Source organism: Phoenix dactylifera, chromosome 4 (assembly GCF_009389715.1).
Source record: "Phoenix dactylifera cultivar Barhee BC4 chromosome 4, palm_55x_up_171113_PBpolish2nd_filt_p, whole genome shotgun sequence".
In the NCBI taxonomy this organism is placed as follows: domain Eukaryota; kingdom Viridiplantae; phylum Streptophyta; class Magnoliopsida; order Arecales; family Arecaceae; genus Phoenix; species Phoenix dactylifera.
In genome coordinates, this window is record NC_052395.1 from 1,821,067 (window position 1) to 1,893,155 (window position 72,089).

General features: G+C 39.2%; 1 protein-coding gene, 2 long non-coding RNA genes, 1 other non-coding gene and 2 pseudogenes across 5 annotated transcripts; 2 read left to right on the forward strand and 4 right to left on the reverse strand.

The window, feature by feature from the left end:
* The first annotated feature begins 24,437 nt into the window (after positions 1-24,437).
* On the forward strand, positions 24,438-27,866 carry LOC120110387 (annotated as a pseudogene).
* Positions 27,867-35,963: 8,097 nt separating this feature from the next.
* On the reverse strand, positions 35,964-38,768 carry LOC120110415. Its single transcript, XR_005511335.1, has 2 exons — positions 36,503-38,768; positions 35,964-36,407 (listed from the first exon to the last, which is right to left on the reverse strand). It is a non-coding gene; the product is annotated as an uncharacterized LOC120110415 (long non-coding RNA).
* A 1,861-nt stretch (positions 38,769-40,629) lies between these two features.
* Positions 40,630-40,738, reverse strand: LOC120110712. Its single transcript, XR_005511852.1, has one exon. It is a non-coding gene; the product is annotated as a small nucleolar RNA R71 (small nucleolar RNA).
* A 15,208-nt stretch (positions 40,739-55,946) lies between these two features.
* LOC120110414 (tRNA N(3)-methylcytidine methyltransferase METTL6-like) lies at positions 55,947-59,054 on the reverse strand. Of its 2 annotated transcripts, none has more exons than XR_005511334.1 (3): positions 58,589-59,054; positions 58,450-58,500; positions 55,947-56,298 (listed from the first exon to the last, which is right to left on the reverse strand). XR_005511334.1 is itself a non-coding variant. In XM_039125271.1 (3 exons), the coding sequence occupies exons 1-3, from the start codon at positions 58,652-58,654 to the stop codon at positions 56,052-56,054; spliced, it is 237 nt and encodes a 78-aa protein (XP_038981199.1). In that variant the 5' UTR covers positions 58,655-59,054; the 3' UTR covers positions 55,957-56,051. The 2 variants fall into 2 exon arrangements, 1 of the variants encoding a protein (XP_038981199.1); XM_039125271.1 differs by having other exon boundaries at positions 55,957-56,171.
* Positions 59,055-64,863: 5,809 nt separating this feature from the next.
* Positions 64,864-65,316, reverse strand: LOC120110356. The gene is made up of 3 exons (XR_005511291.1): positions 65,167-65,316; positions 65,032-65,081; positions 64,864-64,940 (listed from the first exon to the last, which is right to left on the reverse strand). It is a non-coding gene; the product is annotated as an uncharacterized LOC120110356 (long non-coding RNA).
* Positions 65,317-67,578: 2,262 nt separating this feature from the next.
* Positions 67,579-72,089, forward strand: part of LOC120110416 — a 9,927-nt pseudogene continuing 5,416 nt past the window's right edge.

The following is a 72,089-nucleotide window of genomic DNA, read 5'->3' on the forward strand; positions in this document are numbered from 1 at the left end:
TGAGTTCAAGCTCTTGTTATTTACTGATAGTAGTTGGGCTGATTGTGTAGGTGATCGCAAAAGCACTACATGTTATTATTTTTCTCTTGGCTTGGGACTGATTTCTTGGTGTTCTAAGAAGCAACCTACAATTGCATTATCAAGTACAGAGGTCGAGTATATAGCTTGCACAACTGCAGCCTATCAAGCAGTTTGGTTGAGGAGAATTTTAAGTGACTTGGAGGAGAAGCAAGCAACTACAACTCCATTGATCTGTGATAACAAATCAGCAATTGCGTTGGCGAATAATCCTATCTTTCATGGATGCTCTAAACACATTGAGGTCTGATATCATTTTATTTGGGAGCTAATTTCAAGGTGTGAGATCAAGATGGAATATTGCAGCATAGAAGATCAGTTAGCAGATATTTTTACAAAGGCACTTTAAGAGAACAAATTCAAGAAGCTAAGATCATTGCTTGGCTTACGTAGCTTGAATCAAGGGGCTGTGTTGGAGATGTGATTCAACCCAAATCTCAAATTTCCAACCACGTTTCAGATTTCTTATTTTATTTTAGTCATTTGTTTATGTGTTTGACTTAGTCTTTATTTAGTGGATACTGCAGTGGGGTTATATGAGTTGTTAGTGGAGAGCATATTAAGGAGGTTGTTCTGTTTTTTTGTTGTATATGTTTTACTGAAATAGTGGATGTAGTTCAGTTTTTTCTACTTCCTTCTTTTGCTGTTTTTTCTGTGTGTGTTGCAACCCCAAGAAAGGGGACGTCGATGGCCGATGCAGACGTCGAGGTGATATGGATGATTGCCCGACCATCACCCCAGTTGTAGCGAAGAGTTTTGACGCGGCGATGATGATCGAAGGACATGGTTCGAATCGAGGTGAAGGCTTGAGCAGATGATAAATGAGATGTGAGGGATTAGAAGGGGCTCCTACTCTTGCTTAATAAAGAGGCTATTTGTGGTGCTGGAGCTTAGTACAATGGACCGAGTGCCTTGCATTCATGAGTGGAAGAGGACCGTTGGAATTGAGAGGTCTAAATTTCTGGCCTTTGGTGTGTATTTGTCCTATCTTATCAGAATTAAGGTGAAAAGGGGGTGGATTCAACTGAGGGGGGGTGCAGCTTCAGTGCGAAATATGGAGGGATACAGTGATTTTCATTTCAGAGTTTCCATTTCAATTCCTTTTTTTTGAAATGGAGACAATTGTAGGTAGATATAGTTCTTATATAAAATTTTTCCGCATTGACATGCCACAAGCATGATCATTATGATGCAAATACACCTTTATTTCCCTTGTGATATCTTCAATGACTTTTCAAGGAAGAATGGACTTATGAATAATATAATTAATCAACTGAACCCATTTGATTTTAGTGAATTATTAATTTTTAATAGTTTTTCCATCTTTCTTATCTCCGCTTCACCGCATATTGTGGTGCCTGTGTCAGTCATAATTCATATTCTCACACATCCCCTTCCCCTTCCAAGCCATTTTTCAGATATTGCAAATCTGCTCGTAAGAGTTCTATGTAATGTAGATTGTTTCCGCAGGAGCCGGAAAATGACGGCCAACCATTAAATTTTTTCCAATAGTGAATTATACGAAAAATAACTTGTATTAATCATAATTATTTATGTAAGAAAGGTGCTTGTGTACAAGCAGAATTGTGGTGACTATGCAGGTCTTTATAATAAGATCGCCAAATAGATCTCAGAACTTGATGGGTCTTATTGGACCAAAGATCAAGAAAATGCAAAGTACTAGTGTAGCTCATAGAATGAAGAACAGGTGTGATCTTATGGCCACCTATACCATCTCTTCTATAAGATAATCTTGGTCTTATAGGATCCTAGTTTAACGGATATTACCAAAATTTTCGACTTGGATCGGGTACTGATTTGTTGCTGTTCTGAGAAGGGGATCTTGAAAAGCTTGACTTTATATTAAATTTATGGATCCAATCTATCTATAGATAAGCGTCTGCTATGGCCAATTAATTAATATCTGCCTTAGCATACAAGAATCATGGCCTGTTGATTTTTGAGACAGTGGCACTCTCACACGCCTAATAGAGAAATATAACATAGAAACTAGGCGAAGATTCATTTGATCAAGGTATGCAACATGCAAAAGTTATTGTTGCCCAAGGTGACAAGCCAAGAGGGGGGGGTGAATTGGTTTCTCTTAATTTTTACTATCTTACTTATGTCAATTGATGAGTTAGTGAAATATAACAAAGTACAATACAAACACACAAGAAGTATAGTGGTTCGGTGCTCTCCCAAGCACCTACGTCCACTCCCCAAGCGACCCCTTGGGAATTCACTATAATCCAGCGGATTACAATTGGATTGTTTTCCGGGCTCACAATCCAAAAACCTTTACACTTTGGTTTTCCGGGATCACCAAAAACCTATGTTGGTTTTACGGGCTCACCAACGAACCTATGTTGGTTTTACGGGCTCACCAACGAATCTTTACAATTGATTTTACGGGTTCACCAATAAACCTACTCCGTTGGTTTTGCGGGCTCACCAACAAACCTTTACAAGGTGATTAATAAAAGAAGGAAGAAAGTTTAAGCTCCTAGATGAGCAAATATAACAATTATAATCTACAAAGAAGAGTTTAGAGAATAGTTATCGCTTGATGAGACTTCTCTCTTCTTTGTCAAGAATGCTTCACTCTTCAAGGATGGATGGAGCTCTTAATGTCTCTTGGAATCTGCTCAACCACTTTTTTTTCACTCTTGAATGAAGCACTTGGATGAAGAAGATTAGGGCACTTATCTTTCTTGTGTAATCTTTAATATTTTGCAAAAGAATATTTTCTCTGATGAATGGTGTCACTTTAAATAGTTTTCTTCATCCATTGGACAAGCCCCAATGGCTAGAATTCAAAAACTAGCCGTTACTCACTGTTGGAAGGTCAAAAAGTACTTCTGCAGAACTAGCCGTTATGCTTCTGCCCGTGCTTGGGTCGACTCAACTTTTACTGGGGTCGACCCAACTTTCACTTGGGTCGACTCAACCTTTGCTAGGGTCGACCCTCTCAAAACCACAGAACCTTGCATTTCAGCCTTCCTTCACTTGGGTTGACTCAACATCTTTTTGGGTCGACTCAAGGTTCAGTAGGGTCGACTCAACTTCCACTTGGGTCGACCCTCTCAGGGTTTCCAGAGAACCTATTTTTGAATGTCATTGCCTTTGGGTCGACTCATGTTAACTTTGGGTCAACTCATGTTAACTTAGGGTCGACTCAAGTTTCATTTGGGTCGACCCTCTCAGTGTTTCCAGAGAACTGTTTTCTTGAGGCTTGAGAGGCTTGAGGTTTGGGTCGACTCATTCTTTGCTTGGGTCGACCCAACTACTATTCATCCGTGCTATTTTTGCAGAAGTGTGCCAGATGCTTTCTTGATGTGCCGGGGTCGACTCAATCCACACTTTGCTGCAACTTAAGGTTAGATTCATCCATATAAACAATGAAATGCATCTTTATCTTATTAAACTAATGTACTGAGAGTAACAGACTTATAAATGATGTATCGAATTAACTTGTAACATACTCTTGATTATTGTATTAATCATCAAAATACCACTATCATCCTCAATCTCCCCCTTTTTGATGATTACAAAATATAGAGTATGAGCCTATTGATACTTATCTTAAAATTAGTTTTAAAAGGGCTCAAGTTGCTGAATTTCAGCTTTTCAAATTTGAGAGTGAAGTCTCCCCCTATTTCATCCAAATGTTTCCAATTTGACCTTTTGAATTACTCCCCCTTTCTTTTATATTTCATTAAAGATGAAACTTCAAAAATTTGAGATAAAGCATGAGTTTCAGATTATGTATCGAGGTGTGAAAGGTATGTGCCAAATTCTGAAATTGTATGTGCCAAATTCTAAAATTCGATTTAAATTTTAGACTTTAACATTTTCATTGTTCACAAATTGCTCCCCCTTAAATGTATATGCTTTCCTATTATAATTTTCAACTTGTTTGTCAACTTATTTCTCTTTCCTTGCTCAACTTATTTCTCTTTCCTTGCTTCTCCCCCTTTTTGTTATCATCAAATAGGTGCATGGGAATAGACACAATAATTAACAAACATTTCAGTTTCATTGATCAAAATGGAACATTGTAGTACAATAATGCCAAAACAAAATAAATACAATGTTCCTCAATCAAAGTTCAAAGTACATTATCAACACAAAATACATATGAGAACTAGATACATATCCTAGGCTCTAATCAGAATGCTAATATCAGCCTAGGGGGTATCTAATGGCTGTGATCTAGTACTCATCCTTCTAGCATAAGTGGCGAGGGGAGGTCGAGCCTGATGGGACTGAGTCTGGCGTGGAGCTCGGTGAGCTGGATGACTCTGTGCCGAAATCTCTGACTCAGCTGTCTGTGGCACAGATGGTCCATGAACCTCTCTCTCTCTCCATAGAGCTCCTATCTGCTCTCTAAGATCACTGATCTCAGCAGTCATAATATCCAGTCTGCCCGTCAGTCAATCAGTGATAGTCCTCGCCTGAGCTGACATAAGCTCAGTCATCCTACTCCAAAACTCATCTGTGTCTCCCGCAGGAACAGATGACGAAGGTCCAGCCTCTGAAGGTGCTGTAGGATGATCCGTAGGCTCCTCATCCTCAGGGATAGGGTCTCCAATCTCTGGTGCATCACCCTCTGGTGCATCATCCTGAATCCCCGCTCCAGCACGTACCCACTGCCCGTTCACCTTCTCATAACCCATGCGAATAAGGGATCGTGCAGTGTATGTGTCCGTGAAAAGTAGATGCATGGAGATCTCTCCCTCTACAGATATATCATGCTATCGAAAGATCAGGGTGAGTATCATACCATAAGGCAGGGAGACTCTGGAGTTGCATATAACCTTTCTCATCTGCCTCAGTATCATAGCCGGAAGATTTAGGGGAATGCCCTGAATAATGTGCTCCATAACAACCAGATCTCGCTCAGAAATGAGATCAAATCTTTCGCTCTTCAGAAATAAAATTCGACCTATGAAGTTGTGCAACAACCTCATTTCAGCTGAAAGAGAGCTTGCTATTACATTTTCAGAATAATCAAAGTCTTCATTCTCAAGAATCAACTGCAAGGCTCTCAGTTTGTTTTCGGGCTTTTCTGGAGTTGCTCCTTCGCAGGGGAGATGAAGCAACTCACTCAAACTCTCTTCGGAAACTCTAACCCTAACTCCTCGAACTTCAGATATAAGCCCTCCCATTCCAGTTTTGAGGAAGGCATAGAACTCACGGACTAATCCTGGGTAGATCACCACATCTAGGGAGCAAAGATACTCCCATCCTTGCCTTCGAATCCATTCCCCCAAACGGAACCCTTCTTGATCCAAAAACTCGGAGTGGATCCTTCTCCCCGTGGTAACCGGTCTCCCTGCAAATTTTGCAAGTTGGACTGAAGGGGAGGGAGGACGAGGAGGCTCTACACGTGTCTCACCTTGTGGAGACATTGTAGACGGCTCTGTAGCAGCCCTATCCGCACGGGTGATCCGTGAAACTCTCCCGGATCGCTTGGCTACGGCTTTCTTGGATCCCATTTCTTCAAGATCTTGATGTAATCTACTGTTTGGAGATGATTGGGGGAGATTTGAGAGTGGGGAATAGGATTTTCGGAAGAGGACAAAGTGAAAACAGTGCCCTAGATGGCTCACGGGTCCCCCTTTTAACAGTGGGGTCCCGTCGTTGGGTCGACCCTAGATTTTTCTTGGGCTGACTCAACGTTGGGTCGACCCTATTCTGGGTTGGGTCGACCCAAGTTCAGAAATTTTTCTTTCTCTCCCTTTTTCCCTTTTAAAAATTTTTCTTTCTTCCAATCCTTACAAATTCTTACTGGGACAATGATACATGAGTAAGGAATCTATAGATGACAAGTTTGACTAATGTTTCATGGGTTTTTAGAAATGGGAGGAGTGTATCATGAGACTGCTTGCTCCCTTTTATATCTCCTCAATAAAAAGGATCACATATGCCTAATTCCCTCCTAAGCGTGCAAAATCTATCTTCACTCAAAGGTTTTGTGAATATGTCAGCTAATTGTTTCTCAGTACATACATGCTCAATACATATGTTTCCATTTTGCACATGATCTCTAATAAAATGATATCTTATTTCAATGTATTTGGCTTTAGAGTGCTGAACCGGATTTTTAGTAAGGTTGATGGCACTAGTATTATCACACTTTATAGGAATGTTATCTAGTTTAACTCCATAGTCCTCTAGTTGTTGCTTAAGCCACAGTACTTGAGCACAACAACTGTCGGCAGCTATATATTCAGCTTCAGTCGTCGACAGTGCTACTAAATTCTGCTTTTTGCTAAACCATGATACTAAGTTATTTCCTAAAAATTAACATGTTCCACTAGTGCTCTTCCTATCTAATTTGCATCCAGCAAAATCAGCATCTGAGTAGGCAAGCAAATCTAAACAGGAGTCTCTTGAGTACCATAATCCTATGTTTGTAGTTCCTCTTAAATATCTAAGAATTCTTTTAACATCACTTAAATGTGACTCCTTAGGATCTGATTGGTATCTAGCACATATTCCTACACTAAACACGATGTCTGGTCTACTAGCAGTAAGGTAGAGCAAGGATCCAATTAATCTACTATAAAGCTTAATATCAATACTCTTTCCTTTCTCATCTTTGTCTAGCTTACTAGTAGGATTCATTGGAGTGCCTACTCCCTTGTGATTTTCATTCCCAAACTTCTTTAATATTTCCTTTATATACTTAGTGTGATGAATGAAGATACCTTCTTTAGTTTGTTTGATTTGTAATCCTAGAAAAAAACTTAGTTCTCCTATCAAACTCATCTCGAATTCTCCGTGCATTAAATTAGCAAACTCTTTGCAAAGATTATCATTTGTGGCACCAAAGATTATGTCATCTACATATATTTGTACCACTAGCAGATTTTCGTCTTTTCTTTTGAGAAAAAGTGTTTTATCTACATTTCCTCTACTGAAGTCATTATTTAGTAGAAATTTGCTTAATCGATCATACCAAGCCCTAGGTGCTTGCTTCAATCCATATAATGCCTTATGTAGTCTAAACACATGATTTGGCAATTCATGATTCTCAAAATCAGGAGGTTGCTCTACATATACTTCTTCCTCTATAAAACCGTTTAAGAATGCACTTTTTACATCTATTTGATACAATTTGAAATCCATGAAACATGCAAAAGCTAGAAGTAATCTAATAGCCTCTAATCTAGCTACGGGAGCAAATGTTTCATCAAAATCTATCCCTTCTTCTTGATTGTATCCCTTAGCTACAAGTCTAGCTTTATTTCTTATAACTACCCCATTTTCATCTAATTTATTTCTAAAGATCCATTTTGTTCTAATTACAGAGTTATGCTTTGGTCTCTCAGTTAATGTCCATACATTACTTCTTTTGAATTGATTTAATTCTTCTTGCATAGCATTTATCCAATTGGTATCTTTTTCAGCTTCTTCATAAGTCTTAGGTTCTAACTGTGAAACAAAAGCAAGATAATCATTTAAATTTCTAAGAGAGGATCGAGTTCTTACCCCTTGAGATGGATCACCAATGATTAAGTCTTTAGGGTGTCCATATGCATACCTCCATTCCTTTGGCAAGTCTTGAGGTTGTGGTGGCACGCGATCATTTTCCTTATCTTGAATTGGCACGTCATAAAGATTTAATTTTTCAAAGTTAATAATTCCTGCATCATCATCAAGAATATTTTCTTTCCTAGCAGACTCACTATCAGACTCATCAAATATGATATTAACTGACTCTTCGACTACAAGAGTTCTTTTATTGAACACTCTATATGCCCTGCTAGATGTGGAGTATCCTAAGAAGATACCTTCATCTGACTTGGCATCAAATTTACTTAGATCCTCCTTGCCATTGTTTAAAATGAAACATCTACATCCAAATACTCTAAGATATTTAGCGGTTGGTTTCTTATTCTTCCAAAGTTCATAAGGAGTTTTCTTGGTTATAGGTCGTATTAAAACCCAATTTAGAATATGGCAAGCAGTGCTTATAGCTTCAGCCCAAAAGTACTTTGGAAGATTTGACTCGCACAACATCGTGCGTGCCATTTCTGCCAAGGTCCTATTTTTTCTTTCACAACCCCATTTTGTTGAGGCGTTCTAGGTGCTGAAAATTGATGTGAGATACCGTTTTCATTACAAAATTCTTCAAAGTGTTGATTTTCAAATTCAGTTCCATGATCACTTCGAATTGCTATTAAGGTGAGCTTCTTTTCATTTATGATATAATTATAATATTTCAAGAATGCTGAAAATGCTTCATTCTTATGTGCCAAAAATGAAACCCATGTATATCTTGAAAAATCATCTACTATAACTAGTCCATACTTCTTCCCTCCTAGACTCGCAGTTCTAGTGGGTCCAAATAGATCCACATGTATCAGTTCAAAAGGCCTAGTTGTTGATACTATATTCTTTGATTTGAAGGATGATTTTGTTTGTTTTCCTAATGAGCATGGTCCACAAATTTTGTCCTTTTCAAAGATCAATTTTGGCACATCTTTTATTAATTCCTTCTTGACTAGTTTTGATATTAATTCCATACTAGCATGTCCTAGTCTGCGATGCCAAAGCCAACTTGTTTCATTTTTCTTTTCTTCATTAGTAATTAAACATAATCCATTTTCTTGCCTAATTCATGAAGATCTACCATGTAAATATTTCTTTGCTTTTGTCCTATAAGTACAATGCTATTATCTTTAGGATTTGTGATTATGCATACTGATGCTTCAAATGTGACTTTAAACCCTTTTATCACAAAATTGACTTATGCTAAGTAGGTTATGTTTCAAACCATTAACTAATAAGACATTTCTATGAAGGTAGATGGAGTAATGAAAATTTTACCCTTTCCAATGATATACCCTTTTCCATTGTCTCCATAGGTTACTACTCTACCCTTCTTAGATTCCAAGGTGACAAATTGGTCTACGTCACCGGTCATGTGTCTTGAACAGCCGCTATCTAGATACCATCGTTTATCCATTTTATTAGCTGCAAGACACCCCTGCAATCAAGATCAAGAATGAGCTTTAGGTACCCAAACTATGTTGGGTCCTTTAGGGTTAGTACTTGATGTTCCTTTTGGAACCCAAACTTTCTTGAATTTAAGCTTATAATTATTACTCAATTTGTTTTGGCTGGACTTTCTATAGTTACATTCATATGCTTTATGTCCTAATTTATTGCAACAATGACAAGTAATATTTTCGTTTTTAGCTTTTACAAATATGTTCTTTAAGTATTTTTGTTTTCTATTTGTTTTATATCCTAATCCAGCCTTATCATATACAGTTTTTTGACTATCAAAAATCATATTTAATTTAGTTGAGCTAAGAGTAAACTTGTCTACTAAGAATTTATATTTTTCAGCATCTTCTTTTAACTTGACATTTTCAGCAATTAGATTCTTGGTTTCATTTGTGAGTCTCCTACTTAATGTTTCACAGTTATGAGATAGTTTCAGCTTATCTTTGATAAGAGATTGATTTTTTCTTTTAGAACTTTATTTTTATTGATTAGTTTTTTGTATTCTTCCATGAGTTCTAAAAATGCATTATGTAATTCATCAACAGTAAAATCACATTCAAGTTCAGAATCTACCTCATCGTCATTGGCCATATGACATATTTGGGCCGTCTCTTGATGATCTTCCTCTTCCGAACTTGACTCCTCACTTTCACTCCATTCAGCCATGAAGTTCTTCTTTTTAAGTTTTCTTGCCATCCACTTTAATTCCGGACAATCTATCTTATAATGCCCGAGCTTGTTACACTCATAACAAATAGGTGTTTCCTTTTTCTTTTCTTTGTCCTTACCCTTTTCTTTGCTTGAGCTACCTTTGAAGAAGGGTTTCTTTTTATGAAATCTCTTCTTACCTCTCATAAATTTTCTGAATTTTCTTCCAAGCATAGCCATTCCTTCTTCATCAAAATCATCATCATCATCAGATTCTTCCGACTCAGTTTCTTGTTTTGGAGTAGTAGACTTTAGGGCAATGGTCTTTCTTCTCTTAACCTCATCTTCTGAGTTTTGCCTCATGGTCAACTCATGGGTCATGAGTGATCCTAGAAGTTCCTCCAATTGCAGTGTATTGAGGTCCTTTGCTTCTTGAATTGCTGTTACCTTGGCCTCCCAAACTCTTGGTAGAGACCTGAGAATTTTTCGCACCAATTCAGAGTTAGTATAAGACTTTCCTAAACTCTTTAGCCCATTTATGATTTCAGTAAAACGAGTAAACATATCAGTTATGGACTCAGTGAATTCTATTTTAAACAATTCATACTTATGTACTAATATGTTTATTTTTGACTCCTTAACTTGATTAGTTCCTTCAAATGTGACCTCAAGTTTATCCCAAATTTCTTTTGCAGAGATGCATGTAGATATTCTATTGAATTCACTTACATCTAGTGAACAGTAAAGTACATTAATCGCTTTAGCATTTAATTGTGCTAGTCTTCTATCACTTTCATTCCAATCCATTTCTGGTTTGGGTATGATAGTGCCCTCTATACTAATTGTGGGTGTGTGAGGTCCTCTAGTTATAAGATACCACAATTCATAGTCTAGAGCTTGAATGAATATCCTCATCCTAGCTTTTCAGTATGTGTAATTTATGCCATTAAATAGAGGAGGTCTATTTGTGGATTGCCCCTCACTCATAGAACATCCCACTTGAGTTGTCATGATCTTTGACTCTTGATTGTGAGATCAACAAATACTATAGGAGCACCTTGCTCTGATACCACTTGTTGCCCAAGGTGACAAGCCAAGAGGGGGGGTTAATTGGTTTTTCTTAATTTTTACTATCTTACTTATGTCAATTGATGAGTTAGTGAAATATAACAAAGCACAATACAAACACACAAGAAGTATAGTGGTTCGGTGCTCTCCCAAGCACCTACGTCCACTCCCCAAGCGACCCCTTGAGAATTTACTATAATTCCACGGATTACAGTTAGATTGTTTTCCGGGCTCACAATCCAAAAATCTTTACACTTTGGTTTTCCGGGATCACCAAAAACCTATGTTGGTTTTACGGGCTCACCAACGAACCTATGTTGGTTTTACGGTCTCACCAACGAACCTTTACAATTGGTTTTACGGGTTCACCAATAAACCTACTCCGTTGGTTTTGTGGGCTCACCAACAAACCTTTACAAGGTGATTAATAAAAGAAGGAAGAAAGTTTAAGCTCCTAGATGAGCAAATATAACAATTATAATCTACAAAGAAGAGTTTAGAGAATAGTTATCGCTTGATGAGACTTCTCTCTTCTTTGTCAAGAATGCTTCACTCTTCAAGGGTGGATGGAGCTCTTAATGTCTCTTGGAATCTGCTCAACCACTTTCTTTTCACTCTTGAATGAAGCACTTGGATGAAGAAGATTAGGGCACTTGTCTTTCTTGTGTAATCTTTGATATTTTGCAAAAGGATGTTTTCTCTGATGAATAGTGTCATTTTAAATAGTTTCCTTCATCCATTGGACAAGCCCCAATGGTTAGAATTCAAAAACTAGCCGTTACTCACTGTTGGAAGGTCAAAAAGTACTTCTGCAGAACTAGCCGTTATGCTTCTGCCCGTGCTTGGGTCGACTCAACTTTTACTGGGGTCGACCCAACTTTCACTTGGGTCGACTCAACCTTTACTAGGGTCGACCCTCTCAGAACTACAGAACCTTGCATTTCAGCCTTCCTTCACTTGGGTCGACTCAACATCTTTTTGGGTCGACTCAAGGTTCAGTTGGGTCGACTCAACTTCCACTTGGGTCGACCCTCTCAGGGTTTCTAGAGAACCTATTTTTGAATGTCATTGCCTTTGGGTCGACTCATGTTAACTTAGGGTCGACTCAAGTTTCATTTGGGTCGACCCTCTCAGTGTTTCCAGAGAACTGTTTTCTTGAGGCTTGAGAGGCTTGAGGTTTGGGTCGACTCATTCTTTGCTTGGGTCGACCCAACTACTGTTCATCCGTGCCATTTTTGCAGAAGTGTGCCAGATGCTTTCTTGATGTGCCGGGGTCGACTCAATCAACCTTGGGGTCGACTCAATCCACACTTTGCTGCAACTTAAGGTTAGATTCATTCATATAAACAATGAAATGCATCTTTATCTTATTAAACTAATGTACTGAGAGTAACAGACTTATAAATGATGTATCGAATTAACTTGTAACATACTCTTGATTATTGTATTAATCATCAAAATACCACTATCATCCTCAGTTATGATAAAAGACCCTAGTTTGAAGAGACGAAGTATAGCGAGCCATTCATAGAAGTAGTATACTATTAAGTTTCATACATGATGTAACACTTATGCCACATCATGAGTGTCGACCTCCTTAAAAAAAAGATGCGTGTAGAAATAAGAATTCAACAGATTTCAAGAGACAAAAATGATTCAATGATTTGATCGAATAATATAATAATACTTATTATAATATCATTCGCGAGGGAGTAGTAGGATCCACTTGAACACTATGATGGAAATATGTTGAATTAAGAATAGACAATAAGCGTCTTTATTGTGGTTGTTTTATTTTGTCATTTTTTTTAGTCATGTCAGTATTTCTTAAAGAAGTTGCTATATCAGCAATAGTGTCCCCATACCAAAACAAACTATGATTTTTTGTGCCACCTAATCTTGATATAATCAACATGTTTCCTTTTTCTTTTCTCTTTATTTTTTGAATTAGTATTATTTTTGAAAAAAAAGTATATATGCGAGACACAATCAAAGTACTAAAAACTAAAATCATGTAAAGCTCCTAACTTTGCAAGATGATGAAGAAAAGAGATAAAAATCTATATTGAACCCGCTAATGCCACAACTGAGATACTAAAAAAGGTGGCCCTATATTTGCAGCTGCAAGAGAAGTACTACGTACATGTAAGGTCAGCTATCATACTCATCCACGATATCTGGTTTGCTACCACATAAGCAAAGACCCCTTGAGTGGTTGAGATTTAAATTTGTCTTTTCATATTGATCCTTCTTTTGACTTCTGATTTGAGTATTGCTTCTGCTAATAATCTAAATCTTGCTTATTAGATATCAAACCAATCAAGCCTACTAGCAATATTTAACATTCTCCCAAGTGGCATGAACCATAAATTAGTTTGATCTGGATTAACAATCTTCAAAGCCTCAATGAGGAACCTTCATCCCTTCTATCACAAAACCAATCTCCATTGCTTGATGGGACATATGTTTATATATAATCTAGCCCCCTATGTCAACCCATCCCTTGCTACCCGAAGTTCTTACTTTCAAATAGGACCAACTACCCAAACCCACTTGCATATCTTATATGATCTGATTAAGTCAACATGTTGTTATTTCACAAATATGAATTAAGGGACTAGAACTTCTTTCAACTATTATTCTAGCATCTAGCTGTGCCATGTTTTTATTCTTTGATTTAGGTATCTATTTGATGAACTCTTCTTTTCAGGTCAAACAATCTTTTAGATCTTCATAGTTGGCTTTATCACTATAATGACCGGCAAGTGTAAATCAACCTATCATATCAACAAGTGTCTCTATTTTAGACTTGTTGTCTCCTTCCCTTCAAAAAAGGTAAACATTTTTTATATTTCAAAGTGATTAAGTATAAGCAAAGTCAAGGGATTTTCTTCTAACTAGTGGCTAAGAGTGAGTAATCCCCCTTTATTCAATAGATTTGTGGTTGTGATGGCTTGGTTCAGTTACACAGATGTTGATACAGACTCTTCCTTCTCTCTTCCTTCTCTGGCCCCATTTTAGACAAAGCAATACAATAGTTTCATGAGCACATCGAATGCTACATTGCGTCGATGGTGTTAATCAGCCTTCCACATGCCATCCCATATGCTTTGGTCTTTTAGAATATAGAAGCCAGCCTTGAACCAGCAAGATACTTCCTAATAAGGAGAAGCATGAAGAAGACGAAGATGCAACTCTTTAATTTTGGCACTTCCACCACGATGGCCTAGAAACTAAAAAAATTACACAAATCAATGCAGAATGCCAGATTTGGAAGACTTTCCTTCTTCATCACGAGTTTGCGAATTACGAAAATTTAAAAATGAAAAATCTTTCAAAAAGTGGTTCACAATGCACATGATGAAAAGTCATTTGCAAAATTCATATAAGGCTTTTTAGATAGTTCATACTGCTTTAGGCCGGCTTTTGAGTCGAAACTCCCCTCCTCGGCTTAAGAGCTTTAATAGCACCTCTTCAGAGGTTCTAGGTTTTGAGGTAAGGAAACCTAATGCTAGGCTTTCGAATTTTCTTGTTTGAGAGAGCTCCTTGTCCTAGGCTCTCGAAGCTTATGACCTTGTAGTATAGTTCATTCTCACGTTAAGTTGTAGTCTCCATGTTAGGTTCATGCCTTCATTTTGTCGGCATAGATATATAGTATAATACCTATCTCGAAGTCCTATCCATCAAGTGCCGTCAGTCAATGTTCTCAAATTCCAGATCCCCATAGTCTCTAGCAAGTGGCAGACAAAAGAAGATGTTTCTACTTTTCTGCCAAAAGAGCTCATGTAATTTTCAGAATACACCTACTTGCAAGCCTTTTTTAGTTTTGGTTCTAATAAGCTTCCAATTATGTTAGTGATTAGTGATCCCATGAATTGAGGGTGGTGGGTGCGGAAAGGGAAGCGGAAGGTAAGTAGGCTCGCCTAAACAAAGAAGGGAACTATTTCTGGGCTATCTATTTGCTTCATTCATGTCAAGCCTCTACGTGTTGTCTTCTATCCTAGTATATTAGGCTAGTAATTTGAACGTACTTTGGCTCTCTCTAGCTCCAAAGCATTGAATTAGTTGATATAGGGTTAGTTGAAGATAGACTCCTCGAGGGTCTTATAAGAGACACGTGTGACAGTACCACTACATCAATTGAAGCAAAAGGATTATTTAAGTAAACCATAATAAATCAATTTATTCCAAATTGAGCTTGTTTCCACCAATTCAATTTCAAGTGTTACCCAGAAGCTCTGCCTCCATCCATCATGACCCTAGGCCCATTGCTTGAGTGAGACCCCACAAAGGTAGATCAGGATTGATAAGCAAGAGATGCAGTCCCACCAGTTCTCGACCTCCGCAATGCAATCAGCTCATTTTAAATATATGATGATCATATGGCAGGCATGTGTTGGATTCAAATGAAACATCAAAATATTTTTTTATACATGTCTAAGTAATGACAAGAAAAAATCTTTTACATGTCCACCTAGTTTATCGACTTTTTCGAAAATAATAGAATAAAAAATGCCTTTATACATATAAAAAACTATCCAATGTAGACCCGTATAACTTTTGGGTTTATACAATGAAAAAAAAAACAACTTGAGCACATGCTTAATCCATGGCGGGAATTCTATCCTTTGTGATTCAGCCTATGCTATGGCTACTAAAAAATCTCCCTCCACCTGCAAGGTTTGAAATCCTATATATTAAGCAAGTTCTAAAACTAGAATTTGATGATTATCCTATTCTATTTCAATGAGAAGTCAATTCTACTAAGCAAACTATATATTAACTGACACTGAATTTATAATGAATCATTTAGCTAGCATAAGAAAATTCCTTCACACATGCTAGATAAAAAAAATTGAAAGAATTGTATTGATTGGTGTTTTTTATAAATTCTATTTATGAAATTTTCTAAGGCTATCTTTAATTTCATGCTACGTTCAAGAAAATCTCAAACTTCCTAGCATTCACTCAATCTAGTTTCCAAAATGAGTTCTATGGTAAAACCAACTTAAAGAAAGTTAAATGACTTGGGTGTTTAGTAGATGGAGTTCTTTATTATAATGAAACTAGATGATCTATATGTTAATTTTCCAACCAAATGTTAACAATTGTTAGCATTGTTGGTTGGCACTCTCCCCTAAGGGCTTGACCTCATTAAGAACCAAAATTTAAATCCTAAATATTGCTAAAAAATAAAATAGAAAACTAACCAACCTACCATATATTGAATTAGTTGGCATGTTTCTCCACACCAAAGAGGATCAACTGAGCATGGACTCAATGTTATAAATCACCTACACCCAACCAGGTTTAGGGATAAGATTTTATTCCTATATAAATTCAAAAACAGACATAATCTCAATGTTGCAACTATTGCTTGATTGCATCCGCTATAACTCCTACTTTCTCACCGCCTCCATTTCCTTTTTCAAGTTGTAAGTTATTGATAATATTTGACCTAAAAAGGTGATTTTGTACGGCATATATCAATCTAATACATGTTTCACTTAAGATAAATGCTCATAGTTTAGATGCAAAAAGACTAATTCTATACATAAAACCTCATTTACTGTAAGGGTTTATGCTATATAATTAGTAAAGATAGTTGATCTTATCTTTTGTTTAACAAAAATGAGAGTTTTATTTAGGACAACACCATCTAGATTCGAACTCAGGACCTCTCCCATATGGATAGAGATGTCAATCAATTGGTTAATCTAGATGCCCAGCAACTAGTTGATAAATTGCACCCAATTTTATCTCAACTTCTCAAATATTTAGAAAAGTTGTTACATGATACATTAATATGATATGGCCACATTTCACAATTTTTACTAAACTAAGAATAGCAGTGTAAGGGAAACCATGGGCAATATTTTCATCTCAAAGTGAAAACCTTAAAATCCACTTGAAAAGGTATTTTATCAATGAGGCAATCTTTTTGAATAAGGACCTCTCTAGGAATATCCTATACCATAGGCTACAATACAAGGGGAGGAGGAAAGAGGAAAGGGTGGAGGTCATCAGCTCAATCATCATTAGGGATGGTAACGAATTGAGTATAAGTCGGATAGGCCTACTTTTACCCATACTGTACTTGCTCGAGGTAGGATAGGGTTGGTAGAGTCTTAGGGTGGGGCAGAGTGGATAGAGTTAGACTGGATGGTTTGAATGAATTGGTTCGGATAAAACTACAAATATATTTTTTTTGCATACAAATTAGTTTTTTATGCCTTAGAGAGAGAATTGGTGAAGAGTTATATATATTCGAGTTGGTTTTCAGATGGGTTCTTCTAACATTACCTATCCCTCCTTAGATCCGGTGCAAGTCAGGTCGGGTGCTCCAATTCTCTCTTGTATCATACTTTACTAGCCAGGCTGGTAACATCTATCACTCATCCTTAGATACTACCTCAAGAAAAAGTCATGCTATTCAATATGAACTTATAAAACTTCTTTTTGCCTCATCCCTCACAATTGTCCCAATCCTCTCTCTTCTCTCATTTAGTTACTTTGTGGTACTTGGCCTTTTCAGTCAATCTGATGCCAGACCAACACCGATTCACACACAAAAATTGGTCTGGCCCTTAGTTTTTAAATAGGGCATAGCCCTACTCAAACATGAAGGAGGACTCTTTCCCCTTCTTGGTCAAGCCAACAACCCCACATGACCTTTGGCTGAGCTCTCTTGATGACTCCCCATTATTATATGGAGGAGATTTGGTTGTTGGTGAGCGAGCTAAGCCCAATCGACAAAACGTTCCTTTATTCTCCCGGTGTTAACCGTCTTCTTTCTCCATCATGGTTTTTGTTGGGCTCCCCTGAACTCTATCATTGATGATCCCAATCATACCATCTTGTTTAATTCATAATCTACCATTTAGGTCACCCAAATCTGATCCACCCAGACTGTCGAACACCATTACTCGACCAGCCATATCCTTTGTCGCTCTGTCTCTCTCGTAATTTTTTCATTATCGATCATAATCACTTTATGATTTTTTTTTATTACTAGTTTTAGTTCTATAGGAAAGTAATCATCTAGGTAAGAAGATATTGAGTAGAGCATTTTACACTAATTCTTAAATCGAGGTAAAACTCTAACTTTTTATTTATTTCAATTTTGAATTATGGAAGAATAGAGAAATTAGGGCTAATTTGAATATTAAAACTCCAAAATTAGAGAATTAGCAATAATTTATTTCTTTCTTGTGCTAATAGTTGATCAAGGATGAGTTAGATTTATATTGATTCTAAATTAATCGGGTATATTAGGTATTGACTGGTACATATTGTATCTGAGTTTGTCACTAGTAAAGATAAGAATTCTTATACATGATCATCCATACCTATATACATGTTTATTTATATATCTATGTATCATCATGTATTGATGACTTTTGATTTTGCATGGAATAATTATCATTTGATGTATGATTACTGGTATGAATATATACATATATGTTTCTTTATTGTATATGTGTATCTAATATATATCTATGATTTTGGTTGCTAGGAACATGGTATCGGTTGCTTTGAAATTTGACGAGGCATATAGTATTTAATTATGTTTTATTTAGCAAGTATAAAACTAAATAACTTGATGGTTGAAAAAAAGGTATTTAGACTAGCTACATTATTGTAGATTGTCACGTCACATGCGGGAAATGTGCATTGTAGATTATTCCATCACTGATGGAAAATGCATGCGCCACAAGATATTAAGTACTTGGCTACGATTTAGGATTCTGGTGAGAAAATGATTAGTTAGAACATCGATAATAGTGGTCTAATAATTGAAATTTGTAATTGAACACCACTTATTACTTGTGAATGATGAACGATCTCATCTTGTTATGAAATAAGATTCATTTTATCCAATAATATTGAGGCCGTGATGAATCTACCAGCTTTGCATATTCTCTTGAGCCTTACTTCCCCGAATGTGCATCCATATCGCATGGCCTGACGGGGGTGTGATAGGTTCAGGACGCCATGCGCTCCATTCCGTTCCCACGATGCACATCATGGTTTAAGAATCTTTAAATAGGGAAGGATAAAATATCGCCATTTTGCATATTTATCCATCTGCAGGATCTTCCGAAAGAGATCAAAGAAACCACAGATCTTCGTGCGGGAAGGAAAGCAACCTTGCTGCATAAATACAAACCTCGTCGTGCAATGATATCTATAGCTTCGATAAAAGGCTATCTGGTTGCCAGCGACTGAATATAGTAACGGGAATTGGTGGAGTTGAAATAACAGATCCACTGAACCGGCAAACGCCTGCAACGTTGAATAAAGAATAAAAACACAAGAAATTAAAGCATTCCTCTTCCTTGGGCGAGGAAATATATGTATATAAAATTCTATGAAGTGCTGGGCTTCTCCCACCCCATCATGTCTAAGAAGAAGAAACAGCATTTCTTTTAGGGAAGGAAAACACCATGCACGGCGGGTGCTTCAGGCGAGTTCAGTTCTACTGAAGAATGATTCGACCATGATGATTGGCTGAGTCTATAGTGGCCCAAGTAGTGACGGAGGAGTGCATCCCCTGCTTCGCAACATCTAGATGATGGTGAGAGAGGAGATTACATTTCGGGCTATATATGTATGGGGTTGCAGACTGGGTACCGAGTGGACTGATGAGAGAGATACTCGGAGCACTTGGGACTTTTTGTTTTCTAATTCTATTAGGTGTATTTGTATCCGTGGCATGTATGAAATGCCAGCGTTAGCAAAAAAAAAAAAAAAAAAAAAAACACACGCACACACACGAATAAATCAGCAAGCCAGTACCACACCCCGGCAAAGCGGGCAGTCCCCCCTCCTCGATAGCCACGTAGCAATACACTGGGGGTGAAAGACGTGGCTGCATGGCAGCCAGCCGGCCATGAACCCTCTGGTTACCTCATCAAGACAAATTGCGCAAACCTCGACGGGCCCTGGCACCAAGAAGCGCGCCACCATCACATGCTGCTCGATCTCCTCCTGCGTCAACCCCCGGTTCTCCACCTCCTCCATATCCTCATCCTCATCCTCGTACTCCTCGTCGTCGTCGTCGTCCTCCTCCTCGTCATCGTCGCCGAGGATGAACTCCTCCCTGTCGGTGTCGATCTCCTCCCACTCCTCGATCGCGCCATTGGTGTAGTCGGTCGTGACCATCAAGTCCACGGCGATCCACATCAGGCAGTGCTCGAGGAACGCCGCCATCCGGGCGGCCTCGCACGCCTCCTCCCGTATTCTGTGCATGATGATACTGTGGGCGTCGATGGGGAGGTGGGGGTGGGAAAGGAGAAATGCCGCGATGGACGACCAGGAGGCAGTGCGCTCGGGGATGAGGAAGCCTCGGAGGCTGTCGATCCAGCTTCGTTGAAGATAGGGCGAAATCAAGTTATAGGCGTACTCATCCGGCCCGGTGCTGATCCATCCTCTGTCCTGCATCGATAGCTGGAAGTACATCGGGTTGGCGCTCCATTGTGGGTTTTGAACCCACGACTTGGAGGTGATGCGGAGGAGGGCCCGGCCGTGGCCCCAGCTGAGGCGATAGGCCTTCGAGTGGTGGCGGCTGTCGAACGACATGGTGGGCGATCAAGGCCAGGGATTCTGCTGCTCGCTTGAAGGGAAATGGGGATAGAGGAAGGGGGAGATGAGGAGAAATCGGGTTTATGGCCTCTTGGGCTGGTTTTTATAAAAAGGGCATTTATGGTGCTGGTGTAGTCAGCACATTGGAAATGAGGCTGTGGGCGGGAGAGCCATGAAACCTCGGATGAGAAGGATTTATTTTTCAGCCTCTTGGGTTGGATTCGGTGAATCTTGGCTGGGATGTGGGAAGGATATGGTGGTTTCATGCGGTGAATATGGCCGGCTCGCTGGAATTCATTAATTAAACTGCTGGAAGGCTTTAATCATAAAAATTAATATTTGCTATTTTTGTGTTCTCTTTTTCCTGCAATTAAGTGAAAATGGTGGAGATCGATACCATTTATTTGGAGATAGATGCTGCCAATACTTACTTCCGTTTCAATTTGTCTGTTGAAACCAATAAATTGTTGCTACAAAAGGCTCCAATGGTTTTACAATCAATCTTAAAGACAGAAAGGTTTTATTATATATACTTCCTTGTTTGCTCAAGTTTACCATTATTTTTGATTTTTTTTGGAACAAAAGTAATACCAAACAGACCTAATACAAGATTTATTTTTATCGTCCTAAATTTATTTCTGCTTGCTATCATTTCGAATGAATTCTAAGAAACGTCCCCACATATCACGTATAAATAGTATTTATTATATATTTATACTTCAAAAATTGATATACATATGTGCACATATATATGCATACATATCCTCCGGTTTTCTGATTTTTAGCACTATCCTTCATTAAAGTTTTAGCTATGGGCATCAATAAGTAGTTATTTTACAAGCAAAATGCCTCTATACATTTTTGTATTCTCGAAAAGTTTTAAAAGTTCTGTTTGTTCAGTTGTGCTTTTGCATAATTTTTTCAAAGATATTAATGTAAAATAGTCATAATGTTGTCTTATGTTCAAAATGGCTACTGATTGAGGCTGGCAGCCACAACTAGTGTTGTAAAACCAGGAAGAAATGAGAAATATTTATACAAGAAATGATTTTTAAGAGACAATTATACAACAAACTACAATTGCAGCTATATATATTTATATACATAGATCTTATAAGTGGCTTCTCTTTTATTTGTTTTGCATTGTTGCTTTTTAATCTTTTTGCCCTTTTATGTCCATAGAGAAACAATTTAGATCGGTACATATCAAAGCACGCATGGAAGATGATCCAAACATGATGGCAGTAATGTTGTGCATATTATCTTTGTAAGAAAACAAACTTCTGAAAAAATGTGCAAATATTTATTAGCAAACGTTACAAAAGTGTGAAATAGACGAAGATGTAAGATTACCATTGAGGGGTTATTTGGTTACAAAATAAATAACATGTCAGATTACTATATTTGGTACAAAAAGAGAACGATGAGTTATGCACTTTCTTACTGAGATAGAAGATGAAACAAACTCCAACAAAGATGATGGTATTTTTTTTCCATATTAGATTACCAAGTGGAAGAATATGAAATTATCTTTAATTGATGAAGATATATCTTCACTTTTTTCGTTAAAACCTATGATTTTTTTTTTTTAATATTGTCTATCCCAAACATTAATCAATTAACAGTATGGTAATCTTATGTCATTACTTGAATTGTTTATTTATAAGTATTACTGAAAATTTGGAAATATTCCCATATAAGATTACCTCCAACAACATAGTAATTTTTTACCGGTGTCATTTTCTAGACCACCAAATATGATAAATTTTATTTTCTACATAATCATTTTTTTTTGGATAAATGATCCCCAATCATCAAATTATCACATAATCTAGCATACCTCAAACAAATGATGATGGGGACATCAGAGCCATTCCTTCAGATGAGGGAGCCATCAGAGCCATTCACTCATGCTGCACCAGAGTTTGACATCAGGGCCTCTATATTGGATTCATTTGAGTCTGCTTCATTTTTATTTTGCTACATTTTGCTTTTGTTTAATCGAGTCAATTTAGTCATTTTTTTTGTTTTAGCCAAGTCAATTTGGTCAGTTGTTTTGTTATTAGACAAGTCAATTGGGTTAGCTGTTAAGTCATGTAATTGGGTCAATTGATTGAATCAATTTTGGTAAGAGATTAATTGATGTAAAGGTCCAAGTTTGGTTAGTTGTTAATTGATTGACTTGGTCAATTGATTAACTTGATTTGAGAGCCGCATTTAAGTCATCATATAAGGCCTATTTAAAGGCCACGCTTCGTGAATTAGGGCATCAAGCATTGAATGAAATAATCCCTTCTTGGATTTGGACAACACCTCTTTCTTCTCCTTTGGTGTGAAACCATCTTCTTCTTCATCTTGTGTCTCCATAACCTCTTCTTCCTGTGTCTCCAAAACTCCTTCATCTCTATTCTATTCTTCCCTACCTTTTATAGAGATCTTCTTCATCAACAGAACGTCGTCATCAGCGTGCTTTCATCTTCTCCAAGAGCATCATCTTCAGCAAGAACTCCTTGACAAACAAGGAGATTTTAATGCTAGCTGCCGGTTATACCGTAGCCATCTGTTCCCATGCGTGAACCCCACCCTCAACAAGTCCTTGGCCATTAAGGACTTCTTCATCCACCATGCCACTTGCCCCCTTATCTCTCGCTTTTGTGCCACCGAAATAGGATTCCTATTTCAGCCAAGAATCCCCACACACCAACCAAATCAGCCGCCCCCTTTCCAAACCACACTAGGATTCCTAGTCCAACTAGGAGTCCTCCCCTTCACATGGCCCTCTATGGTGTTTTCCTTCATATTTGCAGATCTGATCCGCCACTTTCAGAGGCTTTTTTCTTCTATTTTCCATCTGCAATAGCCATCCCGACGCTCCTCTATAGCTTCCACCATCAATAGGATTCAACATTCAGCCTTGCTAAAATTTCTGCATTGCGAGGTTGCATTCTTCGTTGCTTTCGGATCCACGAACGTAAGAATCAGAACTTCCGATCCACAATAAGTGATAAGTTCTCCTTTCTCTTGGGCTTGCTAATCTAATTGTGTGCTAGTTCTCTTGCATGATAGTCAGATACCTGAAAATTTATTTTGCTGTCAAAAAATTCAAAACCTAGGACATCTACTACCAAATCCATCCTATTCGCCTTTTACAATCTTGATACTAAGTTAGTGCAGCCTAGCAATGGGACGTTTCTCAACATCCCATGATCATATTTATTTAGAATTGGAATAACCGTAATACTTGATTGCAACCTAATTTCTTAAGTTAATTAATTTCATACCTTAACTCCAAAATAACTAAAGTAAAAATCAGCAACATTTAAATTTTAAGTTACTTTTGTGAAAGCTTGTTTATCTCTGAAATCATAGTAAGTTGCGTTAGTAGGTTGTCCTGCATCATATTTAGTATCAGAGCAACGTTTGCTAGGGTCCATTATTGACATTGCATCTCACGTCATCATACATAGTATTATCATTGCATGCCAACCCGTAGCGATAAGGAGTACCAAACCACTCAACCTAAAGTCTCCTTAGCTACCCTGAATTCTGAAGTTCTGAAATTTCTCATGGAACAGTTCGCTGTCATGCGAGCTGAAAATGAAGAATTCAAACAAGAGGTCTATGAGCTAATGCGAAACAGTAGGACTCCTGATCCGCCAACCCCCATTGCAGCCCAACTTGTAATCCTTCCCCATCCCCCTAGGAACTAACCACCTTCTGATTACCAATGCGATCTCGATGAAAGGCTAATGTGCACCATAAGAATAGAAGTCCCTACCTTTGTTGGTAAACTCGAACCAAGCATGTATCTTGATTGGAGAGCGGTCATAGATAATTACTTTGAGTGGTACGAGATGATTGACGATAGAAAAATATGATTTGCCAAAATAAAGCTTATTGAACAAGCTTACTGGTACTAGCATAATGTTGAACGTATACGTGAGATCCAAAAACTTCCTCGTATCACCACATGGTAGAATATGAAGAAAAAATTGAATGCGAAGTATTTATCTTTTTCTTACCGATAACGCTTTATGGATAGGTGGCAGAAACTAACTCAAGGAACATCAAGTGTCACTGATTACATCGCACGATTTGAGAAGTTTCATATAAGGTGTGATGTCGTAGAAGAGGAGACTATTACCCTGTCTAAGTTTCAGACAGGATTACATGAGGAGATCCAGAAAGAACTCATTCTGCAAGAGATTACTACTCTTAGCCAAGCATATCAGCTGGCTCAAGATGTGGATAGTTTCTTGAGGACACCTATGGTGAGGCGTTTCGACCCTCGCCTAGCACCTTCAGGAGCCCGACCTACCCAGAATTACCTTCCATAGCCCAGGCCACTTCCCAGTCCTTCCCATCAGCCCGGCCCTATCCTAGCACCACCTAAAGCATTGGGTTTGATCCCTAGAAGGTGGATTAGAACCAAAAGTTGGGACCCAAGAGACTGAATATGTCGAAGAAGTCTATGAGCCAAATATCGAAGATTATGTAGAAGACTTTGGAGACGAACAGTCTGGATTAGAATTTGTCCAGACTGAACTATAAAGGGAGCTCACTGATCCAAGTTGGTGCTTTCGAAAAATTGCTCTCCCAAGTGCAGGAGAATCGCACAAGTAATATAACTCGGGAGTCCGAGGTCGATTCCTCAGGAAACGATCTATAGATTATTAGCGTAATTTTTAGATGTAATTTTCAGTTGATTTTTGAAATTTAAAAGCAGAGGATTAATAGATAATTAAACAAAGTTCAAGAATATAGAGAAGGCTAGGGATCCGGAATCCTCCTTAACAATATTACTTTCAATAAATAAACTCGGCGATTCTTGATTAAAGATTAATATGATAGAGTAGTTCTAATCATGGAGTATACAATCTGAAAATATGAATTCAACATCTAAGTATTTATCGTGCCGGTTACGTCTACGACAAATCAAAAATCGAAACAATCCATGCATCAATATATATATAAACCATAAAAGATCTATCTAATAAATAAATATTCAAGAATTCAAAACATACCAATGGATATAAAACAATTAGAATAAAAGATTAGAGTATACTTGATGAAAGCAACATGACAAGGATTCATCCATCACCCTTTGCCAAAAGAGTTAGCAAGCCATTACTAACATCAACTCCCCTATTTTTTTTCTTTTTCTTTTCCGAAACAGGGCATACCTTGTTTCTTTTTTTTTTTTCTTCTTCCCAAACGGCTGGAGCTCCTACTCTGTTTCCTTCCTTCAACCGCAGCAGCTCCCGCCTCCTCCGTTCTTCCTTTTTTTTGTGTGGGAATCGGAACAACCCCCCCTCTCAGCCGACTACCTCTTATAATCAACTCTCTCCCCCCATGGATCTTCGGAATGCGCTGGAGATCAATGCATTAGAGGCAAACGGCTGGATCTTGGGCGCGTGAGGCTGAAGCATTGGAGCTAATCTCGGCCGGATCCGGCGCTGAGAACGGCCGTGATGGAGGAGGCGGACGGCTAGGCGGTGATCTTGGAACAGGGGAATTTGTCCGTGGGTGGAAACCGATCCGTGAGGCTCAGGATGCATGCGGCTGAGTTGCTTGATCCGGAAGCTGAAGATTTGATTGCAGAGAAGAGCTGGAAGCAAACGGAAGAAGAGGGTGGCACGGGATGCTTCACGGGCTGCCGGGATGCTTCACGGACAGCCGGGAGTGATCGCGGGCGGATCAGGAGGCTGGAAATGTGGAGCGGATGCGGAGGGATGGCTGGGCGATCATGAATCCGGAAGACGCGCGGATGGATCGCGATCTCTTTCGGATTGCCGCTGGGAAGCTTCTGGGACGTGTGAGCTGATCACGGCTGGATGTTGCTTGATCCGGAGGAGCTGGGACGTTGGAACGGAGGAGAAAGCTGGGCATTGATCACGGGACCTATGGGAGGAGCGGACGGCTGAGAATCAAGAAGCTGGGATGCTCGCGATCGCGGGAGAATTGGACGTTGGTTCGTGGACGCCGTGACTCACTTGCGGGAGGATGGGTTGCACGCGGGTTCCATCGGAATGAGATGCATGGGTTACTGGGAATCGGTTGCAGTGAACTGAACGGCTGAACTTAGCCTCCTTCGAGTGTGCAGCTGGGGTCACTACAAGAAAAAGAAGCTTAGGCGACGCTTTTAAGGTCTTTACCGACGCTTATAAGCGTCGGTACATTTCTTCCTAACGCTTTCCAAAGCGTCGCCAAAGCGTCGGCTATGTAAGAGTGGAAAAAATATTTGCCGACGCTTTGGAAAAGCGTCGCTAACTTTTAGCGACGCTTAAAAGCGTCGCTAAAAACTCATTTAGCGACGCTTTTAAGCGTCGTTAAAAACTTTAGAATGTCACGCACTTAGCAATGTTTTAAAGCGCCGGCGTTTACAACCACTCCACCCGGCTTCCTGCGCGCCATTCGCCAACCCTCACCTACTCCGTCAACCCTCCGTTTAGCGCCCTCCGTCAACCCCACCCCCTTTAAAACCCTCCCAAGTCCCCACCCCACCTCTCATCCACTCCATCCCAATCCTCGCCACCCATCCGGCTCCGGTCTCCGTCAACCCCACCCCCTTTAAAACCCTCCCAGGTCCCCACCCCACCTCTCATCCACTCCATCCCAATCCTCGCCACCCATCCGGCTCCCGTCTCCGTCAACCCCACCCCCTTTAAAACCCTCCCAGGTCCCCACCCCACCTCTCATCCCCTCCACCCAATCCTCTCTCTCTCTCTCTCTCCCCCTTTTTTTTTTGCTGAAACTCTCTCTTTGCCTTTGGTCTCGTGTGGAGAGCAATGGATCTTCGCCATCGCCGTGTCCAAGCTCCGGGGAAAGCGCTTCGGCGACGACCTCAACCATCGAAATCTGACAGTTCTCGCCAAGCGCTTCGGCGACATCTTCCTCCTCCGCATGGGCCAGCGGAACCTCGTCGTGGTCTCGTCCCCCGAGATGGCCCGCAATGTCTTGCACACCCAGGGCGTCGAGTTCGGCTTCCGTACCCGCAACGTCGTCTTCAACATCTTCACCGGCAAAGGCCAGGACATGGTCTTCACCGTCTACGGCGAGCACTGGCGCACTGGCGCAAGGTCGTGCAGCAGAACCGCCATGGCTGGGAGGAGGAGGCCCGCCGGGTGGTGGAGGACGTCAAGGCCAACCCCAACGCCGCCACCGAGCTGGGTGGACATCTTGGCAAAGGCGGTGGTGGGGATGATGGCGAAGATGCGGCGCATCACGCCGTGGGCTTGGCACTTGGACGCCAAGCCCAGCGCCTTCTCCAGGACGAGCTCGGTGTCCATCATCGCATCTCCACCTCCGCCCTCCTAATTCCCCACCACCACTTGTTGATCCGCCGATGTGGGGCTAAATCGTTCAACTGATTTTATTTAACTGAGATCGAGAAAGAGCAATGAAGAGAGGAGGGGAGGGGGGTGCGGCCTCTGACGAATTCAAAAATGGCCTCCGACGACGCTTTCAGAAGGGTCGGCCTTTTTTTAATTTTTCGATGACGCTATTTAACGTCGTCTTATCCCAGGAAGCGTCGACTATTCTCGACACTTTTTTAAACCGTCGACAAAAGACCAAAACTTGCCGACGCTTGCGACAAGCGTCGGCAAAAAAGCGTCGGTAAAACCGACTTTTCTAGTAGTGGGTTGACCCATACGGTTGGCTAGTCATCCGCGGAGATGCATTTTTTTAGACCCGATGCGCATTTTTGTTTTGATTTACGATTATCTGCACCCCACAAAAATATAATATTAATACAATACTTTTATTATTATTTATTAGCAATAATATTAATTTAAGTAATGTGTAAATCGCACTTTTGTGCTCTCATCACAAGTAACCAAAATTTTAGGCTTCATGTGGTTAGGTGTACCGTCGCCTAAACGAAGACCGAACAAGATTGGCGTAGGACCTCCCTGTTCTACACTCTCGTTAAGATCAATGAAAAAGCTTATAAAATTCTTTTTGATAGCGGAAGTTGCATCAACGCCATTGCTTCAAAAGTTATCTTCCGCCTCGGCCTGAAATCTACACCCCATCCCCACTTGTATAAAGTAGCATGGGTAGATGACACATCCACCTCTGTATCGTAAAGATGCCTCGTTCCAATTCAATTCTTATCATATAAGCACAAAATTTGGTGTGATTGTATTCCAATGGATATAGGTTAGGTTATCTTAGGAAGACCATGGCTATATGATTTGGACGTTACACTTCATGGACGTTCGATCTCGTGCAGTTTCATTTTTCAAGATTAGAAAATTAGACTAAACCCAATGCCTCCTAAAGAGTCCGCCCCTGAAAATAAGAGTGCTAACTTGCGTAAAAACGAACCACTTCACATCATTACTTCGAAAGCGGTAATGAAAGATATCAAAAGCCGATCACTCGTGTTTGCACTTGTGGCTCGAGTTATTAGTGTGGAGTCCAGTTTTGAGCACCTCGCCGCCGTAGCTCCCTTCTGGAGGACTTTCACTATATTTTCCCTGATGATCTTTTGAATGCACTTCTATCGATGCGTGATATCCAGCTTGCAATTGATTTAGTTCCGGAAGCATTTTTGCCCAACTTTCCACATCATAGGCTCAACCTAATTGAACATGCTAAGCTGAAATATCAAGTGAACGAACTCCTCGCAAGAGGGTATGTTTGTGAGAGCTCAAGTTCCTGCACTGTACCTGCACTCCTTACCCCCCAAAAAAGATGGTTCTTGGAGGATGTGTATTGACAGTCGTGCCATCAATAAAATTACTGTTAAGTATCACTTTTCCATTCCTAGGCTAGACGACCTCTTAGATTCTATGTCTAGTGCTACAGTATTTTCCAAAATTGATCTAAAGAATGGGTACCACCAGATTCAAATCGTCCTGAGAATAAATGGAAGACTGCCTTCAAAACAAAAGATGGACTCTACGAATGGTTAGTCATGTCATTCGGGTTAACAAACGCTCTCAGTACTTTTATGAGGGTGATGATAAAGATCTTTAGACCTTTTTTGAATAAATTTGTCGTTGTGTATTTTGATGACATCCTCATATATAGTCAAACTCAAAAGCTCCATCTCACACACTTAAGGCAAGTCTGCGATGTCCTTAGAAGAGAAAACTTCTTTGCAAACCCCAAGAAGTGTGCCTTTCTGACCGATCATGTCACTTTCTTAGGGTTCATAGTATCTTCTAAGGGTGTCTCTGTTGATCCTTTGAAGATAAGCGCGATAGTAGATTAGCTCGAGCCCAAGTCTCTAATAGAAGTACGTAGTTTCTATAGTTTGGCTACTATCTACCACTGCTTCATTAGAAGTTTTAATTCGATAATGTCTCCTATCTCAGATTGCATGAAGAAAGAAGACTTTATCTGGACAAAATCTACGTCCCAAGCATTTAACGAAATTAAGAAAGATTGACAGAAGCTTCTATCTTGCGCCTCCCTGATTTTATAAAAGTATTTGAGGTCGCATGTGATGCCTCTGGAGTTGGCATAGGTGGCGTGTTAAGCCAAGAAGGTCACCCTGTTGCATTCTTCAATAAAAAAATAAACGACAGTAGGTTATACTACTCCACCTATGACAAAGAATTCTATGCAGTAGTGCAAGCCTTGCGACATTGGCGATACTATTTGCTATTGCAAGAGTTTGTCTTATATTCAGACCACGAGACTTTAAAATATCTCAACTCTCAAAAGAAATTGAACCATAGACACGGCCGATGGGTCGAGTTTCTCCAAGCCTATACCTTTGTCTTGAAGCACAAGGCTGGGGTTGAGAACAAAGCTGCGGACGTGCTCAGTGGATGGATCTTCCTCCTATCTGTGATGAGCACTAAAGTAATTGGCTTTGAAAGGATTAGGGAACAATATACCACTTGTCCTAACTTTAGTGAAATATACCTAACCCTGCGAGACGGAGTAGAAAGAGAACAAAATGATTTCTTTCTGTAAAATAATTTTGTTTCGCTCTAACCGATTGTGTATCCCTTGAACCTCATTGAGAGATTTCTTAGTATAGAAAAACATGCTAGAGGACTTTCTGAACATTTTGGGAGGGACAAAATCATTGAAATGGTTGAGAGGCATTTATTTTGGCTAAGTCTCAAGAGAGACGTGGCCAAAATTGTCGCCCAGTATCGAACTTATCATCTAGCTAAACAACATAAACAAAACACTGATCTGTATACCACACTACCTGTTTTCGAGTGTCCATGGCAAAATGTCAGTATGGATTTCGTATTAGGGCTTCCACATATTTCTACTAGGCATGATTCTATTTTTGTGGTTGTGGACTGATTTTTAAAGATGGCTCATTTTCTTCCCTATTCTAGAATTTCTGATGCCTCTAAAATTGTCAAACTTTATTTTGACGAAGTCATTAGACTCCATGGCCTACCCAAATCTTTTGTGTCTGATAGCGATGTTAAATTTATGAGGTACTTTTGAAAAATTCTTTGGCATATGATGCGCACCAAACTGAAATTTTTTTGCCTATCATCCTCAAACTGATGGCCAGACTAAAGTTGTCAATCGTAGTCTTGGAAACCTATTGAGATGTCTGGTGGATGAACATGCTAGGACCTGAAATTTAGTATTACCGACAGCTAAGTTTGCATATAATAGTTTGGTCAATAAGTCTATAGGCATGAGTCCATTCGAAGTGGTGCATAATTACAAACCTAGGCAACCCATAGATCTGATCCCCATATCTCATCAGCATAAAGTGTCTTGAGTCTGCACAGTCATTTGCATCGCACCTGTATTCATTGCATCAAGAAATCAGCAAACATATTCACTCTAATAACTTAAAATATAAATTCTTTGCTGATTTGCACAAACGTTATCAAGAGCTAAGGGTAGGAGATTATGTCATGGTAAGAATTAGGCTTGAACGACTTTCTTTGGAAATGTTCAAAGTTCTAAAGAAAATTAGTTCGAATGCTTATGTCGTAGATCTTTCTGAGAACTTTGGAATTAGTGCGATATTTAATATTAAAGATTTTATCTCCTACAAAAAGATAGCAATTATTTCTTCTGACCCCTTTGTTGATACATCTACCCTTGTTGATCACCCTGATCCGTTACCTATTATTGAGCCGTCACCTCCAAAATTTCATACATGCAGAGAACAAATAGAACATATATTAGATGAGCAGGTTATGTCAACCAGGAAAAGAAGTTACCAGCATTACCTTGTTCGCTGGAGAAGTCGACCAGATTCTGACATGACTTGAATTTCGTAAGCCGAGTTGCAGCACCTTGATCCTAACTTTCTGGAGTAGTACGACAACCGGCTAGACCTACACTCGACGGGGTCGAGTTTTTTCAACCTGGAAGGAGTTGATGGGATATCAGAGCCGTTCTTTCAGATGAGAAAACCATCAAAGCTATTCACTCACGCCGCACCAGAGTTTGACATCAGGGCCCCCAGATTAGGTCCATTTGATCCTGCGTCATTTTTATTTTGTTGTATTTTGCTTTTATTTGATTGAGTCAATTTGGTCATTTGCTTTTATTTTAGTCAAGTCAATTTGGTCAGTTGTTTTGTTATTAGATAAGTCAATTGGGTTAGCTGTTATGTAATTGGGTCAATTGATTGGATCAATTTTGGTAAGGAATTAATTGATGTAAGGGTCCAAGTTTGGTTAGTTGTTAATCAATTGACTTGGTCAATTGATTAACTTGATTTGAGGGCCACGTTTGAGTCATAATGTAAGGCCTATTTAAAGGCCACACCCCATGAATTAGGGCATCAAGCATTGAATGAAATAATTCCTTCTTGGATTTGGCCGACACCTCTTTCTTCTTCTTTGGCGTGAAACCATCTTCTTCTTCCTCCTGTGTCTCCATAACCTCTTCTTCCTGTGTCTCCAAAACCCCTTCATCTCTATTCTATTCTTCCCTACCTTTTTTAGAGATCTTCTTCATCAGCAGGACGTCGTCATCAGCGTGCTTTCATCTTCTCCAAGAGCGCCATCTTCAGCAAGAACTCCTTAACAAACAAGGAGATCCTAGTGCTAACCGCCGGCCATACCACAGCCATCTCTTCCCACGCGTGAACCCCACCCTCAACAAGTCCTTGGCCATTAAGGACTTCTTCATCCACCACGCCACTTGCCTCCTTATCTCTCACTTTTGTGCCACCAAAATAGGATTCCTATTTCAGCTAGGAATCCCCACATGTCAACCAAATCAGCCACCTCCTTTCTAAACCGCACTAGGATTCCTAGTCCAACTAGGAGTCCTCCCCTTCACGTGGCCCTCTATGGTGTTTTCCTCCATATTTGCAGATCTGATCTGCCATCCTCAGAGGCTTCTTTCCACCATTTGCCATCTGCAACAGCCATTCTGACGCTCTTCTACGGCTTCCACCATCAACAAGATTCAGCATTCAGGCTTGCTAAAATTTCTGCATTGCGAGGTTGCGTTCTTCGTTGCTTTCGGCTCCACAAACGTAAGAATCAGAACTTCTAATCCACGATAGATAATAGGTTTTTCTTTCTCTTGGGCTTGTTAATCTAATTGTGTTCTAGTTCTCTTGCATAATAGTCAAACACCTGAAAATTTACTTTACTGTCAAAAAATTTAGAACCTAGGACATCTAGTACTAAACCCATCCTATTCGTCTTTTAAAATCTTGATATTAAGTTAGCACACCCTAGCAATGGGACGTTTCTTAACATCCCACAATCAGATTTCTTTAGGATCAGAACAACCATAATACTTGATTGCAACCTAATTTCTTAAATTGATTAATCTTATATCTTAACTCCAAAATAACCAAAGTAAAAAAATCAGCAACATTTGAATTTTAAGTTACTTTTATGAAAGCTTGCTGATTTTTAAAATCATAGTAGGTTGCATTGATAGGTTATCTTGCATCAAACGAACTCTGAAGGTCTTTGTCTGGTAAAATGTATAGGTATTTATTAGTGGAGGTTACAAAAGTGTGAAATACATGAAGATAGAGGATTACCATAGAAGGTCTCTATGAAATGGTCCGCTACATGTTGCAATAGTTATCTACGTTTTTTCCAATTTCTACGTAAGTGACATTATGCACTTGCTTCTGAATGTGGCATGCTTGTTTGCACTAGATTTATTTACAGTATAACAACCACATTGTTATGAAAATAAACTTCAAAATAAAGTAGTCGGGATTCTATACTATACTAAATTAGCGAGATCCTTCTTAGTTAATGCATAACAAGGCCCATCTTGTCTTATCCCAAACCCACTCTATCACAAACTGTTGCGCCATATAAATTTAGTTCATTGTTGTTAATTTAGTAGCGAGGATTAGAGCTCATCTAGTTTAATGCATCTAGCTAGATTACTTCCCTATGAATCAAATGGTGGCACTTAATAGGTAATTAACTAAGGCCCTATTTGGTATTATTTTTTTCTGTTTTTCTTGTAAAAATAGAAATACAGAATCCCATATAGAAAATATATCTAGTTATCCTATTTATGCTTTTTTACGGCTTTCATTATCTCTAAAACAATAGAAGTAAAAAATGTTTACTACTATTTTTTTTTTTTAGGAGTGGGTTTTCGCCCTCCTTTCATTCTCTCTACCCAACCTTCCCCTGATCTCTGTTCCGCATCCTCATGTTTCGATCAAGTAAGTCATCGAGCGCGTCACTACTATCGAACACATCATCGTTGTCAAGTACATTGGCCAGATGGAGCCCATCACTAGCCTCGGCTGGTCCCCTTCCTTCACTTGCCTTCTCCCCCATTCTGCCTCTCCTAGTGCTCTCGACGAGCTCCCCACTAGTGACGACGACGACGGCATCACCTACCAACCTTGTAGCCATCTAGATGGTCATGTCCGAACTCTATCATGGTCGTCATCGTCTTAGATGTCCCAATGTATTTAAAGACCTAAGACCGTTTTATTTTTTAGGCCTTTTTTACAGTAGGCCGGCCTAAGGCAAACTCACATGAAATTTTTTTTCTTTCCATTTTATCCCTGCAGTGGATCTTTTTTGGACCGAGAGAGTTGGACCGGTCTTTCCTGACCATGATGTCGTCTACTATGCTCGAGCTCTCTATCGTCTCCTTACTTCGCCGTGCGGCTCTTCTTATTGTTAAAATAATAAATATTTTAATAATAATAATAATAATAATTGTTTCTTATTTTCAAATATTTGAAAGAAAATAAATAAAATTCTCGCTTTTTTTATAATAAAAAAAAAGTGACGCAAATGCCAACTACAGCTAAACTTTGATATATGAAAATGATTCAAATGATGAAAAATCTTGTAACAAGTCAGAGCGAGAAAATTCCTCCCTCAGCCAATAAGTGCTCGTGGCAATGAATTATAAAAGCGACATTTAACACTCTCTGTTGTACAAATTGTAATGGATCAAAGGGTTTGCACTGATCATTTTCCTATGATGCTATGTAAATTTATTTACAAAAAATATCTTTAATTTAACATTATTTTTTAGAAAAAGAGATATTTCCTATCATCCAATTCAGTCCAATCATAAGCATGAATGCCTATTCTACGCAATAGAACTTATTCCACAGATTGTATAAGGGAATAAGTGCAAAAAATTAATAAAATTTTATGGTAGTTTCTTTCGATTTTATCAGAAGGACAAAATTATTTCTTTTTAATGTATTAAAGAGTGAATAGAGGACAAACTAAAAGGGATAATTTTCCTCTCTCCCACAATATAAGCCTGCGCCACCAAATTGGTGAAATAGAATTATAATTATTTAATTATATAAAATTATTCCATGAGGAAAAAAATGTTTGGAAATCTAACTATAAAATGAAATCCTTAAGTCTCTCAAATAGTACGACTTTCAATCAGGAAACAAAAACTGCACCAACTTTCATCACTGGTGGATGGGGGCGGGTAGCACCTTTGATGCGAAAGGAGAATAATAGAAGTATTTTTTTGTGCAAAAGAGGGATCCACCTTCCTCCGTATAAATCTATGATTTGATCATACAATAATTACTTCAAGATCTACACAAGCACATGAAAAAGTTTGTATTTTTGAGTTTTATGCAGGTGCAATAATCCAACGGCTAACGTGGCAAACACGCACAGGAGAAAGAATCCATTCTATAAAGAGTACAAACCAACCTTGAAGAATCTCAGACGCCCTATCCATCAAATAGATCAACCACTAGAGTATAGAAAAGATCCTTGAACACAATATACGTACTTCCTGCTGACAAGTGAAATATAAATACTAATACACTGAAACACTGAGAGTGGAATAAGGACTTAAACACTTAGCATTTGGTGCATTTGGCAACACCGATTTCTTAAAGTAACTTCTCTATTCCTTCCACATTTGATTAAACATGAAATAAAATGGTGGCCCCTAGCCAATCACCAGTTGTTGGTTAAGGCACCTATTAGTGAACTAGTTTAGAACCTGTGAAGAAATTCCACCAGGTGGTTCTCCTACCAATTATTGGTGATTAGACTGAGTCATCCATTTTAATATTGATGAAAGAGAACCAAACTTTAGTTTCCATTTGGAAAATTTGGAAAATTTTATAAGCCTTGGCACAATGATCAGGTTATGAAAATGCTACAGGTTCAAAATACAGAAATAACATTTTTATAGACAGAAATAAAGTTGCATACATCTGACCCCATAATAGCATAAGCCTCATGCATTAGAATGCTGTTTTTACCCTTAATTTACTGATAAATCTTTGCATTTCCTATCATCTTCAATACTTCTATGTCAGAGCAGCTTCCAGACCCCAAGAAGCTCCGAGAGCTTAAAAATTCACGAACATATGGTTCTACAAGTTTTGGCTATCATCAAATTACAATTTAAGTTGCCACAGCGAAGGCTTATAAAAATTCCATGATCAAGAAATGTACACAAACTTTGAATTTGTATCAGCAGGTCAATCTCATCCGAGTATCAAGCCCCAGATTCACATTCTCATTGAAGAAGTATGGTGGCTACAAGGTAGTAGCTATAACTACATAAACCATCGACCTATTCATTTCTTATATTAGAAAAGCATGACTCACCTGAAGTAAGAAACATCAAAAATGAGACTTTTGCCTCAGGTTGGTAAAGTTGTTGTCTTTCAAAAATGCCAAAACTCTAGGTATATGCAACTGACCTTTCAACGGGTCCATGCATAGTTATCCCACTTAACCATCAAGCTAGCAACTACTAGTTGAAGGCAATAATTGGTGGGAATCAGAATGGCCCCACATTGCAGAATGTGGCACGTATCCAGCGCCTACCATTGTAAATTGCAGAAATAGTAACAATAACATACAGGACTAATAAGCTTAGCTTAAAGAGAGAGAGAGAGAGAGATCAGTCAAAATGCATAGTTGCAAGTAGAGGACAAGCATACATGACCACAAATGAAGATAGACTCTTTAATGGCATCCAAGATGAATATTAGAATTAGTGGCATTTTTCATAGAACAGAAATGGTAGCATCCCATTTTTGCAGGCAGTGCTACAATCAACAATCTCACAAGTTCCAAACATAATTTATATGAAAAATGAAAACCAAATGCCTATCTTCAAAATCTGCAACATACAAAACTGAACCATGAAAATAAATCCTATATCATCGACAGACCCAAACTAGACCCAAACTAGAAGTTTGATACTGTAACCATAAACAGCATTGCTTTAACTAACTAGATCTGGCTCTCCTTAAGTTCTTTTTTCCGTTTACTCCTATTTAGCCAAGCCCACTGTCACCAGTGAGCTTCATGTATTGTTTGACCACTTCATTATCTAGATGAATAGCTACAAACATTATCATGAACTTCCATATCTATCACATTTGCTTTACAGTTCCACACATCAAACCTTACCTCCCATCTTTTTTTTAGACCTCCCTCAAGTCTTGAGAGATTTCCAAGGTTAAGGTAAACCGTCTTGCCCTCAACTGGCCTTTAAAGTATCATACTACTGATGAGAGCACAAAAGTGCGATCTAAGTACCATTTAACTTAACTTAATGCTAGCAAAATAATGATAAATAATAGGTGTTAACATTTGCACGATTAAATATTATCCTTAGCACTTATTGTAATTTTTATCATTATTTTAGATAAATTCAACTAAAAAGAATGCATCTTCCCAACTGCAGAATAGAGTACATGATTCTTATTCAGCGAGCCCGAGCGTACAAGCCCCAATCCGGCCGCATCCACGCATCCCGGCTCCCGTGCACAATCTCAGGCGTCCATTTGAAGGAGCTCGCGCTTCAACGTCCAAATCCCATATTCCATCTTCCGTGATCAACCCAATCCCGCGTCCACGGTCCAAGCCAATCCCAGCTCAGCTCACGGCTCATCGCTTCCAACCGAATCCACACATTTTTTTTTAACTTTCTCAAAACAGGGCTCAACCTCCAGCGTCCCACGATGGATCCACCTTCATCCCGTCCGTTTCCTTCCGCGCCCAATCCTCTCCGCGAATCAAGCCAGCCTTCGTTCCCAGCAAATCTTCAGCCTCCGGATCAGCTTATACCCAAATTCACGTCCGAGGAGCAGCATCTCAAGCGTCCGTGAAGCCCCCGCGATCGCCTCCTGCGAGTGATCCATGGCGTCCGTCCGAGCTTCTCCCCAGCGATGCAGCCATTTCCATCTCCAGCATCTCGATCAACGCCCCTTCTTCCGCCCGTTTCACACGCCTCCCAGCATTCGAAGATCCTGCCGCAGCTCTCATCCATTTGAATCTCCCAGACCTCAGCCTCCCTTGCACGATCCTCGGCGTCCGTTCTTAACGCCGGATCCGCCCGCAATCTCCTCCACGCGCGATTAGGGGAATCCTAGCCTATATGAGGAGGCCTCTGATCCGAAAGGGGGAGCTCCGATTTGAGGAAGAAAACAGGGGAGCCGTTGAAGAAGAAAAGAGGAGCGGCCGGCCTCCGCGGTTGAGGGAAAAGAGAAGAAGGAAACAGGGTATGCCCTGTTTCCGAAAAGAAAAAAAAAAAAAAAAAAAGAACAAGAGAGGGAAAGGCTAGAGAGGGAAAGGCTATTGTTTTTGTAATGGGAGGCTAACACCTTTGGTCAAGGGTGATGGAAGAACCCTTGATAGTTTGCTTTCTTCAAGTAAATTCTGAACGATTATTTTCTTTGATTTACATCTATTATATGCTCTTGGTTCTTGCATACTTATTTGTTAGATAGATCTTGTACGGTTTATATTTATTGATGCATGGGTTGTTTCGATTTTTGATTTATCGTAGACGTAACCGGCACGATAAATACTTGAATGTTGAATTCATGTTTTCAAAGTATATATTCCATGCTTAAAACTATTCTATCTAATTAATCCTTAATCAAGAATCGCAAAAATTTAATTGTTGAAAATAACATTATCAAGGGGGAATCCAGATCCCTAGCCTTCTCTACATTCTTGAACGTTGTTTCATTATCTATTATTCTCTGCTTTTAATTTTTGAAGATCAACTAAAAATTACATCTAAAAATTACGCTAATAATCTATAGATCGTTCCCTGAGGAATCGACCTCGGACTCCCGAGTTATATTACTTGTGCGATTCTCCTGCACTTGGGAGAGCAATTTTTCGAAAGCACCAAGTTTTTGGCGCCGTTGCCGGGGAACGGCTAAGTTATTAGTATAAATTTAGATTTAATTTTTACTTTAGTAGTTAGTATTTTTTTTTGAAAAAAAAAAAATTTGCATCTTTACTACTATTTTTAATTCCCTGCACAGTTTGCATCAAACTCTGATATCATATAAATTAGCCGTCTGATTTGACTCAAATTTGGTCAGCTAGTGCAAGACACATTGCTAGATAATCTGAACGGTCTGATTGACATTCTGACATTTTTAAGACCATCAGATTAATACGAAACCTTGCTGCTTTCTACTTTAAATTTTCTGCATTTATTTTTTTTTAGAATCAAAATTTTATTGTTATCATATCTCATTAACCCTTGTTGCTAATTGAAAATTTAAAAAAAAAAAAAACTTTAAGAAAAGATCAAGGGTGATTATTTAATAAAAAAAAGAGAGGGAAAACCTAAAATTTTAAATTTCAAATTTCAGAATTCAAATTTCAAATTTCAGACTTCAACTCATAAATTTAAAAAAAAAAAGAAAGAAATAATTTGCTTGATCACCTATTCAATGAAATTTAATGTCATGCCATAAAATATTTAAAAAAAAAATCTCTTGATTGTTGCATATAGTGTAAGGCATCAACATAAAATATTTCTAAGGGCTGAACCTATTTAAAAAGATAAGGTCGGGATTTCATCACTCGTCCTTAGCCCAAAATCACCCCAGTGCATAAATGTCCCAAGCTTAACTAAAATCAACTAGACGTTGGCCCCTAAGGACATTCGAGCTCAATAGGACGAAGACCACTGAAAGTTGCACCAATTTCGCTCTGTGGCTTAGTTGATGTCTAGGCAAGCTTTGTCCCTATAAGGGAGACAGTTCATCTGTTCGAGGCAAGTGGGTTTTAAGTGGGACCTTTGCGAACGCATCGTGACCCCTCCACTTACCTGGGAGCTTACCTGGTCAACTAGGTTCATTAGACCGGATTGGAGGCTTAGGTGTCCTCTTCAAACCAGTTAGGAGCTGTCTAGAAATTTAAGAAAAATATTAGAAATTGAGGTGTAATGTTTGTTGCATGATTGATTGAGAATAGATTTTTGAATTAAGGTGTCGTTTTAGGATATCTTTAGTTGGTACTTATATTTTTTTAAAAAAAGAGGGAAATATTTTGCATGCTAAAGTGGAATAGGGACGACACCGGTCGATTAAGTCATACAACTTTAGATCATCCCTTAGGACATACCCCTGAAATCCTTCGCAATATCTCACACCTTGTGAGATGGCTGATTTAAATGAAGATGCGGGGAGTCACCACAATCGAGAACGAGAAACTCCATGTTATGACTCTAAGACAATACCTACAACCGGCTAGGACTAGTCAGCCTTCATGCATAATTTTTCCTGATAATGTAGGACATTTGACATCAAACCAGGGGTAATCCAATTGCTGCCCAAGTTTCATGGGTTAGAGTCCGAAAGTCCGTATCTTCATTTAAAGGATTTTGAAGAATTGAGCATTACATTAGAGTGCCAAATGTCACCGAGGATGTCCTCAAGTTGACATTGTTTCCTTTCTCTCTAAAGGATAAGGCCAAAACATGGCTAAACTCTTTGCGACCTAGATCAATAAGAAATTGGCAAGATATGCAGAGAATTTTTAAAGAAGTTCTTCCCCACACAAAGGACCAACTTTTTGAAAAGATATATCAGCAATTTCCAACAAAAAGATAATGAAACATTTTATGAATGTTGGGAAAGATTTAAAGACCTTCTTCTCTCATGCCCTCATCACGGGTTCGAAACTTGGAGAACCATTAGCTTCTTTTATGAAGGTTATCTCCACAGTTGAAACAGTTTGTAGAGACATGTGCAATGGTAGATTCTTAGAAAAACAACCTGATGAGGCATGGGAGTATTTGGATTCCCTTGCTGAGACTGCCCAACTTTGGGATAACGGGGATAGAAACAACAAGTCTTTGCCTAAGCCTACTAGCTCTGTACAGGGAGGCCTTTACAACCTCAGAACTGAGGATAATCTTCACGCTAAAATGGCAGCCCTCACTAGGAAGGTAGAAGAAATTGAGCTTAGGAAGTTGAGCCCGTCAAGACTATAGAGCTTAGAAACGAATGTTTGGTATCTGCGATATGTCGGTCATACTACTACAGATTGTCCCACCCATACCGGCATTCAAAGAAGTCTTGCACGATCAAGCAAATGCTATGAACTCCTACCAAAAGCCTTATAACGATCCATACTCGAATACCTATAACCCTGGTTGGAAGAATCATCCAAACTTTAGGTGGAGAAATGATCATCCTCAACAGTCACACCATTCAGCTCCTTCACCTGCACATCCTACTTTGCATCACCACCCTCTCAAAAGCCAAATATCGAGGATACCTTGCAATCCATACAAACTTTTCTACAAGGTCAAGCTAATATCAATGCTCAAAATACTCGAAATTTTGAAGACATAAGGAACCAATTGTCAATGTTGACTACCGTCCTAAGTACCCAAGAGAAGGGTAAGCTTCCAGCTCAACCCCAACCTAACCCACAAATACACGGTAGTAATAATACGGCTCCTTCTAGTTCGCATACAGAGCATGCAAAGAGCATCATGACTTTGCGTAATGGAAAAGTCATTGATCAAACCGTCCAATTAAGACCGCAAGTCACTTCTAATTCTGATGCTCCCAAAGTCGATGAAAGGGATAAAGAAGAAGTTGAGGTCCCAACTTCTACTAAGAAAGTTGAATGTCCTTTTCCTCCACCTTTCCACAACGGTTAAAGCCGTTGCAAAAGCTCGAACCTAATTCTGAAATTCTTGAGCTTTTTTAAACAAGTAAAGATCAACAACCTCTTCTGATGCAATCAAACAAGTACCCTCATATGCCAAATTTTTGAAGGACTTGTGTACTGTCAAACGCCGATTAAATGTAAGAAGAAGGCATTTTTAACTGAAAATGTGAGTGCTATATGCAGCACAACATTCTCCCTAAATATAAAGATCCAGGTTGCCCAACCATCTCATGCATCATAGGCAACTTTAGGATAGAGCGAGCATTGTTAGATTTAGGGCGAGTGTGAATTTGGTTGCCATATTCTGTATATGAGCAACTTGGTTTATGTGAGTTGAAGCCAACCTCCGTACTTGCAATTAGCTGACAGGTCAGTTAAAATCCAAGAGAGATTATCGAGGATGTATTAGTCCAGGTAGACAAGTTACTATTTCTGTCGATTTATTGTATTGGACACACATCCGGCTTCGAACTCACAGTCTCAGATTCCAGGTCATTTAGGACGTCCATTCCTTGCAACTTCTAATGCATTGATTAATTGTAGGAATGGCGTCATGAAGCTTCTTTGGTAACATGACCTTAGAATTGAACATTTTTAATGTGTGCAAACAACCCAATGATCCCGAAGAGAGTAAGGAGGTTGATTGGGTGAAACCATCGCAGAAGATTATTGTTAGCTAAAGCAATTAACGAACCCATTCAATGATAGCTTAATTGATTGGTGTCCTAATGGAACCAATGGTGATAATTTGTCAGTCACACCTATTGTGGATAATCTAGATATCAAGATGGTCCATGGGTGGAGACCAAAAGAAGGAGAATTTGAGGATTGTCGCCTCGAGAGGTGAAAATAGAACCATCCATGAGCAAGCAACCCAAGCTCGAATTGAAACCCTTACTAAAGGAACTTAAGTATGCTTTCTTGGACCCGAAGATACTTTCCTTAATCATCTCGTCTGGACTTGATCATACCAAGAAAGAAAATTAATTGATGTTTTAAAGAATCAATAAAGGAGCCTTAGGATGGTCTATGCCGATTTGAAGGGAATTAGCCCCTTAATTGCACGCACCGGATATATTTGGAGGATAATGCCAAAACCACAAGGCAAAATGCAAACGAAGGTTAAATCCTACAATGAGAGATGTGGTTAAGCAGAAGTCCTCAAGTGCTGACGTGGGTATTATTACCCAATTTCTGACAGCAAGTGGGTAAGCCCTACTCAAGTCGTTCCTAAGAAATCGGGTTGACGGTAGTAGAAAATGAACAAGGTGAACTAGTTCCAACTCGTGTCCCGACGAGTTGGCGCATGTGTGTTGACTACCGAAAGCTGGAATTTGGTCACACGAAAGGATCACTTTCCTCTACCCTTCCTAGACCAAGTATTGAGAGGTTGCAGGGCATGATTTCTATTATTTTCTCGATGGCTATTCGGGATATTATCAAATTGAAATTCACCGGAAGATCAGAGAATACACCTTCACTTGTCCTTTTGGCACATTTGCTTTCCGACGAATGCCATTCGGGTTGTGTAATGCACCTGCAACATTCCAAAGATGCATGCTCAGCATCTTTGAAGACATGAACGAGAAATTTTTGGAAGTGTTCATGACGACTTCTCCGTTTTTGGCGACACATTTGATGATTGCCTGTCACATTTACAAGCTGTCTTAGCTCGATGTATGGAAAAGAATTTGATACTGAATTGGGAGAAATGCCACTTCATGGTGCCGAAGGAATGTCTTAGGACATATTGTTCATCGAAGGGCATGGAAGTAGATAGAGCTAAGACTGATTTAATTGCTAGCTACCTGCACCCAGACGGTTAGAGATTTAGATCATTTTTGGGTCACGCCGGATTTTATAGGAGATTCATCAAGGACTTTAGTGTCATATCTCGACCATTATGTAATCTCCTATCCCTTGATACACCGTTCAATTGGACTGAAACCTGTCAGGGAGGCATTCGAAGAAGTTGAAGTCTATGCTAGCACTGCACCCATCGTGCGACCACCCGATGGTCATTACCTTTGAGATTATGTGCGACGCTAGCGACTATGCAATAGGAGCTGTCCTAGGACAACGCAAGGATAATAAGCCATATGTCATTACTAATGCAAGCAAAACCTTAAACGATGCTCAAATGAATTACACTACCACCGAGAAGGAATTGTTTGCAGTAGTATTTGCCTTAGATAAATTCGCTCTTATATCCTTGTGCTCCTATTGTTATCTTCACGACCATGCGGCACTAAAATATTTGTTAGATAAGAAAGAGGCCAAACCCACGCTTAATTACGATGGATACTTCTACTCCCAAGAATTTGACATCACTATCAAAGATAAAAAAGGAGTAGAGAATGGTTGCTGACCATTTATCACGATTAGTTTTTCATGATTCAGTGCCACAGTTTTCCATCAAGGACTCATTCCCTGAAGAGCAGTTGTTTGCACTTTCTAGTATACCATGGTATGCAGATATTGTAAATTTTCTTTTTACAAGCCGGATGCCGGAGCATTGGGGGTCGACAGATAGAAAAATTTTCTTGCGCGAAGTAAAGAATTATTACTATGACGAACCCTATTTGTTTAAATATTGCAATGATCAAATCTTTAGAAGATGCATACCGGATCATGATATACAAAGCGTACTTTCTTTCTGCCACACTGATGCTTGCGGTGGACACTTTGCCTCTAAGAAAACTGTTTGCAAAAGTTTTGCAATGTTGGTTTCTATTGGCCCACTATGTTCAAAGATGCCCACGAGTTCTGCAGGACATGTGATCCATGTCAACGTATTGGAAAGTCTAACTCGTAGGCAAATGATGCCTCTTCAACCCATTACTATTATCGAAATTTTCGATTGTTGGGGCATCGATTTTATGGGCCCATTCCCACCATCTTTTGGATATGAGTACATTTTAGTCGGTGTCGAATATGTGTCCAAATGGGTAGAAGCTGTTGCTTGTAAGACCAATGATCACAAACCTGTCCTGAAGTTTTTAAAAGAAAATATTTTTTCACGATTTGGGATGCCTAAGGTCATAATTAGTGACGGTGGAAAACACTTTTGTAATAAGCCTTTTGAGACATTATTAAAAAAGTATGGTGTCACCCACAGAGTTGCTACCCCATATCACCCGCAAACTAGTGGCCAAGTAGAATTAGCCAATAGGGAGATCAAGCGTATTTTAGAGAAAACGGTGAACCCATCACGAAAAGATTGGTCCTTGAAACTATCAGATGCATTATGGGCTATCGTACTGCATACAAAACCATTCTTGGCATGTCTCCCTACCGGCTAGTCTACGGAAAAGCGTGTCATCTGCCTGTAGAAATAGAACATAAATCGTATTGGGCAATTAGAAAATTGAATTTTGATTTACAAGATGCCGGTCTAGCTAGAAAATTGCAATTGAACGAGCTTAATGAGATTCGCAGAGATGCTTATGACAATGCTAAAATTTGCAAAGAACGAATGAAGATCTTACATGATAAATCAATTTTAAAAAAATCTTTTGAACCTTTGCAAAAAGTTCTTTTATATGATTCCCGCTTACATCTGTTTCCTGGTAAGTTGCGATCGAGATGGACAGGTCCTTACATTAAAAACTGTTTTTCCACATGGGGCGGTTGAGATTGAGAATCCACGGGATGGTAGAATTTTTAAGGTAAATGGACACAGGTTAAAACCTTTTCTTGAGAATTTTGCAGATGAAGAGGACTCCTTTTCTTGGGGAGCCTTCTTATGACTGAACATGAAGGCAAAGGTATGTGTATATTAGTTAATTATTTTTCTAGTTTTGTAGGTTTTATTTTCTGGATATCAACAGCTCAAGGTATTCCTCTTCTCCAATATTATTTTCTCTACTGTCTCTTATATAGTTTTCTTGTATCTATTACATTGAGGACAATGCAATGTTTAAGTTGGGGGGAGGAATATTTGATTAAAAAAAAAAAAAAATTTTGCATTTTTTTAGCAAATGCACATGCATATTGAGTTTGTGCAACTATTAAGGCAAGGAATACATGCATACTATGACTGATCAGAGACCTATTATTAGATCCCCGCACATGTACTTAATGATTATAGGAAGGCCTCAGGAGTTCACTTTGTTTAATGCATTTTTATTAAGCCATATCTGTAAAAGAAGTACGAGTATCCTTGTCCGTACTATAAGGTTTGATTTGGTTTTCACATAAAGATAGAGGTTGAATACCCCGGCTAGATCATCTAAGTGCCTTATGTTCCGACCTTGGTTGACCTATAGTCACGTTGCAGTCACATTATATGGTTCAGTTTACCTTCTCTATTTTGAAAAAAAAAATTAAATAAATAAAAATAAATGAGGAGATGACAAGTCTAACCTCGTGGCGTAGTTGGTTCGAGTAATTAAGCCCGAGGGGTGTTTCACCTAATGCCTTGAGCCAACTGGATCAGAGTCATTGGCCGAAAACTCGCTACATGGACCTTGCTAGAGCCTAAGGGGGTTGGACTATTGTAATCACCATATGTGTTAAAAAAAAAAAAAAAAGCATGAATAGGGTTGGTCGGGCTGAACCCAGTGACATGTGGTAATGGCTGGTTTGACTCCATTGTATTGGACCTTTGTGTACTTTGGATATTTAGTTGGGATTGATAGCTCCTTCTTTTATGCGAACCATTCTTGACAATTTTAGACAACATGAGATATTCGAAAATTTGAGATCAGGCTCTAATAAACTGTAGTAAACACTTGTGAACTTGAGTAGTACACCTAAAATTCAAGCGTACATGTTGTGTGGAGGTATTAGTGCTCTAAGAAAGTCATTCTGTTTATGCATACTACACTTTAGTATTCCCCTTGCTTTGATAGTTGCCAGCTTGAGAAAAATATATATATCACGTGTGTATTGACTTAGATTTCATTATATAGCATTTTATGAATTATGTTTGTGGGTAACATCACTGCAAACCCTCACGAGACAACACTCGTCCACTAGGGTAACTAGGGTTTAACGGGCTTGTTGCACGTGCTAAGTGCAATCGTGATTCCTACGAAGTGAGTACTTAACTTAATTTTATACAATTAGTTCTAATAAAACATCAAGGGTCAACCGACACTTTTTGTACTCTCTGTTATTAATTACTCTGATTGCTAGAGACTAGCAATAAGCTAGTTGGGGGTATGAATGAGAGCAAAAGTGCGATCTAAGTACCATTTAACTTAACTTAATGCTACAAAATAATGATAAATAATAGGTGTTAACATTTGCACGATTAAATATTATCCTTAGCATTATTGTAATTTTATCATTATTTTAGATAAATTCACTAAAAAGAATGCATCTTTCCAACTGCAGAATAGAGTACATGATTCTTATTCAGCGAGCCCGAGCGTACAAGCCCCAATCCAGCCGCATCCACGCATCCCGGCTCCCGTGCACAATCTCAGGCGTCCATTTGAAGGAGCTCGGCTTCAACGTCCAAATCCATATTCCATCTCCCCGTGATCAACCCAATCCCGCGTCCACGGTCCAAGCCAATCCCAGCTCAGCTCACGGCTCATCGCTTCCAACCGGAATCCACACATTTTTTTTAACTTTCTCAAAACAGGGCTCAACCTCCAGCGTCCCACGATGGATCCATCTCATCCCGTCCGTTTCCTTCCGCGCCCAATCTCTCCGCGAATCAAGCCAGCCTTCGTTCCCAGCAAATCTTCAGCCTCCGGATCAGCTTATACCCAGATTCACGTCCGAGGAGCAGCATCTCAAGCGTCCGTGAAGCCCCGCGATCGCCTCCTGCGAGTGATCCATGGCGTCCGTCCGAGCTTCTCCCCAGCGATGCAACCATTTCCATCTCCAGCATCTCGATCAACGCCCCTTCTTCCGCCCGTTTCACACGCCTCCCAGCATTCGAAGATCCTGCCGCAGCTCTCATCCATTTGAATCTCCAGACCTCAGCCTCCCTTGCACGATCTCGGCGTCCGTTCTTAACGCCGGATCCGCCCGCAATCTCCTCCACGCGCGATCAGGGGAACCCTAGCCTATATGAGGAGGCCTCTGATCCGAAAGGGGGACTCCGATTTGAGGAAGAAAACAGGGGAGCCATTGAAGAGAAAGAGGAGCGGCCGGCCTCCCGGTTGAGGGAAAGAGAAGAAGGAAACAGGGTATGCCCTGTTTCCGAAAGAAAAAAAAAAAAAAAGAACAAGAGAGGGAAAGGCTAGAGAGGGAAAGGCTATTGTTTTTGTAATGGGAGGCTAACACCTTTGGTCAAGGGTGATGGAAGAACCCTTGATAGTTTGCTTCTTCAAGTAAATTCTGACGATTATTTTCTTGATTTACATCTATTATATGCTCTTGGTTCTTGCATACTTATTTGTTAGATAGATCTTGAACGGTTTATATTTATTGATGCATGGGTTGTTTCGATTTTTGATTTATCGTAGACGTAACCGGCACGATAAATACTTGAATGTTGAATTCATGTTTCAAAGTATATATTCCATGCTTAAAACTATTCTATCTAATTAATCCTTAATCAAGAATCGCAAAAATTTAATTGTTGAAAATAACATTATCAAGGGGGAATCCAGATCCCTAGCCTTCTCTACATTCTTGAACGTTGTTTCATTATCTATTATTCTCTGCTTTTAATTTTTGAAGATCAACTAAAAATTACATCTAAAAATTACGCTAATAATCTATAGATCGTTCCCTGAGGAATCGACCTCGGACTCCCGAGTTATATTACTTGTGCGATTCTCCTGCACTTGGGAGAGCAATTTTTCGAAAGCACCAACTACCACCTTGAGTTTCCTTGGGTAGAAGTCTGGAAACAATATTTTAAGATTGACTTCAAATTGACAGTCGTAAAAAATTGATCCAACTTCAAATGGAGCTTCCCTTTTACAGCCATGCTCCATAGCTGGCCTCATTCAGACAAAAATGTACAGATGATGATGATGATGACGACAAATCATAGTGACTCAAGTGCTGTGGATTAACTAATACGGAAACTTTTGGCACCGTCAACTTCTTGGGTCAATGATTTTGTATCTCTTCAAGGTTCGCCAGAATGACCTTCTCCCTCAAGAAATCATCAGAACGAAGGCTAAATCACTTTCTTTAAGTGTGCTTTATGGTCCAATTTTAAACAAGCTTCATGTCCTTTAAACCCCTATTCCACAAAACATCACATATTCATATATTAGCAATGTAGTTTTGCACAACTATGATTATCTTCAGTTAATTTTGTACAATTAAACTTGAAATTTCATATAATTTTTCTTCACCATAATCATTATGTCATATGATATTTAAAAATAACAAACATGATTATGTTTCTTCTTATTTGTTAGGTGTAAAAATACCCTACCACCATTCCTGCTGTAACCACAAGCTATTAAGCATCAAGTCATCAATCTAAGCAAGTCCTACATGTGCAAATATTGTGATATAATTTTCCACCAATGTTTCCACATCTTACAATGAAGGGCAGACAGAAGATCTTTTAGAGGCAAAAGTCAAGGGTACAGTGGATCTTGGAGGGAGATAAGAACACCAAATTCTTTCACCAATCAACACTAATCAGGAAACAGCGGGACAGGATCAGAGCTATCAGGTGCAAGGATGGACAGACATCGGAGGACCCGGACATGATACGTAGGGTGATGGAGCATTTCTTTAGTGCAAGATGGATGGAGAGGACGGAGAGTATGTTATCAGCCGGAGCTGGGGAGGGAGGCCCAGGAGGCGATCTACCCATGCCTTTAGCGGGTGTTTCAGAGGAGGAGTCCTCGACACTTATTAGGCCGGTGTCGGGGAGGAAGATCCAGGAGGCGATGTGGTCATTGGCTGGGGACAAGGCACCAGGGTCGGAGGGCTTTCCACCAGTTTTCTTTTGCAGGTATTGGTCTATACTCGGACAGGATGTGATTGAGGCTATCCAGCAGTTCTTCAGTACAACGATGATGCCGTCGGAGTGGCAAAGGACATTTGTTGCTTTGATTCCGAAGCGTCAGGATGCTTTGGAGCCGGGCCCCTTCCGACCGATCAGCTTGTGCACCACATTGTACAAAGCCACGACGAAGATCTTAGCGACCAGGCTGAGAGACATATTACCCAGGATCATCTGTCCAGAGCAGAGTGCTTTTATAGGGGGAGGAGTATACCTGACAATGTCCTAATCGCCCAGGAATTCATGTATGATCTCAAAAAAGCACCGAAGAGGAGATGCCTGATGGGGATCACGCTTGACATGGAGAGGGCATATGACAGGATGAGCTGGGACTTTATTTGGTTTTCCCTTCAGAGGTTCGGCTTTCATGAGATATGGATCAGATGGGTCATGGGATGTGTGGGGGGTCCTTCCTTTTTCATTTTGGTAAACGGTACGCCCTCTCGCTTCTTTGACTCATCGGTTGGGCTCCGTCAGGGATGCCCTTTGTCCCCTCTGCTCTCTCATATGTGCAAATACGCTATCCAGAGCTCTTCGGCACGCTGTGGGTGCTCAGACCCTGGAGGCTTACACACCAGGGCAGGGGGTCATGCCGATATCTCACTTATTGTGCGCTGATGACTGCCTTTTGATGATCCGGGCGACTAGGCAGGCTGCCCATATGATCAAGAGGACACTACTAGCCTACTGTGCTGCTTCTGGCCAACAGATCAACTTGGCAAAATCAACTATCGTCTTCAGCCCGAAGACCAAGCATCATGTGAAGGCCGAGATCATGGAGATTCTGGGAGTAGGCAAGCAAGATGGCGTTCTGAGATACTTGGGTGTTCCGATCCTGGGATGATGTTGGCACAGAGGGGATTGCTCTTCTCTTGAGCTTAGCATCAGACACAGGATTGAGAGGTGGCAGATGCATACACTATCCATGATGGGTAGGGTCACCCTGGCGAGGTCAGTGCTTAGTTCCATTCCGATATACCTATTATCCAATTCCATCATTCCGGTGGCAACGCTGAGGTCAGCTGAGCAGCTCATTAGGAACTTTATCTGGGAGAGGCATGGCGACAGAGGTAGTATCCATCTAGTGGCCTGGGATGTGATTTGTCAACCGGCCAGGCACGACGGATTGGGAGTGTCGTCATGGGTGGCGCGACGGGAGGCATCGGCGATGAGGCTTGCGGTCAACTTTTTATTGGAGCCTGACGGTCTATGGTCTTTCTTGATGAGGGCCAAGTATGGTATGTTGGCGGCCGGTGCCCGGCAGACCACTGTCACTCCCCCATTTGGAGGGAGATTTGTGCTAGAGCTCCACAAGTGCTCCCGGCGATACGATGGGCTATTGGGGGATGGGGACCCCTGTTGATGTACTCGAGGATAGCTAGGTGACTAAGCTACCGATCAGTAGACTACCGACCAATCGGCGGATTCGGGGCAGACTGGTGGATGTAGGGTATGTGCTCTGCTAGTTCCAAAAGAGGGAAGATGGAATGAGGGTCTGATTCGGAAGGGCGTTTGGGGAGCAGTTGAATAGAGGAGGATCTTAGCCTTACAATTCCTTCACGGAGGGAGCGCTGACAGATTGGTTTGGATGCCGTCCGGGCAAACGAGGGTGCACACTCGTGATTTCTTCTTGCATAGACTAATAGGAGCCAATCAGGTGGATAGATGGAGGAAGATCTGGAGGATGAGGGTGCCTCCCAGGTGGCGCTTTTCTTATGAAAGGTGGCCTGGTGCTGCTACCTACTAAGAGTATGCTTGCTAGACGGGGGATGTGGATGACCTCGGCGGTGTGAGATATGTCCAGAGGCAGAGGAGACCCATCAGTCATGTTTCTATTTCAGTGCCCTACAGCTGTGCAGGTTTGGAGATGCTCACCTGTGCCAGTCCATTCGGTGTGGGAGTCGGTGGAGCACATGCTTCCAGCATTTGAGAGACTCCCTCCGGAGGCCGAGCACAATAGAGAGGGGTATATGGCTGCTTACTTTGGCTTATCAACATCTGGCTGGACAGGAACGACCGACTGTTAAGGGTAGGAGGTCGCCCCCACGGGTTGTGATGGACAGAGCTATGCGGCGAGCGATGGAGGTTACTAGTCTGGCTACGTCATTCTCATCTGGAAGGGTCAGGGATATCTGGGGTACCTGCACTGCTGTCTTAGCGCTCAAGTTTATTTACTTTTCTTGGTACCCCCACCACCTGACGTTATCTCAAGATGAGCTTCGATAAGAGGTATGGCTGGGGATGGCACCTCTGGGGGCGCGGGTTTTGTGATAGGGACCACGGGGGAAGATTCATAGCAGCCGGAGAGCGGAGCACACGCTGGTCAGAACCGCAGTAGGAGCGGAACTCCGGACAGCATGGGAGAATATTTTGTTGTCACGACCCCCGCCCCGTTCCCGGCGGGCCGCCGCGACGGTCCTAGGGTGCGGGTAGGCATAAGGCCACCAGCCACCGCGTAGAACCCTACTACCAATCAATCATCAATAAATCTTGAAAATTTTGGCATGATACATGCACAAAACGATCACTTTTCCTATAGTGACCTGTCAGGATTATCTCAATACATGCAACAACACTCCCTGTCAGAGCAGCAATCGCATAATCTGTCACATAATGAACCTGGACAATATATATCAATACATCATCTCAGGTAACTCATCTGTATAAAAATCTGGTTCCCATTCCATCCATGGTCAAACCCATATCAACAGGATCTATGACTGTAACTATACACTAAATACAACAGAAGGTTTATAATACACCAAAAGGGTATAAACCTCTATCTACATTATACTATACTATGGAGCGGCACAGCTAGCAGGCAATCTCTAACCCTGCTCCTCTCTATACAATACCTGCCCTGCAGTCAAAAACACCAAACTGGGGAGTGAGTATATGAATACTCAGTGAGTGGAGTAGAGAGTACTATGCACATGAGATCAGATATAATCATGGCTCGAGGTGAAATCTCAAGATCAATAACAAGATGAACATGATCTCACATAGAGAATATAGAGTAAATCATCAATATCACCACAATCAATATCAACTCATCTGAAGCATATATGGAATAATCAAGTAAACATATATGCTACTCATGAATATGCTCAACAGATCATAATGCTGGAACATACAAATCAGGTGTCAATATGCTGAAATCATCACTAGACAGCTGTCGGGAGGTGGGTTTTACGCCCCAGGCGAACCAGCAACAACTCCCTACTGTCACATGCATATGCAGGATAAGACACCATATCGATAATGTAAATGCTAGACAGCTGTCGGGAGGTGGGTTTTACGCCCCAAGCGAACCAGCAACAACTCCCTACTGTTACATGCATATGCAGGATAGGACACCATACCGATAATATAAATGCTAGACAACTATCGGGAGGTGGGTTTTACGCCCCAGGCGAACCAGCAACAACTCCCCACTATCACATGCATATGCAGAATAAGACACCACACTGATCATGTAAATGCTGGCCAGTATCTAGAACAGAAATCCATCTCACATCTACATACTAAACGGCACATCGCGGGAATTCTACATCCGCGGAAAGCCATACTGCACCTCGTGGAGTCTTACTATGCCCGGCGGCAAGCAGAACATAAGTCGTAGGACCGGCCGATCCTACGCCTAGGGCCGTGTCCTCCCTAGAAGGGACTGGGCTCCGCCCGCCCAGAAGACTACTATATGCACAAAGGCCGATGTTCAACCCCATCGACTATAGGTGTCCTGTAGATACTGCCAAGCCATGCATAAATGCCATAATACACCCTCCCAATACTCTACTAAAAAGGAGTATGATCAAGACTATCACTCACTCGATCATGACCCAATCATAAACTAACATCAGGGTTGGGAGTGAGGAATTATGGGAGTACAATGCAACTCAACATACCATGAGAAGGGCTCTACAAGTCTTTGAAATAGAGGAAATGAAATCAATTTACAAAAGAAATCATTTCACAATTCGGAATCAATTTGATTACTCATCAACCCCTCGTAATTCCTCTCAATATTCCCTCAAATGCATATACAGAATAATCAAGCATGGAGAATCAAGATTATAGAGGAATCTACTACAACAATTAATCAATAAGCTCAGGTGGAATCAAGTCACACTTGGCAACATTCATTAAAATGAATAAGGAATGTGCTCATGGTGCAAAGTACAAACTTCCACTCACCTGTCAATCTGGCACAGCCCTGATACGCCTCCAAAAATCTACAGCTGGCAGTGGAGAACTTCTTCCTCTTGTTCCCTAGCTTCTTGCCCAACTGATACATGCATTTACAATACATTTAGTTTTGTATCAAGGGCCATAATCTACGTACCAATTATATATAGGGAACTTTAATTGATTCAACTCCTCCGTTCCGCTAAATCTTTTCTTTCTTTCTTTTTTTCTGTTTTCTATTAATTAACTCATCATTTATGTGTATTAGGGGACTCCCTTGCACGAGTAAAGGTTTTCCTAGCCTAATCTAGGCTTAATACCCTATTATGGCATGAAAATTTTTATTTTCCACCCGGATGAACAGTAACCCAGACCGACAGCGGGTTATTTCATCCCGATTTTGGTCTCCTTTCTAAATTCCAATTTTTAATGAAATTTATATCCCAATGTTCTCAACTCATAGTGATTTCCAGAATGGTAACACATGCATCCCCATCGGAGGCGATTGACACCGAAATAATTCACCGAAGTTCGGACTTCGACACCATTTTTCCGTAATGCCGGAAAAAATTGTCGAAATCCGATTCTTCCCTCTTTAAACCACTCTATAACCCTTATCTGACCCCTCTAGACTACATCCACCCTTTGTATAGTCTAATATCATCAAAAGACTAGATTAGGAATGGATATTTACTTTTTCTTTTTGGAATAATCGACGGTCCTTGCGTAGAGGGGAAGAAGATCTACGTTTTTTTCCTTCAGCTGGGCAAGCAACCGGGATCTTCCGTTTCCTTTCTTTTTCTTCCTTCTTCCTCTCTTTGCTTTGCTTTCCCTTCCTTTCCTCTTCTTCTTTGTTTTTTTTTCCTCTTTGTTTGTCGTTCTGAGAAACCCTCCCCCTCTCCTCTCTGTTTCACTCCCGTGAGCCAGCTCAAACCCATTATTTATGTCACATCAAGCACTATTCACCCTTATGTTTAATATTATTAAATTTTTAATTTGCCCCTACACTTCAACATATCTACAACTATGCCATTATCTTTTGATTCTTCCAATTTTACCCCTTATATCAATTTTAAAAGGACTATTCTATCCCTTTTTATATAAAATTTTTTTTTTTTGGGGTTATTACATTTGTATGTTAGACGGGTTGGTGGGGGCCAACAGTGTTATTCCTTGAGGGTGATTCGTCCACGGTTATAATTGGATCAGGGGACCAGACCAGGTACGGAGACGGCCTCCATTGATCGAGATATCCGCACTTTGGTCAGGAGTTGACTTCTTTCCCGGATAGTTCCTATGTATCGGAAGGCGAACAGTGCAGAGACTGGTCGCCTCCTATGTCGCCCGGCATTCCGGAGAGGTTCTTGGACTAATTTAGCTAGCATTCCACACCGTTTGTACTGTTTACTTTCACTTGATTTTGCATATTGTACTCACATTAGAGCTATTGAATGGAATCCGCTTTTACCCGTTTGTACTGTTTACTTTCACTTGGATTTTGCATATTGTACTCACATTAGAGCTATATGAATGGAATCCGCCTTCCACAAAAAAAAGGCACAAATGCTTGGCTCCAGAAGACCAATAAAGCACTTATTTCTGGGGTCAATTGAAGAAATCATTTCACAAAAGGAACAAATTTGAACAAGAATTTCATTTGGTAAGCAGTAAAACGACCAAATATAATCAAAATTATGGCAAAACCTCATAATGCTTCAAAGATACGAATACTTATGTTGTAGCTTAATTAGTTTCCTAATTGCTCACAAACTATCACTCTAATATTCCTTGGATTTTATTGACTGACATATGCAAGATAAGAATTACAACTAAATTACAGATCACAAAGAAAAATGAAAATTAAAGATGGTGGTTATTAAATTGTCTTATATTAGGTGTCAAATCATCTGTTTTTTGTTCCTTGAAGTGCATAGAGTATAGCTATATCAAATATACTTTATATGTGAATTGTTATTGATGTTTAGAGAAGGAATGTGATTTAGAGCAACAGTTTACATACGATCCATGATTACTTTTCGGGGGCGATTCACAATCCTGTTTTGCAGTACACACTGACTTCCACAGTGTCAAAGCCATTTCTTTCAAACAAGGTTGATAAATGAACCTTGGAAGAAGTAGAAAGCGCACTCTAATCACCCATACTGAAGCTTTAGATGAGGTTGCAATCAAAAATAGAGAATTTTATTAAGAAATGAACCACCAGGTAGAAAAAAACCACCCACAGTGCCATCACCACGGACATAGAAGTTATTGCTAATTATCTGACATTTCTTGGCAAGTTTCTCCTGTTAATTTTGATCAGCAATTACGATAACATAATAAAAGAGACATAAATATCCTTGCGCCTTGTGGGAAGACAAATATCCGATAGGCACAAAACCAGTAAATGGAAATACTGAAGAAACAAGATATCTGGAAAACAGAGTGAGATCAGGCTGTTGTAACTCGAGACTTAAGTATTATGAATTATTAAGATTGCTGAATAGTTCCAAATTTAATAATCTAAAAAGAGCTGTTAAGTAATTATTGCAATAAATACTATTGACATGTGAATCAAGGGGTCAAATAAGTTCCATATAGGAATGAGATTTTTTTTTTTTTGATGCAACACTGTCCCTGATGAAATTAGTAAACTTGATTCCTGGCATACAAACCAATCTTACCACTGGATCGCAAATAGATAACGATCTAAGAATGTTCCATTCTTTCCAACCGTAGCAGACCCGAACGATGCCATACACTACCAACAACAAAGAATTTATACTAAAACACCATAATTACCAAAATCTATAGGGATCCATGCAATGATGCATTCTTCTCAAAACATGGATGGGCATTTTACTACAAAAGCAAGCATGATATGTTCAAATTAATCTGTGTAAAATATTAGTCTTTGGGAGAACATTTGTAATCGATACAAATTATTATAAAAGGCCATTACCTGTTTATGGCCCCAAAAATTCGGGCTCCTAGGAGGGACGGCACTGGGGATAGACTAAACTTTTCGGCAATTTTCTGAAAAACACTATAACTCGAACCCCCAGATATTGTGCTTGCTAGGCCAAGCTTTTACCATTGCACCAAGCAATGATCCTTAACGATACAATTATTCTATGCATATATAATGCATATACTAGCATATATTCCATACATATACCAACAGGATATATAAACATCCTCGGCACAGAGTATGTGTCGAGGGTTTTGTTATTTGATCTGTGAGGACTGTACTATTTGAAGAGCACTGGGAAGGTCTTTATCTACTGCTTTGAGAGATATATTCCCAAGGTCTTGAGCCACCACCCCCGCACCCCCCGGTGGGGCCCCCCCACGGGGCACCCATCTTGCACCACAATAATAACAATAATAAATTAATAATTACAGACTCCATCCATTATCCTACTCTATCCCTTTCTCTTGTTTCTTTTTTATCTTTGTTTTTTCACTTTGGAGTTACAGTTTATGTTATTGAGAGGATATTTATTTAGATCTTTTCTATTGATTGATGATGGATTAAGTATTATCTTGGCTTCTATTTTTTTTTAGCTTTGGGTTGGATTAGGAAAAACAAAAATGTGTTTAAATTGAATATATAGATCAGTCATTTATGGGCTTTACTATAGCTTCTATTCTTTTTTGATGTGTTGTCTTATTCTTTGTTTTAGAAAATGAGAAACAATTATCTCATCTTCCCACCATTTTTCTCTTGATTTATGCTATGTTTTTCATAATCTTTATACTCACTGACATACTAGTGTCCATTGATATTATCATGAACGTAGTAACGCATTAGTGTTACTACTATTACCATCATAGAAGTAGCACCGTCCTAAGTGCTACTTACTATTATCACAGCAGTAACATCATGTATAATTAATATGATTCTAGATGTTGCTAAAATCTTTAAGTTTAGACTGAACATAAAATTGAGAGTCTTTGAGAGTATTATGAATATGTAGAATTCATGCATTAATTATTACCTCTGCATTAGTTATTACCGTTCTATCTTTGGATCATCTTATGAATACTTTTTTTGAAAAAAATGCAAGGTTTAACCAATAATTGAAATATATGAAGATTGTGGATATCCTGTAAATTTTGTAGAAATTGTCACCATGGGGCGCTGCCTAATTGCTATGGGAGGGTCCATTGCCTATGGTCGCCTCAGCTATTTGACAACTATGTGATTAGGCAATTAAAAGAGCTTGCTTCCCCCATATAATATTACTATCAAAACTGCTAGGCATTAATCATATGCTTGTTGCTGTCAACATAAAGGCATTTAGCAAGTAGCACAAAAAAAAAGGAAAAATGTTCTAGATTAATGTTGAAACCAATGAATCTTCCACCTATGCAATGAATCTAATGCAAGCCTTGTACGAAGATCTATATTTGTTCAAGCTCCATAGTAATTATGCAGAAGCACCATAGCTAGAATAATAGCTGATCTCAGTGGATCCGATGAACTGTTTAGTAATAAACAATACTGAATTACAAATAACATAACCATCAGACAGAATTATCTAAAGTAGAATACAAGGTGGCAATTATCATGAGACTTACTTGAGCATAATCCCCCATGGCATAGTCTCTGAAAAGTAAGGTACCACTTGGCTGAAAAATAATGAGAGCCATGAATTGCCCTTATCCAAACTATTGAAAGATGAAAATGAATTATTGAAGCCTTGTGAGAGTATCTCACCTTAAGAACATTTCTGACATTCTGCAATGCCAAAGACATCTTCATTGGAGACACTGCAGACAACATAAAAATCTGCTAATGCATCAGCTGAGCACCCACAGGATCATCACACCACCTACACCCCCAATATAAAATAACAGGGGAAGAGAGCTATACTAGCCTGGTACAGCTGAAGGACCCAAGAATTATGACAAGACATGGAACCATCACACCAAAAAGGAAATGGCATAACAACAAAAAAAATAGAGTCCAGTTAACATGCCAAATTTGAGTGTACGCATGCAAAATAATTATATTCTATAAATGTGAACACCAACATCACATACCACTTGAGTTGGCCTGCACTTGGCTAAATCAACCGCATGCTTGAGTTTGGATTAAGAACATCAAGCACTGTTTTTATGCAGGAAACCACCACTATTGGATTGAAAAGCTTCCTTTATTAATTTCAGTCCTACAAGCAATATCACCGGTCCTCTTTAATGCTACACATGACAATCGTTACAATTTTGAATTTGGTATTAATTAAGGCTCATATGACAATGATGATAGTCAAACTACTAGGTCAAAGCCCCGTGACCCATTAGTAAATGCAACTCAAACCAAAACCACTTACTGGAAGTGATATTGACCAAAAAGTTCTAGTCGTGGAGATGTTTTGTCTGACTCTTTCTAGATGACTGACATAATCGCATGGGTGATAATTTTTCACATGCACCTAATTCTTTTCCTTGTATTGTGTTTTCACATAATTAAACCTACCAAGAAGCGCAACCTGTAAACAACACGTCGGATCTCTGCTGGAGTATTAGCACAAACACTTTCTAATAGAAGCCTATATTTTATAAATAAGCATGGACTGTGCTTTCTTGCTTTCAACCACTTAGAAAATAAATACTATTCAAAACTAGAGGACTTTTAAAGACCTGGACTGTAGCCCGGCATTAATCAAGTTTAGAACTTTAGATCAATAAAAATAAATTAAAATGCAAATTAAAGTAAGTGCAAACATAAATCTCATGTTCCAATTGTTGAGGAATAAACCCACGCTCGGAAGTATGAAGAAAGTCATGTTTAGCTGGCTGTTGATTACTTGCTGCCACTAATGTACTGCCAATTCACCCACTGTTGGAGATCTCATTGACCTAAACTTCAAAACTAAGTGCATAGAGCATCAGAATTCACAAATCTAGAGATCCCAGCAACAGAAATTAGCATCTCATATAATCATTTCATAGAAATCAGCATCTTAATTTTGGAAATCAGAAATTCACCATGCTCAATGGAACGAATCAACAAAACACAGACCACATAACGAGAGATGATACAGGCAGCAACATTAATTTGAAAAAAGGATTCTGAACAGGGAACTTCTCCTCTAGTATCCAACAAAATGAGATTAATAAATACCCATGGTAATGACATCAACCCGATTCCTGGCATAATCATCTCTGCAAAGATCATCAGTTATGACATCACAAACAAAAGCATTCACCCGATCCAACTTAAAAGCTCCATGTTCTGTGAATTTATAAACCCACAAGATTCTAGACAGGAATCAGGCATTTTGTCATCAAAAGATACGCTAACTCTTATCTACCAGATGTATTCTCAATACTCAAGAACATATTACGCTATTTATCAGGAGAGAATGAATAAGAAAGTTTCTCAAACAGAAATTACAAGAGTATATTTTTGCTAAATCTCTAAATTATTGCTATGGTATATTACTATCATGACAAGATCATAATTTTGCAATACATGCCACAAGTTTCTGCTTACGAGGAGAAAAGAAATCTCAAAGTGTCACAAATTGTATGTTGCGTGATGGCATTCAGAAAATATGATACAACAATAAAATGATTACCACAGATTAATAGTTTCCCAATTTTTACCCCTGATGCAGTACAAATGATTTGCCTTTGTAACTTGTACAGCCCAGTAAAAACTTAATAATTTGCCATCAAAACAATATGCATCTATATGTGTTCAAGCAAGAAAGACTAAATCATAGGATGGTTAATGTCTTAAGGCCTCATCTTTACTTGAAAATATATTGCACCCACACATGAACAGAAAAAAACAGAGCATACTATTGCAGAAGAACGCAACTGCATCAAAGAATTGGCAAGAATCAAGAAGCATGATGCATTTGTCACCCACAGACATCAACACATGCTGTTACCCCTCGACAGAAATTTACATCATTCCAGTCATTCAGCAAAACACTAATGTATCATGCATTCAGGAGACATAAAAAAAGTAACGATCACAGAGAGATTATCCACTCTTACCGGAACCTTTCACTGAATAAAGATCTAGCAGATGGGCACATCCAAGTATAAGTAGTACATAGAAAGAATAAACATCAAAAAATACAAAACGAAGGAAAAAAAACCTAGACTACCAATTTAAGCTACTGAAAGGCTTATTCAACTGTGTTAAAAAGATGAGAGTCTATATAGCTAGTTCACCAAAAGTACTTACTTGACAAGTTCAATTGCAAGAGGTGAGAAATCACAAGCATGAACAAAGACATCTGGAATGCCACTAGAAGTGGGAAAACAGTGTTTCCAGCCTCCACAACCAACCTGGACAGAGCACCATCAACCTAACAAACACACTTGAACAAGAAGCAAAGTACCATATAAAAAGCACTAAAATTGGGGTTGTACCATGCAATTTTCTATGCCTTCCTTGGTATGTGGGAAGCTGATAAATGATATCCCCTTTTTTAAATTATCTATCTCTAAATGCATATACAAGTGGTCATAACGAACCCTCAATAGGACCCACAATACCCTTAATTAGCCGTTATATGACAATGCTCATATTAGTAAATCCTTAATGCTAGTTTTGACATGTTAAAGCATTAAAAACACATCAATGGATCCTACTTCAACCATTAATTCCCATTCAAGACCAAGTCCCTGTTAGAAAAGTAATGAATAGATTGAAAACTAAATGAAATATAGCAGTCAACTTAGAAACTATTATTTCTTATAAATAATGCTAGGTAGTACTGTATTGGAAGGTGGGAAAGTGAACTTCCAAAGAAGTCTTTGAGTGAAAGAAAAAAAAAAAGATGATCGTAGTTTTGCTAGCATCCCTGCACATACAAGTATATAAGCCCGGTATCTATCATCAATCATCCCTTTTCTCATCATATACAACGATGGCTATAAACAGCAAATCTGAAATGATCACACAATTAAATTAACAAAAGAAAAAGGAATCAAAGAACAGAATATAATATCTATACTTTGAATTAGAATAAAAGAAAATAAACTAAAGAAGAGAAAATACAGAACTCAACTTATGAAAGTGAAAATACGATCAGAAATTAACAGAAAAATAGAAACATAAGGAGAGGGAAAAAAGAAAAAGATAAAAGTAATTATTCAAAATGAAAAAATGTTGTGGGAGCCACCTTGCAACATGGCACCGGTATGGCATGTCATCACTTTGACCAACACAACACCTTAACTGCACAACCCCTTAATTGCCACCAATCCCCTATCCCACATGGCATGAGGAACGTTATGTGGTCGAGTCAGCCCACAATATTACTCCTTTAAAAAGGTACCTAATGCGTGAGGCTCCCACGACTTGCAAGGTCTAAAGAGGGACAGACGTACATAGCCTCACCCTCATGTGCGGAGAGGCTATTTCTATGTTCAAACTCATGACGCTTGGGTTGCAATTGAGCAACCTTACTGTTATGCAAAGGCTCACTTCTCTCATAGCATTACTCCTTCCAAAACTAAAATTTCAAAACAAATAAAACAACCAAATACATAAAACCAGATAACCAACTAAACAAGAAAACTTAAAAAAAAATAAACTAAAACTAAATATTATAAAATATAGTGAAAACACAAGAAATTTGACTAACACAAAATACAAAACTAAATTTTAAAATGGAGAAGTTTTAGGTGGCCATCCGTCATGCAAAGGAGTTTCCTAGACTAATATGGCATTGGCATGGCACATAATTTATTTGACCCCTCATTAATAGCAAAAGCCTTTGCATAACACATCAATCCTCCAAACCATGTGGCACAAGGAAGCTTCTCATGTAAATCACAGTCCCCATAGCATTCCTCTATCAAAAAAGTAAAATGAAATTCCAAAAAACAAAAAACAAAACCAGTTCACAAAACTAAATAACACAAAACAAACAAAAAGAATGACCAACTAGATATATTAAAATTAATGATACAGAATGAATAACAAATAAAAGAAAAAAAAAATATAGATTGAATTGTGAAAAAAAAAGAAGGGAAATAAACAGAAAATGAACATAATTGAATAAAAATGCTAATACAAAGCCAAAATTTAAATGAAAAATTTTATGGAATGCCATTATCATGCAAAATGTCCTGAGCTGATATGGTTCTAACATGGCACATTGTTATTTGATTGACCCGTAATGAAATGCACCAGCCCCTTTCAGTCACAACAACTCCACTCTCTACCCACAAGACACAAGAATTTTTTTGTGATTGGCGACCAGCCCATAGCATTGCTCCGTCAAGAAGACAAATAAAATGAAATTTCAAACAAATATACAAGACGAGATGACAAAAAGTAGATGCAAAATAACATAAAGTGAAACACTGAATATAAAAAGGAAAAACAGCAAAGGATACAAACTGAATTTTAGTGTAAAGATGGAAAATAAACAAAATATACAAAGAAAGTAAAATGAAAAAGGGATCGGAAATATGCTATGAGGTGACACTCCATCCACACAAGAAGTTTTCCCCTATGGCACTAGCATGGCACATCATTATTTGACCAACCTCTCTTGAATCACACCACCTGGTCCACTGGGTCACACCAATCCCTCCACCATGAAGGATAAAGAACTTTTTGCATGACAAGCTGCCACCCATATGACTCCTCCAAAATATAAACATATTTCAAACAAATATGTAAATGCAGATTATAAAACTAAGTAAAAAAACAAAATGCAGATTAATAAAACTAAGTAACAAAAACAAATGAACCAAATACCATCGAGATAAAACAAATAATAAAAACAAAAATAGACTAAAGAACAGAAAATAAAAAACCAAATTTGTCAAGTAAAAAATAGAGGTAAACAATGAACACAAAACAGAAATAAGATAGAAAAAAGAAATTATAGAACCAAATTTTTAAAAGAGAAATGCTATGGGGCACTGAACATATATGTCTTATATGTGCATTGCAACAAGCTAGGCAGCTTAATCATTTATAGTTATAAGATTGCAATCAGCTATTAAATCATCACTTCTTAATCATGCACCACACATGCTGAGTTCAAATTTACAAAACCTAATCTTACAGAAATTTTTCACTTAAAATCTACATATTTTTGGGATAGCATGTTTGCCGGTACAGTTTAACTCTATAAAATATGACATAATTAATAATTTTTATAAAAATCCTTTTTTATTATTTTTAACATCTTTCTTTTCTATATTTAAAATATATGCATTAAATGTGTCTGTAAAGTAGTTAAAATTTATGATAATCTAAAGCAGAGTGGCCAGTAGGTATCAAAATATTCACATCACAACTATATCTTGACACGTTAAATGAAAAAAGATAATTACATAAAATAACCAGAAAAATCAACTGCTAAAGCAAAACTATAGAATCTTGGATTTTTCCAAAAACCAAATGCTTCAAAGTAAAAAAAGAACGCAATATCAGTAACTGCCTAAAGAAAGTAAAGGTATGCCTACAAACCTTCAGTTTCCAATAAACAGATCACTTTTAACCATAAAAAAACAACATGAAGGACAGATCAAGACATGATGAAGAAAATGGCTGATATTTAAAAGAAGCTTATGCCAAGAGAACATACAATCACAAACATCTGACAGTACATAGCACATACTTTACATCCATCACTTATTGACATGTTATAATAAATAAAAAGGCCAATTACATAAAATAACCAGAAAAATCAAATTATTAAAGCAAAACAATAAGAACTTGAATTTCCCAATAACCACATGTCAAATGCAATATAATTAACTGTTATAGAAGGTAAAGACATGCTAAAGCCTTGGGTTCTAATAAACAGATCAGTTTTGACAATAAATGAACAACATGAAGGATAGATCAAGATGATTGAGCAAATGGTTGATAATTTTAAATGCATATGCAAGAGAACATCCGATCAAATATTGACTATCCCCAAACAAACGTTCCGATGATACATCGCACAATGTTTTTGAATGTAAAACATCCTGAAACGAAATCAGACGCCCACAGTCCCGCAAGAATCTAAAATTCCATATACTTACTCCAACACGACCTTGGGATGAGCAGAAGCCTGGCCCTTCTCGCCGGATGGCTGGATAAAACGAGAAAAATCCTAAAATCTTGGAATCCAAGAATCTAAAATTACAAAAGAAAGGGGTGTCTACAAGTTGACCTGCATTCACCAAGAAGTGGTGTCCCAATCCTTCTCCAAATAGTGCCGATCTTTAAAGAACTACGCCCAAGAACCTTTGGATCAATCGAATCCGCAGAATCATCGAGAAAGAAAGGAAAATGGAGAGAAAGACAGACAAACAGACCTTATCCTGGTGGTGTTTGTAGAAAGGTGTTTCCAATACTTGATAGGGTTTCTCTCATGCTTCTGGTGCTTTGGATCTCCTGTCGTTCGAGGAGATGAAATGCTTGAAGCGAAGCGGAGGACAGAGCGAGATCTACAGGTAGCGTCGCCGAGACGGAGAAGGACATAGCAATCCCCCGGCAGCAATGGCGGTGGAGGAGATGGAGAGCGGACGACATCTAGGGTTCGGCCTCGGCACCTCCCCCAACGTTCGCTCTCCAACCGCGCGGTACCATATATATAGGCATGCTGCCGGCTCCATCAACCGCCTTAATCCGTGTTTCCGACTCCGCAATTTTATGTAATAACAAAGTCGGCGGCACTCGCCGACTAACTTAAACATCAAATTACTTAGGCCCTGTTTGGGGAGCTGTTGGTAGTAGAACTGTTGAAAGTAGAGCTGTTATAAAAAGCTGTTGTTGTTTGGTAACTATATTTTTTAAAGTACTGTGGCACTTTAACATATGTTTGATAAACAAACTGAGAAAGTACTTTATATGACAAAATTATTATAAAGGAATATTGCATAATATTATACAATAGAGCATGATAAAACATAACATATATTAATACATAATATAACGATATAGTATAAATATTACTGTGATATAAAATATTATTATTATAATATAGTAATATAATATTGCATAGCATAGCATAATGGTAAATATAATTATTAGAATATATTAATTTCTACAATGTAACCATAATATTAAATTATTTAACATACATATTAATGTATTATAATATAATGTAAATATATATTATATTTTATAGTATAATACAATAATAAAGGTATAAAATATTATATTATTAGTTATTAATTAATTTTCCATAATATAACATAATATTAAATATTTAAAATAACATATTAATGTATTGTGATATAAGGTAATATAATATAATTGTATAGTATAATACAATAATAAAGGTATAAAATAATATATTATTAGTATAAATTAATTTTTCATAATATAACCATAATATTAAATTATTTAACATTACATATTAATGTATTATGATATAATGTAATATAATAATATATTATAGTATAATACAACATAAATATTTATTTATCTGTTTAATAGATTATCTCTTTACTTAACTATTTGCAGGGGCGACAAATTTACTGTACTTATTAATATCATAAGGATCAGATTATTTGCCACTCACTCATTATTTTTTATATTTATTTATATGTTCATTCGTATATATATTTTTATTTATGCATTTATTATTTATTATTTTATCCATCAAAATATATTTATTTATTATCTTATTTATTTATTCATTCATTCATTTATATAAATATTTATTTATGCATTTATTTATTTATTTATTCTTTTCTTTTATTTTATTTTATTTCCTTTTCTTCTTTTTTTCCTTTCTTTTTTTCTTCTCTTCTTCTCCTTCCTTCCTCTGCCCTCCTCCGTTCTTCTCCTCCCGCGCGGCCGACAGCACCGGAAGGGGGCCAGGCCGTGGCCGACGGCAGTCTCGGTGGCCGACGGCGCCGGAGGGGGTGCGGCATTACGGCGGCGGGGGAGAGGGACGGGGTGCAGCGGCGAGGGAGAGGGAGGGGGTGCGGCGGCGGGGCACCCGCAGCGGCGGGGGAGAGGGAGGGGGTGCGGCGGCGGGGCACCGTAGCGGGGGGGGAGAGGGGGGTGCAGCGGCGGGGGAGAGGGAGGCACTGCAGCGGCGGCGGGGGAGAGGGAGGGGGTGCGGCGGCGGGGGAGAGGGAGGCACTGCAGCGGCGGCGGGGGAGAGGGAGGGGTGCGGCTGCGGTGCAGGGGGAGGGGTGGGGGTGCCTGGTGGGTTGGGAGGTGGGTTGGGGAGAGAAACAGGGCGGGGGGAGGGGGGTTGGGGGCGGGTCGGTTGGGAGAGGAACAGGCGATAAAGACAGAGGTTTTAGGGGAGGAATTTTTTTTTTTACATGGAGGTATTTTGGTCAAAAATACAGCTTTTCGAAAAAGCTGAAAACAGCATTTTCGGAAAGCTCCACCCCCCAAAAGCTGTTTCAGCTTTCCGCAAAAGCTGAAACAGCTTTTTCAAAAAAATTTAACAAACACCATTTCTTAGCTAAAAGTATTTTTGGAGGGCCTTAAAGAATCGGTATAGTTAAAGAACCCCAAAAGCTCCCCAAACAGGGCCTTAAAGAACCGGGCACGCGGTATAGTTAATGCGTTGAGATTCGTGTCCCACCCCGGTGAGTGACTGAGTGTCAGGCTGCCAGCAGAGCGGGCCCCGCAGAAGTCGCCGTTCGGAAAGCCGTTTCTTTCTTTTATGCGGGCTGACCCACGCGGCGGTTCCATGACCATCTTTGATTTAGCGGGCAGCGGCACATCAGATCCGCAGCGTTCATCTCGCTTCCCTCTTTTCTCTTTCCGGGTCCAGCGAGAGCTCCCAGAGGGGTGGTAGATCTAAAGATCCCCAAGCCACTCCCATGGAGGTCGAGAAGAGGAACCCGGGAGCCGTGGAGGAGGAGGAGGCCATCATGGCCTCCGGTCTCCTTCCCCTCGCCGGCGCTTCTCAGCAACCTTACGTCTCCGAACTCCTCTCCTTCACCCTCGATCGCCTCCACAAGGTCCATTCTCTTTGCCTCTTCCTCCTTGCTCTCTCTCTCTCTCTCTCTCTGGCACACTCGATCTCAAACTACCCTAGATCTGGTCATGGATTCGCAGGAGCCGGAGCTCCTCCGTGTGGATGCCGACGAATTCGGAGGCAAATGCAAGAAGTGGCCGTCGGTAATTACCGGGCTTCATCGCCGCGGCTTGATTCCCTCTCCTTCATCCGGGGGCAGCTCACCGACTTCGACAAGCATCTCGAGTCCCTGGTACCTTTTAAAACTTCTGACCTCGTTAGCTTCTCATCCTCTTTCTATATTTTTCTATTCTTGATTCAAGAATTATACGAGTGCTTAAGCCTTTTCAAGAATTCAGATTATCTTGGAAGGGAAACTGCAAACTAAAAATGGAGTAACTTAACAAAATTGGGTTTTTCTTTATAGTATATAGATATAGACACCAAATTTCACCTCCCCGTAGAAGCCTGCATGAATTATGCTTAAATAGCAATCTAGTTAAACAACACTTCTTAAACCTGTTATGAAATTATAAATTCAATTTTCTTAAACAACACGTTATCAAAGTTTGATTCTCTATACTTAAAATAGCATTTACTGAAAAAAGTTGACATGTTATTTGTGCCTACAAGTTCTATGCTGTAATTAACTACTTGTGTGATAATTACAAGAGATTGATGCTCCCAAGAGATTATACCCAAAGCAACTTTTGGATCAGATCTGACAGTTATTCTTCTACTTATTGCAGATAATGGAGATTCCAAATCTTACATCTGGTTGTACTGAATTTATTGAATCTGCACAGCAAATTTTGGAGGAGAGAAAGCTTAATCAGACATTACTTGCCAATCACAGTACTTTGCTTGACCTGCTTGAAATTCCACAGCTAATGGACACGTATATACTTGACTCCTAAACTTCATTAAGATCTTAAAATGCTAGATGAGGTTCTCATTGGCTCATAGTTTGAGTTGGCTTTGCAAATTCTCATGATTTTGCTTTCCAATGACACCTAGGAATTATTATGGACTGTAAATTCAGCAAGTGCATTTTTTGCATCTTTCATTGTTTTCATTGTTGGATGCAACACATATTGTTCCATTAAGGTGCTTTCTTCAGCATATGGGGATTTTTTAAGGAAAAAAAATATTGTCATAGGATTTAAGGTTTTGGATCTTGCCTATGTTACTAATTTGTCAGTATTTTCTTTTTCTTAATTTTTTCTTTTTTTTTTTCTTTTTCTTTTTTATTTCATCAGAAACGTTCCCTGAAATTTGACATTAATATAGAGGGACTGGTAATCCAATATAACATTGGATTGTTATGCAATGACAAAGTGCATCCATTAACCAGAGGAGGCTAATTTGAAAACAAGTCTGGTTGTTGATTGGTGAAATAGGCTTTAATTCTTGTATTGCTCTCTAGAGGAAAAAATGAGAAATGTTGACTATTCTCCCTCCCAGTGTTGGAGATTTAAACTTATATGGCCAACACAAGATAACTGGTTCAACGTTCTGCTGATTGCAGTTATGAATTTTTGTTCATTCTTCTTTTTTCCAGTTCACCTGCTATTGAATCTTTTAATCCATGTTCATTGTTGTTTTGGAAGAAATATAGCTATATAAGTTGATAATGACGGCATTAGTTGATCATTGGTAGCCTTCTGAGTAAATTTTAATTTGTTAAGTAAGAGATGGTAACCTTGCATTAGAGACCAAGATAAATACTTTTTTTCTCTTTATTTAAGTAAGCTTAATGGCTTGTATTTTATTCTCATGTTATGCCATGAATCTTTAGTATCATGGTATGCCTGAATCGGCCCGTATTGGAACCAGTCCGGTTTCTGACCGGTATGGTATGGCGGTGGGAAATGGTTCCGAGCGGTACAAAGGCTTACCTGTACGAATCGGCCTCGGTATTGAATGTGAACCGGACCACCGGTCCGTGCACCGCGGGCGTGCACTAGGCACCGCGCAGGCGCGCCACTGGGCAGCAAACCGGTTCGGCACTGGTACGAACGGTCCGAACTGGTACCAAACTGGTATCGTAGGCCACCGATGCACCTACCGGTACTGGTTCGGCGGACCTTACGTAGTACATACACTTTCCATGATGCTTAATCTGCATTTTCCATTCTCATGTGCAAAACACATGCATTAGGACCGTAGGATTCTACCTTTGGTTGTTCCATTCTTTATTTTAGTATTTAGGTGATTATTATTTTATCGCCCTTTTTTTCTTAATTTTAGTTATGACAAAACATCTTGCTTGCAGAATGTATTTCTGGCAGATGATTTTCATCACCTGTTTACTGGGTCCATTTTGATTTGGATTACCACAATATATTGTTTATTGGATTGTTTATTTTCATGTTAATCAAGAATTGTTCCTTTTATTTGTCTTGTTTGAATGTCGTTAGGAATTCTACTGAAAAAACCAATCGGTCCCAATTTTGCTTCACAGATGTATTAGGAATGGTAATTATGATGAGGCCCTTGATTTAGAAGCTTTTGTTTCAAAAACTGTCAAATATGGCATGCTGAGTAAGTCCTTTTGCTTATTGAGGCCTAGTGCCTACTTTTTGCATTTTTATAATTAAAACTGTTCCAACCAATTTTCTCTTTAGCTATAGATGCCATGATAATAGCTAGCATTTGATACTTGGCATCAAGGTTACCTGTCATTCAGGCCATAGCTTAGGAGTCAGGAAGACAACGCAATCTCTACTTTCTCAGCTTCTTCAGAAACTTCGATCTAATATTCAGGTAACCTAATATAGCATGTTGAAGCTTTTGAGAGTTCCTCATAGTTACCGTGCAATAATCAAGCTTGTCATCCTATATTCTACTTGAGATTAATGTTTTGAAGGCGTTACTTTGACTCCAAAAGCATTTCCCTTTTTTTTCAATGGATGTCTATAAGCTGAGCTTATCTTGATGGTGTGGCAGCTGCCTGAGTGTCTACGTATTGTTGCACATTTGCGGCGTATGGGAAGTATTCAGTGAATCTGAATTGCGTTTACAGGTGCGTTCAATGTTCAATCATATTCATTTTTTGGTTTATCATGTTGTATTCAGTAATTCCTGCAAAAAAAGGGAAAAGTTCCTTTCAAACTAGATTAGAGCTTAAGGCTAGTTAAATTGTACTACTGTGTATGTTTCAGCCACACTATTGAAAGTTTGATGTCTTTTTAATGTTCTTGGCTTTCAATGTATCATGGGTTTCTGATGATTTTCAGAGAGTCAGAGTGGCAATTATACGGAATTTCATTAATCAGGCCTTAAAAGATGTAGACCCACAGTCTATAATGATTAACAATTTTTAAATCTCTGGCTGTAGCTTAAATGATGGGAATAGTTGAATTTAGATTAGGATGATAGCCTATCAATCCACAATCACAGGTACTGATAAAAAACTGAAGTAAACCATATACTATATGACAGAACTGATATGTTATTTTCTGCACATTTAATTGCCTTTCATCTGTTACTAAGCATCTCTTATGTGGCAGTTCTTAAGATGCAAGAGAGGCGTGGCTTTCAGGCATTCTTGACGACTTGGACCGGAGGAATGTTTATGAATATTTGAAAGGAATGGTAAATTGCCACAGGATGAATCTGTTTGATGTTGTTAATTCAATACAGAGCAATATTCAACAACTGATAAATCTGGGAGCGAGGAGAATTATGATGGTGGACCTTCTTTTTAGTTGGGCTAATGCATCAAAATTAAAAAATCACCTTTGCACTCTGGAGGTTATGCTTCCCAAGATCACTGATGGTGGATCACTGTCAAATATACTGATCAGTGCATGGTGAGAAGTTTTTCTATACCTTTTAAACAGACCACCATTTTTCCACACCGCCACAACTTCTGGGCTGCATGAACACAGCCATTTGTACAATTGGACAAACAGTGCCTCTAATTGCCAGACATGGAACTAGTTATCATTGCCTTTGCTGTAGGATTAGTGGTGATAGTCAAGTTGTTGTCTTCTTTGCAGTATTGTGGCGATGGGTCTTGGCTTGGTTGGATTGGATTTTCGAGGCTTGCTCCACTACTTTTGAAGAGTAAATGAACATAGCCGTTTTGCTCCCAACAATTTATTAGATCACTTTAGCATTTTGTTAGTTTCATTTTAGAAGTGACATTCTTTCATCTTCTTCAGTGCAGTTGTTAACTTATTCTCAAAGAATATGAACATAGCAGTTGAAAATTTTCAGGTATGCTTGCAACTTTGAAATTTCATTCATGAAGTGCTGTATTATTCATTGATCATGGCTAATGGTTTTCTATTTCTTTCCATC

What these genes read in the sequence shown, in the direction of transcription:
- LOC120110414 (XM_039125271.1), bottom strand. Translation starts at nt 58,654, where the DNA reads ATGTTGTCTGCAGTGTCTCCAATGAAGATGTCTTTGGCATTGCAGAAT. An exon ending in ATGTCAGAAATGTTCTTAAG is followed by an intron (nt 58,501 to 58,588) that starts GTGAGATACTCT and finishes ATTATTTTTCAG; the next exon opens with CCAAGTGGTACCTTACTTTT. An exon ending in CCATGGGGGATTATGCTCAA is followed by an intron (nt 56,172 to 58,449) that starts GTAAGTCTCATG and finishes CAAAATTAACAG; the next exon opens with GAGAAACTTGCCAAGAAATG.